General features: G+C 41.0%; 5 protein-coding genes across 6 annotated transcripts; 1 reads left to right on the plus strand and 4 right to left on the minus strand.

Annotated features, from left to right (window-relative positions):
• Window positions 1–12,714: 12,714 nt before the first annotated feature.
• LOC147856259 (pentatricopeptide repeat-containing protein At3g26782, mitochondrial-like) lies at window positions 12,715–16,168 on the minus strand. The gene has a single exon (XM_087329705.1). It carries the CDS (start codon window positions 16,120–16,122, stop codon window positions 13,501–13,503), a length of 2,622 nt encoding a protein of 873 aa, XP_087185831.1. The 5' UTR covers window positions 16,123–16,168; the 3' UTR covers window positions 12,715–13,500.
• An 831-nt stretch (window positions 16,169–16,999) lies between these two features.
• LOC147856260 (fucosyltransferase 6-like) lies at window positions 17,000–18,624 on the minus strand. Its single transcript, XM_087329569.1, has one exon. The coding sequence runs from the start codon at window positions 18,407–18,409 to the stop codon at window positions 17,000–17,002; it is 1,410 nt and encodes a 469-aa protein (XP_087185695.1). The 5' UTR covers window positions 18,410–18,624.
• A 13,021-nt stretch (window positions 18,625–31,645) lies between these two features.
• On the plus strand, window positions 31,646–36,849 carry LOC147856261 (zinc/iron-chelating domain protein). 2 transcript variants are annotated; one of them, XM_087329894.1, is made up of 6 exons: window positions 31,646–31,708; window positions 34,037–34,485; window positions 35,326–35,404; window positions 35,831–35,918; window positions 36,000–36,105; window positions 36,408–36,849. In XM_087329894.1, exons 2-5 carry the CDS (start codon window positions 34,099–34,101, stop codon window positions 36,103–36,105), a joined length of 660 nt encoding a protein of 219 aa, XP_087186020.1. In that variant the 5' UTR covers window positions 31,646–31,708; window positions 34,037–34,098; the 3' UTR covers window positions 36,408–36,849. The 2 variants fall into 2 exon arrangements, with proteins under 2 accessions (XP_087186020.1, XP_087186019.1); XM_087329893.1 differs by having other exon boundaries at window positions 31,653–31,708; window positions 36,373–36,849.
• Window positions 36,850–41,535: 4,686 nt separating this feature from the next.
• Window positions 41,536–44,206, minus strand: LOC147856262 (putative fucosyltransferase 7). The gene is made up of 2 exons (XM_087329860.1): window positions 41,767–44,206; window positions 41,536–41,694 (listed from the first exon to the last, which is right to left on the minus strand). The coding sequence occupies exon 1, from the start codon at window positions 43,974–43,976 to the stop codon at window positions 42,045–42,047; it is 1,932 nt and encodes a 643-aa protein (XP_087185986.1). The 5' UTR covers window positions 43,977–44,206; the 3' UTR covers window positions 41,536–41,694; window positions 41,767–42,044.
• A 1,784-nt stretch (window positions 44,207–45,990) lies between these two features.
• LOC147856263 (pentatricopeptide repeat-containing protein At4g18520, chloroplastic-like) lies at window positions 45,991–48,749 on the minus strand. The gene has a single exon (XM_087329774.1). The coding sequence runs from the start codon at window positions 48,692–48,694 to the stop codon at window positions 46,313–46,315; it is 2,382 nt and encodes a 793-aa protein (XP_087185900.1). The 5' UTR covers window positions 48,695–48,749; the 3' UTR covers window positions 45,991–46,312.
• Between the last annotated feature and the right edge of the window lie 23,340 nt (window positions 48,750–72,089).

Consider the following 72,089-nt stretch of genomic DNA (forward strand, 5'->3'; position numbering starts at 1 on the left):
AAATAGAATTTAAATGAGAACATTGATTTGGAGATAATGTATATGCACACAAGGGATTGTTGTCGTTGTTCTTTAACCAATATATGAAATGAATGAAGCACAAAATAAAGAATATTACTAGCTCATAATTCTAGACAAACTAATACAGAGTGATCTTTGAAGAACAAAACCTACACTACAAATTTAGTTGTCTATCATGGCGCTTCTGGATACTTCTCACCATTGCGAACAACCTTTGATAGCAACAAGCTCTCAAGGATCACAGTTCCAAAATCATGGTCAAAAGTACCTGTCATCACATCATACTTGATAGAAAACTTAAGAAAAACTACAATCACTTACACCAAAACTTGTATCATTACCCAATAGAAAACTTAGAAAAACTACAATCACTTAACACCAAAACTCATATCACTACCCAATAGAAAACTTAGAAAAACTACAATCACTTACACCAAAACCAGCAAGAAAAAACTACCATAATTTGTCATAGTAAATCTAAGTTCAATTACTTGCAACAAAAATACTAGAAAAGGGAAAAGATACAAATCATTGACAATAAAACTATTCCATAACTTGAAACACGAGATTCAACATTACATACCTTCACCCATTTGCTGCAAAATTTTATCTACAACAATAGAAGTAAAATACAAAATTGTTTAGAAAAAGAGAAGATATCTAATATACAAAATGCAACATAAAAATTCGGATGTAAATGAGTACAGTTACATTTAAGGGTTAGTTAGATTCTCTCCAAGGTTGAAATTGAAGTGACCATCTGTATGCAGAGCTAGAGATGCATCTCATCTAGATCCATATTGCTGATAGGCAGAATAAGAGAAATCACTTGCTATAGACTCTCCCAATTTGGATTTCCCTCCATCATTAGCAATGGGCACGGTTTCGACTCAAACCGAACTGAACTGTTAAGCCATGGTTTAACGGTTTATTGGTTCCAAATTTTTTTAATGGTTTGGATTTTCGATAAACGATTCGATTTTGATTAAGTTTTTATTTATTTATTTATTTATTTATTTATTTATTTATTTAAAAGATACACCTTAGTAAATTACTTGAGAAATGTACATATAGAAAACAGAGGGAGACATTTCATCTCACCTCTATTGTAATACAAAACCTAATACCAACATCTGATGATACAGATGATATCACAATAGGAACAAATGGAACACCATCTACAAGCTATGCAATAAAAAAGGAGGAATGGAATAATTCCACTTCATACCAGGAGACGTATCTGAAAATAAGTGAAGCCCTCGCCACCGTTTCTTAAAGTCCACTTGACGTTGCCTTTGAGCATCAGTTGTACCCTGCAAATCATCATATTGTCCACGTATGGTGTGGACAAATCGGTTTTGATTAAGTTTGGTTCTAAAACTCGGGATTATAGGTTTGGTTTAAAGGTTTATAGATTTTTGGTTAACTTTTTTTTTTTGCCTTAATAGTTTATTGATTTAATAAATTTAACTTAAATGCTTATTTAATTTAATGTATTTTTGTTTATTTAGATGTTTAATTAGTTTGATTTAAGTGGTTGAGTTAAAAAAATTTATTAAATGGCTCGGTTTGTTTTTAACTTTTCCCTAAACAGTTTGGTTTTAAATGGTTTGGGTTCAACTTTTTCTTAAACGGTTTGGTTTAAATACAGAGGGTTCATAATTGGTTTGGTTTGGTTTTTGTTTTAAATAATCGGTTCGGTTCGGTTTCTTTGCCTTGAAATCGAACCGAATCGAAACCGAACCGCGCCCATTGCAATCCATCATATGGAACAAGAGGAAGCCTTTGCAAAGAGAGAGCCAAATCTCAACATGTGCAAAGGAAATAAAAATATTTCTTCATTCCACAAAAAAAAACTAGTTTTTCAATCTTTGTCCTAGTTTCATAGTTGCAACAAAGCAAACCCATTTTAAACATGATCTCACAAGAAGTAAGAAAATAAGTAGGTATTTTTATCTTCTTTATAATGAGTAGAAGATCCAATTTTATCTTCATTCCCTGTGTTTTTGTTCTTTGCCATAATTCCATTGTGAACCAATCCTAGACATATAGACATAGTCATTTCACAAAAAATAACCTATTTATTGAATTCAAAGTGAAATGACTTCTTTCTTCAATGAGAGAAGCCTCTTATGATACAGAGGCTATGCTATGGCGCGCACCATGGAAAGCTATCGATTTGACCAAAAGAAGAGGAAATGGATAGAATCGATATTTTATCGTCCATGATAAGGCTGATTTTGGCCAATGAGACCAAATCAACATATCATCTTGTATACGACTCCCTCTTAAGAAAGGGGGATTACTATTATGTAGTAAAAACTCTGGATGTGAAAATAATGCACACATATGTGCTCAATGCTCACTAAATGTACGTGGAATGTGAAAATAGCTCAGATGTTGGTACCTCAAGTCTGCCTTTGATTTTCAAATTCAACCCAACCTTCCATGGTTGTAGGATGAAAAGCCATGAATGAGAGAGGAGAGGCATGTGAGTGAGTAAGCAAAGAAGAATAACGAAGAAGAGAACATACATATTGTTGAGCGAGCAAGCTCAACTTGGGTTGGATTGGCTGAAGAAGCCAAGAACTGGATTGGATGGAAACCGATTGGTTAGGCTCGGATTGGCTGAAGAAGCTAGAAGCTGGATCAGATGGAGATTGATCGGTTAGGCCGGATTGGCGGGGAGCCGACAGGCCGTTGAGACCGATATTCCTCAAAGGAATATTTTTGGGAGTCAGTGTCAATAGCTCATTTACGAGCATTCAAGTACTTGTCAGCCCATTATGATGGCTTGTATTTAAAGTGCTCTCTGAGCACATTTGTATGTAAGAGCGTTAATATTTTGAGTTTTTTCTTATTGTCTGCTCTCTCTCACTCTGATACCATGTAAAGAATCAAGAGATAGATTCTTGTGAAGCGGAATAGGTGTGAACTGTGTGTGTGTGTGTGTGTGTGTGTGAGAGAGAGAGAGAGAGAGAGAGAGAGAGAGAGAGAGTATACGCAAGGTTAAATATATTAGCAAAGGAGAAAGACTCAACATTTTACAAAGTGGGAGGAGGGTGCTTTATGTAGTCACCCTCTCTCTTCATTAACTACAAGACTCATGGAGCATGGGGAATGTGAAAGCTCATAAGTTATGTGTCATAGAATATGATTCTATGACTCATATTAAATGCTAGAATACAAAGTGGTGACATAATGGTGACTCTTGACCGTTGGAGTGTCTCTTCACTCTCAAGGTGAGTTCACACACTAGACCAAGTTGAGCTTGATTCTCAACATGCCCCCTCAAGTTCAAGTCGGGTCGGTTTCAGACAGTATCCGAAATCCGCTTCAATTCACGTTCGGGAGTCTGCGTCGACTCGCGTCGACTCGCTTTATGCGAAGTTGCGGAATCCGTGCTCCAGCTTGCGTTGTGCGTAGTTACGAAGTCTGTGCTTCGGCTTGCGTCTTTCTTTGCGGCTTTGCGCGGTAGATCGGCTCTTTGCTGCTACGGTGTGTGGTTGAGGAATCTATGCGTTATTGCGTAGTGTCTTCAGTACTCCCCCTCAAGCTTGGCAGATCAGGGATCGTCAATCCGAGATCGAACATGAATTGCCATAGCTTGTCGGCTCCTAAGGCTTTAGTGAAGATGTCAGCCGTTTGAAGATTGGTGCTTATGTGTTGTAGGTCGACATCGCCAGCCAGAACGCGCTCTCGGATGAAGTGATAGTGCACTTCGATGTGCTTTGTCCGTGTGTGGAACACCGGGTTTCGAGCCAGATAGATACTGCTCATGTTGTCGCAGTAAAGGGAAGTCGGATCCTTGATGGGTACGCCCAGATCTTTCAAAATCCTCTTGAGCCATATGGCTTCACACGCAGCTACGGCTGCGCCCCTGTATTCCGCCTCCGTACTCGAAAGAGCGACGGTAGGCTGCTTCTTGCTACTCCAGGATATTGCTCCGCTGCCGAGGGAGAAAACAAATCCGGAGGTTGATCTTCTATCGGCTTTGTAGCCGGCCTAATCGGCGTCATTGTACCCCTCGAGTCGTATTGGCATCGCGGTCTTGTAGAGGATGCTGCAATCCATTGTGCCACTCACGTATCGTAGAACTCGCTTGGCGCAATCCAAGTGAGTATCACACGGTGTTTGCATGAATTGGCTAAGGAGGCTGACCGGATAACTGAGATCGGGTCGTGTGATCGTGAGGTAGATGAGACTCCCGATGAGTTGCCGATATTGAGTCGGCTCACACGCTTTGGTGCCAGAGTGCGCATCTAGTTTGAGATTACGATCGAGCGGGGTTGCCACGGATTTGCACTCAGCCATCCCGAACTTGTATAACAAGTTGAGGATGTAGTGCCGTTGAGAGATCATGATTCCGGCCGGAGTCCGAATTACCTCGATGACGAGGAAGTAGTGGAGCTCCTTCATGTCCGTCATCTAGAACTTGTCGGAGAGGAGGGTTTTGACTTTATTGATGTCGACGAGATGCTCACCTCCAATGACTAGGTCATCCACATATAAAATGATGACGATCGGACTTGCGGAATCGCTTTGTATGTAGAGGGAGTTGTCCGATTTTGACATACGGAAGCCGATTTGATGAAAATATTGCGTTATCTTCGAATGCCAAGCACGCGGTGCTTGCTTGAGGCCGTAGAGTGGCTTCTTGAGTCGGCATACGACTTTTGGATGAGTGCTCGAGTTGAAGCCGGGTGGTTGGATCATGTACACCTCCTCTTCTAATTCGCGTTGTAGAAAGGCGTTCTTGATGTCCATTTGATGGAGGTGCCACCCTTTCGCCGCGGCAAGCGCAATTACGGTCCGCACTATTGTCATCTTTGCCACCGGGGCAAAGGTCTCTTCGTAGTCGACGCCATGCATTTGAGCGTATCCTTTCGCTACGAGTCGAGCTTTGTAGCGGTTTACGGAGCCATCGACGTTATACTTCACCTTGTAGATCCATCTGCATCCGATCGCCTTTTTGTGTGGTGAGGTGGGAACGAGATCCCACGTCTCGTTCTTCCGTAGTGCCTGCATCTCCTCATTCATTGCTTCGATCCATCGCGGGTCCTTTGCGGCTTCCGAAAAGGTTTCCGGCTCTCGTATTGTCGCTACCTTCATCATAAAGGCGTAATGGTACGCCATATAATCGTTGTAGCTGAATCGGCTTACGAGATTCTTTTCACGGGTGGAGCAACGGAGCTTTTCATTTGCTGAGATGAGGGCTTTCTTGGCTCCGATTGGTACTTCGAAACCGCCGAACTCACTGTCGAGTGAGTGAGTCGATTCATCATCGTCGAAGCGATCGTCTTCATATTCCGCCATTTTCGCCTTGCCTTTGTCCATCTTCGGGCTAGGCCGTGATGTGCTTTGATTGCTCAAAGGCTCTTGTGGTTCGCTCAGTCGGGTTGTGATCGGACTTTCTTCGAACATGCGCGTAAGGTGATCTTCATCCTCTACCTCTTGTTCGGTGGATTCCGGGTCGAGCGGGGTCTCTGGTGCGTACCAGGATGCAGACTCGTCAAAGACGACGTCTCGACTTACCCGAGATTTTCGAGTTGAGGGGTTGTAGCACTTGTACCCCTTTTGCTCCAGTAAGTATCCTACGAGGATACATTTCTCCAACTTTGGGTCGAGCTTTTGACGCTTCTCGTCGGGGATGTGCACGTATGCAATGGAGCCGAATATCCGAACATGTGATAGGTTCAGCTTCTTTCCGAAGAATATTTCGTGTTGGGAGACAGGTCCCTCCGGATGGGAAGGGAGAAGAACAGTGCCGATGAACAAACTCGGCCGAGGCCGATAGACCCGGTATGAACCGGATGAGGAGTACCCGGCTACGGAGAGCCGGATGGTGCAGACCCGGTATGAACCGGATGAGGAGTACCCGGCTACGGAGAGTCGGATGGTACAGACCCAGTGAGAACCGGATGAAGAGACATATTCGTAAATATGTTTCTGAGAGTCCATCGAGGCTATATTTGTAAATAGCCGAAAAGTCATATTAGTATAAATATGACTTAGGGCAAACTTATAACTGTTGTTGTTGTCATTTTTCTTGTTGGTGCAAGAAGAAGAAGAGAGAGCACGTAACAGTGTACAGAGAGAGAGAGAGAGAGAGAGAAAGAGGTCGCTGCCTCTGTTGTAACCGCCGCCTGTGGCGAAGATCGTGAGCACGAGGTCGTTGCCTCCGTGAACTCACTATTTGTACATTCCAACATAGTGATAGTCTGCAGCCTGTGGGCTGTTGTGGTTTTTCCCTTAGTTTCGGTTTTCCACGTAAACATCCTGTGCACCTTTTCTCTCCTTTGTGTCGTGTTTTTTTTTGTTTCCTGTTTTCTGTGTATGATTCTAAGCTTGGTTGTGGCCGAGTGTTGTGCAAAAGGAGCGTTGAGTTCCCGACATTTCGTGCGGAGTGACCTCGTGCACGCCGGATGTTGTGCACCGGTTCATTAGGTAGACGGCCGTATTTGCCACTTCGGCCCAATATGACTTGGGCATATGCTTCTCGTTCATCATGGCCCGTGCTACTTCGAGGATGTGCCGATTTTTGCGCTCGGCTACTCCGTTTTGTTGCGGAGTGTGTCGGCAAGTGAATTCTCGCCAAATTCCTTCCTTTTGGAGATACGTCGTGAAATCGTCCGAGAAGTACTCCTTGCCGCCATCCGATCGAAGGCATCGTACATGTCGGCCCGTGGCTTTCTCGACTTCATTCTTGAACTTTTGGAAGTCTCCGAACACTTCGCTCTTTTGTTGCATCAGGTAGATCCAAGTGTGCCTCGAAAAGTCGTCGATGAATAGCACGTAATATTGGCATCCGCCGAATGTCTCCGTTTGGGCCGGACCCCATACATCGGAATGAATTACATCGAGTACGCCTTTGCTCACATTCCGTTCCTTCGGGAATGGGTGTCGGTGTTGCTTGCCAAATTGGCACGCTTCGCATACTCCTTCAATCTCCTTCTCTTTGAATGTCGGGAGTCCGATGACGACTCCTTTCGACTTCATTGCTTTGAGTTTGTTGAGATTGATGTGGCCGATTCGCTTATGCCATAGCTCTATGTCGGAGTCGGCTTTTGTGCTTTTCGCGAACATGGCGGATTTTATCTCGTGCGAATTGAGAATGAACATCCGGCCCTCTCTTCTTCCGCGTGCGATGATTCGGCCTTCTTTTTCGATGAAGCACCCTTCTTAGTCGAATCGTACTTGCATCCCTTGCTCAACCATTTGGCCAACCGAGACCAAATTCTTTGTGATGGTGGGTACATGCAAGACATTTTTAATGTATGTTTGCTTACCTCTTTCGCTGAACGGGACATTGCCGATGTGCCGAATCGGGTGCGTAGTGTCATCTCCGGTTTCGACATAACCAGGTCACTCCGGCTCTTGAAGTTCGAGAAACCATTCTTTATGGGATGTCATATGGTTTGAGGCTCCAGAGTCTACAAACCATACGTCCTCCGGATTGAGGGCACTATTTGAGGTAAAGGCCGACATATAGTTTGCTCTATGTTTCATCATGAACATTCCGCCACGGTCGGAGATGCGTGTATACATTCCGCCACGTTCTTCATAGTCGGAGTTGTTCTCGTACATTCCGCTATACTCTTCGTAGTCGGAATTGTGTGCATAATTCATGAGTTGTCGGAGCCTTGTGGAAGCCGATTCACGCATCTTCTTTCTACACTCTTCTTCGTGGTGGCCGAGCTTTCCGCAATATCCGCATTCGGTTGCGTTTTGACGGCTCGGGCCGGAGTGGAAGCTCCCCCTTCTTGCGAAGGTTCCTCGTTGGCCTCCGTTTTTCGGCCGAAATTGGGAGTTGTCGTAGGTCGGACCTCGTCCGCCTTGTCCTTGGCCGAATCGGCCTCTCGCTCGTCCGCGTCCTCTTCCTCCATTAGAGTGCGTGTAGAGCATGTGGCCTTCCGACTCATTGCTCCTTGTACGCACGTGATTTTCTTCGACCAATAGCATTGATTGGAGCTCGAAGAAGGAGGGAGATTTCTCCCGTGCTAGAATGGCGGTTCGCATCGCGCCGAACCGTGGTGCGAGGCCGCCGAGGCATATTTGCACCATCTCATCATCATCTATACTTACGCTTATTGAGCCGAGCGAGTCGCAAAGCTCCTTGATCTTCAAGGTGTATGTCGTGATGGATACATCCCTTTGTTGAATGTTGTTCAACTCTTGGCGGAGTTGAAGCTTCTTCGCGATCGTGTTGGTGGCGAAAATCTTTCGTAGGTTTTCCCACACTTCCTTCGGCGTCTTGGCTTCTCGAATGTAACCAAGCATGTGGTCGTGAACTGTTGAGCAACAAGCTCAACCGGAGCCGGATCGGCTGAATAAGCCGAAGCCGGTAAGCGAGACGGATCGGGCGAAACAGATCGGTATTACGGTGAGCAACCGAACCGACAAGCAGTGGAGGCCGGGTGCAATCCGTAACCGGAAGTCCAATCGGAAGCCTAGTATAGGATAGACTACTAGGTAGCTATAGTCTCGTAGTAAGTGTCAGATGCTCGTGTGAGCATTGAAGTACATGGTACTTCTGTCAGTCCCAAGAGGACTTGTATAAATAGTGCTACTTAGCACAGTGTGTGTACAGAGTCTTGATATAATTTTTTGAAATTGTGTTCTGCTCTCTTTGTGTTATTCTCTGTTTTACGCTTCCGCAAACACTTACGTTTACATGAACACATGTTGCCAAACAATACATCACGCGGCTTGCGGCTTGCTCCCATGTTGCGTATCCGGGAGCCGCTTCGGCGGGTTGGTCTTCATGCGCTCCTTTGATGTAGCTCCAATAGCCTTGTCCGACAAGGTATTGGTGCATCTTGTACTCCCAAGATGCGAAGTTGTTTCGATCCAACTTCTCGGTAGGGAGAGCACTCCCCATTTGAGTATTCATTATGTCGATACTTCTTCTTCTTCTACTACTTCTTCTCTCTTTGAATGCGAGCTATGTGGCGAAGCTACGATAACGATGAGCCGGTTCTTGGTCGTTGGCGTGGAGCACAACACACGATCACGATGAGGCGAATGGGCTAGATCGAGCTACCAAATTGCTCTGATACCATGTAAAGAATCAAGAGATAGATTCTTGTGAAGCGGAATAGGTGTGAACTGTGTGTGTGTGAGAGATAGAGAGATAGAGAGAGAGAGAGAGAGAGTATACGCAAGGTTAAATATATTAGCAAAGGAGAAAGACTCAACATTTTACAAGGTGGGAGGAGGGTGCTTTATGTAGTCACCCTCTCTCTTCATTAACTACAAGACTCATGGAGCATGGGGAATGTGAAAGCTCATAAGTTATGTGTCATAGAATATGATTCTATGACTCATACTAAATGCTAGAATACAAAGTGGTGACATAATGGTGACCCTTGACTGTTGGAGTGTCTCTTCACTCTCAAGGTGAGTTCACACACTAGACCAAGTTGAGCTTGATTCTCAACAATCTCCATTCTCTGTGTTTACCTAACTATTGTCTGTTACTCGGCATAGCCGACTGTGTTGTTAACTCACAAACTTCCGCACGTATTCTTTTACACATATATATAAATATGAGAGAAAATATGCTTCTCCATTTCTCATGCTCTCTCTCTCTCTCTCTACTACTTTTGATTGTGAGAAGGTCATTGAAGATAATAAACAACCCAACTTGAGGATGAACATTCCAAGATGGTTGAGGATATGTTACAGATGACAAAGATACATCATGGTGCCACACTAGAATGCAAATGGGAAGCTCTTAAGAAAGTCATTCTCACATGCGCAAACGAATGTTTTTCGGCCAAGCACACATCTTGGAAATGCATCAAGAAATGTAGTTCAAAGAAAAAATGGTTTGATAAAGAATGTCATGAAGCTTGAAAATGCCTTATGATTTTGGTTGTAGTTAAGGATAAGGAAGATTAACAAAAGCATTTGCATGAGTACAAAAGGCTTATTCAAAGAAAGAGAAGAATATGGGAAGTTACTCAACAATTTCTCTAAACGCAAGAGAAAGCACATGCATGTGTTAAAATTTGGGAAAATCTAAAAGGGAAATGTGTTGAGAGTTATGGTGACTTAACTCTTCTCGACTTGTCTTTGCATTATAAGAATCTATATAAACTATCTCTTGCTAGAGAGATGATGTGTTATGGTTCTCTTCCACATATGTCTCCCTTCTTTACAATCGAAGATATATGCATAGGACTTAAGAAATTGGCCTCTTGAAAGGCAAACGATCTTCAATGTATAAAGGCTAAAATGCTCAAATGGATGGGAAAGGAAGCACATGTATGGATAAACGATATGCTTAATCATGCATTGCAAAATGGTATGCCATATGACTGGTCTACAAATTGGATCAAACCTTTACATAAAGGTGGAGATGTAAATAATGTAAACAACTATCGAACCATCATGGTTGGCTCGCCAATGGCAAAACTATCTGGATGTATTATGGAATCAAAGATAAGTGCATGAACTGAAAAAAATGGTAAGAGAGCTTATGGATAAGCTGGCATTTGAAAACACCATAACAACGACGACTATGGCGATGATGTCTTTAAAACCAAGGATGTTGATGACGGTAACTCTTGAAGCAACAACGATGATGATGGTGTCTCTAGAAGAAAAGATGGAGGCAATGAAGAAGACAAGCGATGCTTCCAGTTGGAGGGTGAACAAACTGTCATGGATAGATAATAACAGAAAATACTAGAAGAAAATCGAATGGATGAGTTGATGAATTGAAAGACTCTATAACTGGTGTTGTTCACCCTGATTGTAATCTAGGTGAACACACATATTTATACAAGTTTCGAGATTGAATATCTCTAGAATATACCTGAGAAATATCTCTAGATATACAGTTAAAGACTAGAATATTATGGAATGTACTATATGCTAGACTATACAATATTAAACCATTATATATATAAATACATGTGAGTCATATCAAAATGGTTGACGATGACATATTGTTGACATGAGGTTGTAGGTTTAATCCTCACCAACTATGTCGTGACAAATAGCACTATTAGTGTTAAGCAAGGATGCCCACTCTCACCAACTCTATTTGATCTATGCATTGATGAATTGGAAGAAATGGTTGCCAAGTTTGTAAAGGAAGAATGTGTTGAAGAAGTTGCAATTGGGAATGGTGTCATTATGCTTTTGCTATATGCAGATGATGAAGTGCTTTTTGCAAAAACTTTACGAGATGCGCAAAAGCTTGTGAAGGCATTGGAAAAAAATTGTATGCATACGAAATTAAGTGTTAATAGCTCTAAAACAAAGATTATGCTTGTGAAGATCCAAAAAAGAGATAAGTTATGCACTATGTACAATAATGAGCCACTTGAGTGTGTGGAAAGCTTCAAATATCTTGGCCTTGAAGTTCCTTCAAATCATAGATGGAATTATTGTGCTAAACGCCACTTAGAGGTGGGAAAGCGAGCATATTGTACATTTGAGAACACATGCAATCGTGGAGATATTAAGTGTTAGGTCCTCAAGAAATACCTTTTTGGCACTTTGGTGACACCGGTGGTTTTCTATGGGGTGGAAGTATGGGGTGTAGCATCCCTAAATCTATTCGTAAAGAGTTTGTCTCAGGAATAGTACTAAAACACAGAGAGAATTAGTACTAGAGAAGGGAAGTACTATTAGTACTAAGAGGACGGACTGCGTAAGACTCACAAGAGAGAGAGAGAGAGAGAGAGAGAGGATAACAAATGATATATTATGTGAAGAGTAAGTACAAAATAGCTATGAGGCTTAAGATTGGCATTGAACCAATTTGGTTCAAAATAATGCCTTGTGCCTCTTTTTATAGTGTTCTTAGGAATAGTCCTGAAGCTTCTAGAATGTTCTAGAGAAATTTGGAATATACAATAATTTTCTATAGTAAAACTTAAATGAAAATAATATGCTATGTATTATAATAGATAATGTAATGGTCAAGAGCTCGACCCATATAACATAAGGTTATGGGTTCGAGTCTTGTCATGTCATGAGTCTTGCCATATCATGACAATTTGAAAATGATAAAAAAACATTTTCTTTTAAAGTTTCTACAAGTTAAGAAACAAACGCCATATATCCTCCTCTTCCTTGAGACGAGATCATTTCCCATTAAGATTATGGCCATGGAAAGGCTTGTTGAATACATGCTTAAGGTTCAAAAAAGTTCCTCACATCGACTTCCTATAATCGCGCAGGAAACAAGCAAAAAGATCCAAAAGACGCATAAAGCAAAAATTTTGTGTTCCGATTGGATGCAAGATATGAAAAGTGGTTTGGTAGATGGGATGCAACACATTTGCTTCATGACGCATCATGGGATTCCTCTATAAATGAGGCCTTTTTGCAACACCAATGTATCATGACATGGGAAAAATGGAGGCTCATGCTTCACACATTATACTACACATGTTGCACCTAACGACAAAACCATATTCTTCGCAAAACGGAGAAACTTTACACATCAATACATGTTAGAGCCCATTTCATTGGCTTCCATTTGAACCATTGCTTCCATGCAACTTAACTCACATGCATTGCGAGAGACGGGGCGTTAGGTCACAAGCGATGAGAGTGGTCGACTATACACACTTTGCCCTAAGCAAGTTCGAGTGTTTGAGTATCACACTTTGATACAATGCTCTGCCTTTGATCATATTCGATTCCTCCTTGTAGATATTAATTATTATCAAATCAAGAGAAAGATTTTGGCTTTCATTGTGATTGTCATTGAGATCGAGATTTTGAAATTGAGGTTGTGAACTTAACACACATTTGCCCAAATGGTCCATAGATGGGAACTCTTCAGGAAAGAATGTTTGCTTGAATAGAGTCAACCATCTCCCTCTCTCTCTCATAATCAAAGACTCATTAGTACTCTGTCCTATGCATGAGTAGATTGAATGATATAGAGAGCCAAAAGCCAATTCCAATTCCCCATTGTTTTGAATGAGGAAGGAGATCAAACAGTTGCAAAATTATCCAATGGAATATATGAATGAGAGAGAGAAATGTATTCTCTTCTTTTTCCCTTGGGAATGCTTCACATTTTTGTATTTCATGTTGCTCCTCTACTTCATATTATGTTTCCATATGTATAATAATCAGAATGGACATGCTTGTCTTCGCTTTGTTTTATATCAGCATGGTCCTGTTAGACTTAATATCTATTCACGGACCAATATTTCTTAACCAACTCATGTTTTACCACATCATAATGCTTAAATATTTTATCATTATCAGGATAAAATTGTAGTGTATGATACATCTGCCATCCAGGTCACTTTGTGTATGTGGTTGGCTTCGAGCAATACTCAAGGTATGGTAGGAGTACTCTGATTTTGTAACTTAAGTTGACTCATTACGTTCATCCATCGTTCACAACTTCATATTTTTGCACTTTGTATATCTTAACTTCATCTTGTCATATTGCACTAAAGCTTTACAAAAGATTTTCATTCAAGTTAATTCCAAATTCTTTCACCAGTGATCTGCACAGGAGCAAGATCCGTCATGCATGTGGTGAAATTGATTTGCATCCTTGATCACAATTTTCTGTCGACATAATTTCGAAATGAGCTTTGTGAAATTGTGGCATTGAGAACACATCCTAACACTCTTGACAATAAAAAGACTTGCTCCCAGCCTGGTGCTCATAAACCCAAAAGCTATGGCTAATCTTTCAGTGTGGTGGCATACTCCATAATCCTGGCTCTCCTCATTCAAACCATGCTCTATCATATAACCAAAACCAGCATCTTGAATATGCATATATAATGCCTCTAACTGCAAATGGATGTCTTCTGAATAGATATGTGATTGATCCTCCAAACAGAACTCGTTAACCTTTCCATCCACTTCTATGTAACTCACATCTTGCGATTTCATTAGGCCCTTACATTTCATCCTGGAAAGTAATCTTTCAGCAGCAGCATCCCTACCAGCCGAAACATACATATTTGACAAAATAACATAAGGAGCAGAGATTTCTGGATACATTTCAAATACTTGATTAGCAGCACGTTCACCTCTCCATAAGTCATCTTGACTACTACAAGCACCAAGCAAAATCAACCATGATATAGGGCTTGGTTGAACTGGCATCTTACCGATAAGATCTTCCATATCGTCTAACCTTCCTAACCTCCCCATAAGATCAACAACACAACCATAATGTTCTCCATCAGGTTTTATCCCAAACACTTTGCTCATTGAATTTAGACAGCAGTGTGCATCATCGGCAAGACCAGCATGACTACATGCCAAAAGAATGACTTTAAACGTCACTTGGCTGGGCTCCACACCTTCATCCTTCATTTGACAAAGCATCGGCATTACTTTCTTTCCATGTCCATGTTGGGCAAAAGCCACAATCATGCTGCTCCATGAAATCACATTTCTATTACGCATTCTTTGAAAAACGATATATGCAAGTTCCAACTTCCCGCATTTGCTATACATGTTTATAATAGCATTGCCTACAGCTACATCTTTATCGTCATTTTGCTTCACAACTTGATCATGCATCCACTTCCCCTCAATTAGAGCTCCTTCACTTGCACATGCTGATAACATACTAACGAATGTAACTTTGTTGGGTTTCAGCTTATTCCTTAACATCAAGATGAAAAGTTCGAATGCATTTTTTCCAAGCCCATGTTGGGCATATACCGAAATCATTGCATTCCATGATACAAAATTCCGGTTAGGCATTTCATCAAACATTTTTCTGGCATCCTTTGGACTGCCACAAGTACCATACATATTCACTATGGCAGTGGCAACAATAATATCAGAATCATATCCACTATGTTTGATGCAAGCATGCATCTGTTTAGCTTTATCTAGAAGCCCTTTTTTTGAATATGCTTCAACAATGCTTACAAAAGTTATTGGGTTCGGTGAAACCCCTTCTCGTTGCATTTGATAGAAAAGCCTAAGAGCCTCTTCACTGTTGCCAAGTTGGGCATATCCAGAGATTATTGAAGTCCACAATACCACATTCAATTCGGACAACTCTTCGAAGATCTTTAAAGCATCAGAAATGCTGCCACATTTACCATACATATGAATTAGGGCTGCTTTAACCTTCACATCAGATTCAAATATACGTCCAAGGAGGCTAGTATGCACTTGTTTGGCGAATGATAAAGAAACTTGATCAGAACAAGCATTGAGAATGGCAAGGATTGTAGCTCTACCAGGAGTCATACCTTCTTGCATCATTTGATTCCAATAACCTATAGCAATTTTGCTGAAACCACGTTTTGAATAAGCCAGAATTATAGCCGACCATGCCACTACACTTCGTTCTGATACCATGTCGAACATCCTCCAAAGATCATCATTATCATTATCATCCTCATCATGGACGCATCCACACTTTCCATAGAAGTTCACAAGCGCGTTTTGAACGACCTCGATTGACTCCATTGTGAAACCAACAACACGAGCATGTAAGCATTTTCCATGTTCAAATGCCTCTTTCACAGCACATGCTGAGATTGTACTACTAAAGATATAGTCATCCACAACCATACCTTCTACACAGAATTGGTCGAAGAGCTCAAGAGAAAAATCCCATTTCCCATTGTGGGAATATATAGAAAGCATGAAATTCCATGAGAATTGATCATGACATTCCATAGAATAAAACCATGATCGAGCTTCGGTGACAGAACCACATCTTCCATACATCTGAAGTATGAGGTTTTGAAGAAAAACGTCCAACTTGAAGTCAGATCTGATGATGTGAGAATGAAGAAGATAGGCATGATGCAGAGAATCACATGATCGGAGCAGAGACGCCACATAAACAAGGTCATTACAGAAACTCGAAGATATCTTATCTGTTGTGATTTGATCTTGCAAATATGCACTGATTCTTCCCATCTTTGTGTCTTCTCTTTCTTGCGTCGCCTCTTCATTTTCTTCATTTTCTTCTTCTTCTCCTTGTTGTTGAACGGATTTGAATTGTCTGTGTAACATCTTCTTCTGCTGCTGCAGGTGAGAAGCTAAGATGGATGGGAAACAGGGTTTTGCATTCTTCGGAACAAAGGGAATAATTGACATTGCTGCTCCGAGCCATGATTCCAAGCCCATCTCTACTCGTCATGTTACAGAGGTTGCACAGGAACAGAAAAGCCATGTAGCCAAATTCTGCTGCCACCATTGCATTCTACTTATGTAAATAAAGATTTGGGTAAATTATTTACCATAATACCCCTTTCCTATTTTCACTATATTCCTGACATACCCTTGGGGCCCTGGCATACCTTTCCAAATCCTTTTGGTGTTTTTTTTGTCCATGAAAACAATTTGTTTCATCATGTAGCAACCAACTAGTGTGAGAGTGACACCAATGGATTTCTCTAGGAATCAATCATCCATTATACCCCTCTTCGATCACTCCTATTCTATTACTATATACGATTAAATCTCACTCTCTAAGATATCTCCCTTTTCAATGTTATCCACCATTGCTTCTTACATACATACATACATACATATATATATACTAATAAGTCTTATACATGTAACATCGCCTTATCGTTTCTAGCACCTAGTAGTTATCGATGGCTAGTGTGAGAATGAGTTGGTCAAGCATGTATAATAATATCCTGGGTTTTTTGAAAAATAGGTATTGTGACTGTGTTATCATTTTCATTGTCCAATTATTATGTCAGATGATCATTAGCAGTTTCTTGCCCTTCACTCTTTCTTTTGTTTTGTTTGCTAGTTTGTGAACCGGTGTGGGTGGACATTTTTGTTTTAGTAGTTTACTAAGCGTTTTAATACAAAGAATGGTGTATAAATAAACCCAACCATTGTGGTTGAGTGAGCGAGTGACTGTGCATTGGAGTAGCTGATCCCCATCAGTATGTATGCAATCTTGAGCTATGATATATAAAATGAAGTTGTGTTTGTGTGTCGGGGCGTGATGTTTTAGTTTCTTGTAGACGGGAAACGAAAAAACACCCTAGGGAGTTATGACGGGCGGGGCGACATGCTTGGGAACGGAAGCGCGAACGAGCTGCCAGGCGGCGGACGGGCGATCCTGGCAGAGCCGGAGGTGGCGTAGGAGCCATCGGCGGTGTGGGCGTGTGATGGAGGCTAGGAATGCGGGGGAGGCGCGAGGCATGCGCGGGAGGTGGGAGCACGGGTCGGGCGAGTAGCCCATCTTGCACGGGACGGGGCCCGGCGTGTCGGGCGGGAGGCGGCGCCAGGCCGGGAAGTCGAGGACAAGGGGTGGGACGTTGGCCCACGCGTGAGCCGCGTAGCCAAAAGTGGAGGAGGCGCTCGTGGCCAGCTGGGCGGTGCTGCTCAGGAGCCACATCTCTGCCAGTGCCAGCTCCGCCTGCGTCTGGCTGAAGTCCTGGCTCTGCAACGACGAGACAGTGTGAAACCGCACCACTTCGGCTTCGGCTTCGGCTTCGGCTTCGTCCGAGCCGCCGCCGGATCGGGCGTCGTAATCCTGCTTGAGGCGGAGGAAGTACTGACTTTGGAGGGACATGACCAGCACGGTGAGGTCCGGCCGGAAATCGCCGCTCTCGATCCTCCGCCCGTACGACCATCGCGCCGTCTCTTCTTCTTGTGGCGGCGGTGGCGGCGGAAGGTAGGAATGATTGGCCAGGCACGCCACCATACGCCCATACTCCGCCTCTTTGAAGGCGGCTCGATCTTCGCCGCCATGGAGCCTCACCTGCACACCCACTGTTCTCTTCGCTCCTCCCACATACGCCACATACTCACGCATCACCCTCCGCCATATCCTGTTGCTCGGCATCAGCGCTAAGCGCGTCATGAAACCGAACACTCCATCCTCTCCTCCTCCGCGAGTCCAGATTTGCCACTTCTCCCAGAACCCCCTGACCATGAAGAAATTGGGAATGGTGTACAAATCACTCTGCCACACCAGCACCTTGATTTGGCCGAGAGCTTCGTACACATCGTCAGCGAACACCTCCATGTCTTCCTCGCTCGGCTCATCCCATAACCTCACCTTCACCATCTCCTCCCCCCCCAACACCTCTTTGATGACACTACTGGCATTGGTGTTGGAGGATCCTCTCCAATCATATGCCCTCAGCCTCTCGCCCAAGCTTTGCGCCGCATCCATCTTCGACATGTAGCCAGCGGAAGAATATTCTTCGGGGATCAACCATGTTGAGCCAGATCCGTAGTATCGATCAAACGGCTCGCACAAGAGATCCCCGAGTTTCCTACGGTTGTCAATCAATATGGTCCGGCCGGTGGCCATCGCGAATGCGAGGGCCGATGCTAGCGCCACCAGCCGGTTCCCCAACCCCACGGGCTCCGCATCCGAGACCAACAAATACTTGCAGCTAGTAGTAGCACCCTTAGGCCCAGGTGATGGTCCCACTCCCATTTTGCTACCTCGAGCAGCTGCCTTCTCGGTGTGAACCGGAGAGAAAAGTTGGGCGGCACATCGGGAGTGGATCTTGGCGTAATGCCGCCAAGCATCCACAAGGGCGGGTGGGATGGAAATGTTTTGGTGAGGCGAGCGTATTAAGGATTCTTGGGTCCGGCTTAGGCAAGAATTAGGTCGACTTAGCAAGAAATGACTAGGTGATTCCTCATCATTATGGATGTGACCTATGGACAAATGAGTGGGTGATTCCCCCTCATCAAGAGGATGATCATCATCATGGACATCTTTGTCGACTACGTTGTAGGCAACAACCTTCGTATCGGGATCAATATATACCGATGGTTTGGGCACATCCAAGCTTACGACAACAACTTGATCACGATGAGCATGGGGGTGATTGTTAAAGATGAAGGTGAAGGCGATCGTGAGAGAGATGACGGCAGTTAATAGAATCATTAAGGAGAGTTTGATGAGGCCATTATAATGAACCATTGTAAAAAAATATCATTGATTAAACGTTATGGATGAGATTAGAGTAGATGGCAAAAAAAATTTAATGACCATTTGGTTTTCATGGATGTGAGGTCCCTTTATGTTTCCTTCTTTTATAAAAAGTCAATCCTTGTTTAGAAGCATATACAATTGGAATCATGGGTGAAGTTTGGGTAGTGCTCCTAACAAGGCTACTACGGAGGCATATGTTTGATCTGTTTTTGGTTGTGAAATTAATTTACTACGAGCATATAAAGTTGGGCTTCATGGTCCGTTTATGTGTGAAGTTTGGGTAGTGCTTGTAGGTATCGAGGCTACTACCGAGATTAGTTTACTACAAGCATATAAAATTGGGCTTCACGGTCCGTTTAGGTGTGAAATTTGGGTAGTGCTGGTAGGTATCGAGGCTACTACCAAGGCATATGGTCGTGAAATTAGTTGATGCTTTGACTTAGGTTGAACCAAAATGGTTCTAATAACACAATATGTCCTATTTATATACTAATTGCAAGCCTCATCATTATTTGATACAGAAACATTAAATAGAGAATGTCCGTGAATCCAAGGCTTGGACGGCCCTAAACTCGTCTCGGGAATTCTAGACAATCAAGGCCGTCCAATGTTTTATATCTTAAGAAAAAGGAAATGGAAAAAGAAAAGTACATAAAATGTTTTAAAAAAATGTGAAAATTATAATTAGCTTGCCCTAGTGGCAAGTTGTTGCACGATTAACACCATGTTTCGACCACTGTGGAATGTAAGGGTTGAAACTTGAACCCATGACCAAAGGTAACTACATTCATATAGCTATCTAATAAACCTCTCTATTAGATACTTTATCTAAAGTATCTTAATTCACTAGATGCCACTAGGGAATGTAGGAGTTGAACCCATGACCTCCTGGTCTCCATTGGGCAAACTTACCAACTAAGCTACATCCATCTAAGCATGCTCTCTCTTTGTTTTTTTAGCTGAAAACACACAATTATATTATTAATAAATGTGTGTACAAAACACTACTTACAATGGGTGATCTCTCTCTCTCTTTTTATCGTAATTACCTTACCTTAGTGGTAAGTTGCTAACACTACAAGCACTATGTTGTGGGTTTGAAACCCAACTTCCTCACCTCTCTATTATATACTTCTTATATATCTCTTAATTCACTAGATGCCACTGTGGAATGTAGGGCTTGAACCCATGACCACATGGTCTCCATTAGGCAACCTTACCAACTAAACCCTAAACCCTAAACCGAGGATACGCCAAGACGAGCAATGGTCCGCCATGGCGCTAATGGGTGGTTTCGCCATGGTAGAAAATAATCAAGTAACAGTACTGGTCAACGAAGCGGAATGGGCTACCGATTGGAGTGAGATAGGTATGTCATGACATGGCATACCTAGAACACCTCTCCGTCTCGTCGTTGCTGAAAATAGAAGATTTCTTTTGAGGACGAAAAGAGCCCGCTTCTCGTTCAAACCTTTCAAGAATTCATTGAAATTAATAAGATGGAATGGGCGTATAGGTTCTTTCCGAACATACGGATCTACAATTTTCGTATCTTCATGCGAAACCTTCTTCCCAGTCAATCCTATTAGAGATCTTAATGTTACATCGTTGCGTAGTGAGAATCTTAGCGACCAGTAAAGCATTTTCCATTCTTTTGGTTCCCAGAAAGACCTAATGGATGAATCATTTTGATAAAATCGATTCTGGGTTAAATAAGTTTCTTTCTAAAAAAATATTCTCTTTCAATTTTGTTGACGCATCTCCAAAACTGATTACTTTGTCTACATTGAAAAATTAAGTCCCCTCTTTAAGCGACCTCAAATTCCATCCTACAAATTTATTCACAAATGAGGAATGCTTTAATATATCGACTCAATTGATTTCTTTTGATCGATGAGGAATTGAATCCGAATAGAAATACAGATATCTATAGATATCTTATGTTTTTTTTTCCCATTTCTATTTCTGTTTCCTTCTAGCACCCGATCATTCTATTTTGTAGTGAGTTCGAAAGAAAAGCTCATCGTCATCGAGAATTGCGATTCCTCCAATCCGTTGTAGATATGAAAACGCTTGGATTAGAATTAGAGGAACACTTTTCAAAACCTATTAGTACATATGGCTGTAGCATTCGAGGTTGCGCGAATCGTGGATACACGACCGAAGGACTTGTTCCCGAATCGAAACACACCTTCACAAAATGTGGGTCTTTTTGGATTACCGTTTACTAGATGTCGATAAGAACGGATTTACCCTACCGAATCGCACCATCCCTATGATATGTAGAAGCTTTCCTCTCTCTTTCAGTGGTCGGAAAAACTTGTAACAAAATATCTGCTAGAATTGTGGAAGTCTTATCAATAGAATTGTCATTTCTCTGAGATCTGGGCATAATCAATTCCAAATTCTTTTTCTCTCACATTCCACTTATTGTTGTATTAATCGGGATTACTAATAAAAGAATGCTTTTGGCTTTTGGCGGTACGAGAAAGCAATAAGTATGTCGCACATCATTTATGTATTTGAATTTGCAACCAGACATTAAAAAGCAATGGAATCTCTCTCTCTCTCTCTCTCTCTCTCTCTCTCTTCATAAATAATGACTTTCATTACGAAAGAAAAAACACCACCATGACTAACTTACTACAAAGTATAGAACCCTTGTATCCAGGGATATAAAGACTATTATAAACTCCCAAATACCTCAAGAATTCAAAAATAATTTGCAAATGAGGCATCGGTTCATTGTTCTCCATATGTGCAAAAACGCAATTAAAGGAAGATAGGGTTACGCTAGTTAGAGACATCCACACTAAATTGATACACCTCCAAACCATTATTGCCTTCGGGCATGAAAGAAAACGATGCCTACTATGTTTCAATTCCAACAAACAAAAGAAACACGATCCTTTAGTAATGTTTTTTTTTTAAGGCATTCCAATGGTAAAGTTCCAACCATAACTCTCCAAATAAATACTCATAGCATCAATCGAGAACACCAACTTGCCTTGAGCATATGAAACCACCAAGTAATGGGCTTACAAAAACCCCATGTCTTTATAACCCTTTCTTCCAACCACTTATGTTTGTCAATCAACTTGTGATAAGCAACATTTGTTGAGATCATAGTCAATCTCTTATTTCCAACAAACCTCCAATCAAGCTCTTGAGATCCCCCATCTATATGTGGAATTGGCTCATACAAAGATAATATTTCTTGCAACTTGTCCCAAATAAAGGGAATATTAAATGTTAATCTTGTTGTTCGAAAGGCCATTAATCTTCTTTGTGACACCAACATAGCATCCTTGACTGTTACCAAACCCAATCTAGCCATCCGATTAAATTGAAGGTTAAGAATTTGTTTACCTTCCCACCTCAACAACCTTGATGTCGTCAAAACCTCCATTTGTAATGAATTGGCACATCCCCTTTCTTGTGGAAGATGTCATTCCACAAAATCCAACATACTTTGCCAACATGTCAACAAATGATTAACTATCAACGACCCTGCACATTTGACATCCCTTTCACAAGTAAGTACATTCCACCAATTAACATCAACCTTCATGTTTCCAAGCTTAATCCAACTATTATCTATAAAGTACGTCATCATTTCTATCCAAGGTTGTACACCTTCAAACGTAAATCGAATGAAAGTAAATTGGCGAGCCACCATAGCTTATATAGATTCAATATTGATGCTCCACCAAGACACTTTGAAGTACAAACATGATCCCATGCCAACCACAACAAGACACTTTTCCTTTTCCTTTTCCATAACAACATTCACATTTAGTGTGACACCATTTCAAGAGCTTTCTTCGACCATGGTAGCAAAGGAAGATAATAAGACACCATAGAGACCATAATCGATTGGACCACCTTAAGTCGTACATAAAAAGGGATTTGAGACCTCCAATACATAAATTTATCCTTCAACCTTTTGGATACCCACTCAATAAGTTTCACATGAGGCACTTCCACCCCAATTGAGTATCCAAGGTGACGACAAATCATACCAAGATGTACTATCCTTCCTGACCACCCCAACCCTAACACATCTTGTTCTGTATATGAAATGAGGATAGATTTACGCATATCAATTCTCAACCCTGAAGCATTTGAAAACAATTCCCACACATCCCTTGTCTTACTAATATTTTCTCAATTAGGTGCCCAAAACATAATATGGTCATCTGCGAGAGCTTGAACAATACATGGCTTCCTTGATGGCAACCTTAGTCCAAGCAATTCTTCCTCCGTAGCCATATTGTGTAACTTAACAAGAATAGGATGTGTCACAATAATGAATAGTAAAGGACCGACTGGGCATCCTAGTCTAACATATCTCCGAATATAAATCGGTTGTGTTACTCCATTAAACATGACATGTGAAACCAAACCCTCCCTTAATGTGTATATCAATTTAGACATACAATCACCAAAACCCATATGAGACATTGATTGCTTCATAAATGACCAATCTACATTATCATAGGCTTCCGCGATATCCAATAGTAGCAACACTAATTCTTGTTTAGACTCCTTTGCATAGTCAAATGTCATTTGAACATTTAAAATATTATGTAAAATGTCTCTTTTTGCCAAGAACCAATTTTGAGCCTTATAAATAATAGGAGGTAAAACATTATCATAGGCCTCCGCGATATCCAATAGTAGCAACACTAATTCTTGCTTAGACTCCTTTGCATAGTCAAATGTCATTTGAACATTTAAAATATTATGTAAAATGTCTCTTTTTGCCAAGAACCCATTTTGAGCCTTCTGAATAATAGGAGGTAAAACCTTATGCAATCTATTGACCATCACTTTTTCAAAAATCTTGTACATTTCCCCCATCAATGAAATAGGCCTCCAATGTGCTAAGGAAGATGGAGAAGGCACCTTTGGTAAAAGATTTATAAAACCAATCTTCCAAGAATGAAGTATTTCCCCTGATGTCCACACCTTCTAAAATAAGACCATCCCACCCAGGGCTCTTATCATTAGCATAGTTCTAGCCATACTTCCCATTCGTGCCATACTCATACGTCAATATTCGTATCATACTCATACATGAAAAGGCTCCAAGTATGATTGAAATCCATACGCGATACATAGATATATACATACAATGTACATTGTGTGTGTGTGTGTGTGTGTGTGTGTGTGTGTGTGTGAGAGAGAGAGAGAGAGAGAGAGAGAGAGAGAGAGAGAGAGAGAGAGAGAGAGTTCTTCTTCTTCTATTGTTACTATTGCTGCATTTTGTGTGACCGAATTGTTATTGGCCATGGCAAAAGCTCCTCCTCCACGCCCCCCCAGCCCCAGACTCAACCTCTTCGAATCCATCTAAGCCAACCACCGCGTGAGCGAACCCTAGTGATCGTCTCTTGCCATGCTGAGCGAGATCGTGTCAGGGATGTTTTTAGAGCTGCCATATCCCAACCAATTCCTCCCATGACCATTGCCCTCCCCACTATGCAAGATGCTATGAAACCTTAGAAATAAACTATTCTTCACCAAGATGGGAATCACCTTTTGGAAAATGGTCTTCGAACCCTGTTTCGCACTCCTCAGAATTCTGTTTTAGTCTTTCTCATTGCTCATACTTCAGTTCACGACGAATATCAGAAAGAAAATCCAAACGAATGTCGCGTATCATACGCGAACGTATGTAGACATTCACATACGTCCACCAAATTGGACGTACGCGAATATTAGGAACTATGATCATTAGTAAGATGTGACATGACATGTTCAACCTCATCCTCTGAAATATTAGCATCTAATGATTGTGCCACATAATGTGATACATGATTTTTTCACTGCATTAAAAAATACATATGTATGTATCTTTTTTAACATTATCATAAATACATACTTGTACATCCAACAATTGTATATAATATTCAATGCATTTCTTCACAATTTCTTGAGGATTGGAACACATGATGCCATTTTCCTCTAACATTGCCACCATAGATTGACATATTCGCATTCGTGGGGTTTCCCATTCGAATGCATACGAATACGTATACGAATGCATGGTCAAGTATTCGTTTGTCCAAAAAAAAAAGAGGGTTTAAGAACTCCCCTTTTAGTTTACTAGGATAAAAAAAAGGAACTTCACAATACAATAAAAAGGGACATTTTAAAAGAGGAACTATAAAAAGGAACATTAAGAGGGACTTGACACTAATAAATTTTTATAATAAATATAAAAGTATTCGTTTTATTTTTAATAAATAAATAAAATACAATAAAGGTTCATTAATTCCTCACTTTTTATTTTGATATTAAAAATTGGACTTCACACTAATCATATTTCTATAATAAATATACAAATATTCGTTATTTAAAACAAATTAATTAATTAAAATAAAGGTTCATAAACTTCCCTATTTTTTATTTGACACTATAAAAGAGAGTTAATAATAATCATATGTATATAATCTATTAATGAATGATTGTTCTTTTTTTAGTGAAATTAAATTTATTTAAATAAAAAAATGAATTAATTAATATTTTATATATTTTTGTAAAACGAATGGTTTTATAATATTCTTGGGCCATTTTGTTACAACCGTTACAATTACATAAAAGAAAATAGTAGAATATTTAAATAAATCTTGGAAGCACAAACGTTTCATCTCATGAACGTTTGGGCTCCCAATAAGTTTCTATTTAAAGAAGTAGTTGTGATTTTGAAAAGGGGGGGGGGGGTTCCCAATGGGGAAGGACCAAGTCATTAGTTAGTAATTCGCACTTACCTTTTTTATTTCTATTGAATACAAAGAGTGTTCTCTCTCATTTTGTGCCATTGGTTTAATACTTGGTATCAGAGCAAGATAAGGATTGGCAAGCCATTCCAGCAAGAAGAGATTGAAGAAGTGGCACACGACACCACGAGAGGAGTCAAGGTAACCACAAAGATAGTAGACTATTTTTTTTTTTTCTCTCTCTTTTATCTAACCAATGGCGGGAAGAAGGCGAAGAAGAGGGATCAACTTGGGAGAGCTAGGGAACGAAGGAGACACTCCATTAGGGGAGATAGCCCTAGATCGAGGAGACCAAGAGGCCACCGAATTAGAGAATGGAAGGTTCAATATGGAAGATCAAAGATGGGAGAGAGAAGAAGAGGAATCGGGGCCGCAAGGGAGAAGGCCCACGGAAGGAGCACCAGGGCGTTTGGAGGAGATGGTGCAGAGGCTGGAAGTCGGGAATGCCGAGAACCGCCGCCACAACTTGGGATCATTTAAACCTATCAAACCAAAAATGTACATGGGGGAGAGGAACTCGGTGGTACTTACAAGTTGGATAAGAGAAACCGAACTATTCCTCGTCCAAAGTCAAGTAGAACCCGACTTGTGGGTGATGGTCTCCGCGTGTTTTTTGGATGGACCAGCACAAAATTGGTACATGTCGGGGGAAAGCGTGTTTGAGTTCATGCCTTGGACAGAGTTTAAGCGGGAATTGCGTCATTATTTCATACCACAAAATGAACATCTCCGCATCATGGATGAATGGAGGATGTTGAGACAAGGGGAAGGGCAACTCACCATGTACATTGAGAGGTATCGCCAAGTGACATTGCAGCTACCGCATCTTCATCAAATAACCAAACTCCACGGGTTCCTAGTTGGATTGAAGCCTCGGATCAGGATAGAGGTAGAAAAGATGAACCCTCAAACTTGTGAGGAAGCCATGAGGGTGGCAGAGATGATAGGAGACATAGAAGGGAGCTCCCGACCTTTCCACAACAATCTAGGAAGTACATCCAACAATCGTGGGTGGACGACTACCACTAGTTCGATAGGAAGAGGAACAACACGAGGGGATCCAATTAGATCGAGCTGGACAAATAGCGGGGGAGGAGGAGGACAGCCGGGGAGTCCCATTTCTACTTCAACACAACGAACCCCACTAATTAGAAGAGGCTGTTTTGAGTGTGGAGGCCCTCACTTGGCATGCAATTGTCCAAAAAAGAAGCAACTCACGGTGCGGGCAGCCACCTCACAACTCGAGTTAACAGAGCTCGAGGAAGGTTCCGAGCAAGACATACAAGCAATAGCAGCGCAATATGAGGAAGAAGATGAAGAAGTCGATGTACGTGCAGGAGCCGCCACCGCCTGGCCTACCTGTCTCACAGTCAAACTCAATAACACAAGTAATCTCTTTCTCAACGTAAAAATTAATGGGCATAGTTGTGAGGCAATGGTAGACAACGGTGCAACACACAACTTCATAACACCTGAATGCGCGAAGAAGTGGGGATTAAAATTGCAACCTTTAACCAACCTCTCTGTGAGTTTTGTACAGGGATACACTAATAAGTGTTCATTAGCAGCCAATGTCTTGATTGAAGCGGGAGAATGGAAGGGGCGAACACCTTTTCTAGCGGTTGACATGGATGGGTGCGAGGTGATCTTAGGGCTAGAATGGGTGGATAAGTACGTCATCAACCAATTCGGGAAAAAGGTAGATAAGGTGTTACTAGATAATGAAGATGGGAAGGGAGGCATCATTGTAAACATGCATAGGAGAAATGCAAAGGCAAAGGCGACAACCGTGACCGCAAAACTTTGCACGGGAAAGGTGGCAAATCGAGTCTTAAAGAAGGGTGGCCAACTCTTTCTTTGCACGGCCCTGCAAGCATCAACAACAGTGAGGAAGGAAGAACTAAGGGCAGAAAATATGAAGGAAATATTAGAGCAATACAAGGATGTCTTAACAGCGGAGCTACCCAAAACTCTTCCGCCACAAAGGTTAATCGATCATAAAATCCCAACCATTCCCGGAAGCATACCACCTGTAAAAGCTCCTTACCGAATGAATGCTACTCAATTAGCAGAGCTAAAACAACAATTACAAGAATTAGAAGCATGTGGGTTCATCAGACCAAGCCAATCACCTTACGGTGCGCCCGTCATTTTTGTGGCAAAGAAGGATGGGACATTGCGCATGTGCATGGATTACAGGTCTCTCAACAAAATCACCATAAAAAATAAATACCCATTACCTTTGATTTCCGACCTCTTGGATCAACTACAAGGAGCCCGTTATTTCTCTCGCATAGATCTCAGATCAGGGTATCATCAAATCCGCGTAGCTACGGAGGATATTGAGAAGACAACATTTAGGACGAGATATGGCAGTTTTGAATGGCTGGTGATGAGTTTCGGTTTGACAGGAGCACCCGGAACATTCTGTAGGCTCGGAAATGAAATTTTTAGGGATTATTTGGATAAATTTTTGATAATTTACATTGATGATTTGTTAATTTTCAGTAAGACTTTTGAGGAACATAAACAACATGTCACCAATGTGCTGCAACGATTACGGGAGCATCAGTTATACGCAAAACCTGAGAAGTGTGAGTTCGCTATGGAGGAGCTTGAATTCTTAGGATTTCGAATAGGAAGAGAAGGGCTCAAGATGGATCCGGCCAAGGTAAAAGCAGTTCAAGATTGGCCACGACCCACCAAAGTCCTCGAAGTGCAGCAATTCATAGGCTTCGTCCAGTATGTGAGAAGATTTATTAAAAACTTCAGTCAAATCGCAACCCCACTGACGAATCTCATCAAAGGCTCACAAACATTCTGTTGGTCTGAACGTGAACAACATGCCTTCGATCAATTGAAGGCAGTGTGTGTGCAACCGGTTCTTCAACTCCCGGACTTTTCAAAACCATTTGAAATTCACACTGATGCTTCTGATTTTGCTTATGGGGCTGTGCTTATGCAGGATGGTCATCCGATTGCCTATGAGTCAAAAAAGTTTTCAGCGATAGAAAGTCGGTGGCCCACACACGAGAAGGAAATGTTGGCAATAGTTTATGCACTTCGGAAGTGGTGGCACTACGTACAAGATAAATTTACACGAGTAGTGACCGACAACATCTCCTTGCAATATTTTCTGACACAACCACGACTTTCAGCAAAACAAATGAGATGGCAAGATATGTTAGCAGAATTTGATTTGGAGATTGTACATAAAAAAGGCAAGTTGCATACATTACCTGATGCATTAAGTCGATTGCCACGCATCCTCCATATTTCTGTCATCTCGGCTCAAGGATGGATAGATGAAGTACGACAAGCACAAACAGAGGATGCAGAGATGCGCGAATTAGTAACCAAAGTCATGAATGGGAGCATAACTCATGGAATGTACAAGTTGCAGGACGGCTTATTGTGGAGTGATGATAAAATAGTAATCCCGAATAATATATCACTAAAGGCAAAGATACTAAGGGAATTACATGATTACCACATGGCCGGGCATGGGGGACAAAAGCGCACATTAAAAGCTGTTAAAAAGTTCTTCGTGTGGCCAAGAATGGAACATGAGATCATTGACTATATACGTTCATGCCAGGTATGTCAAGCCGTGAAAGCTAGGCGAGGAAAAGCGCTCGGACTACTGCAACAGATGCCGGTACCATCCCGTCCATGGGATGTAATAAGCATGGATTTTATAATTGATTTACCCTCATCCAAGGGGTTTTGCATCCTTATGGTCATTGTGGATTTTTTTTCTAAACAAGCTCACTTCGTGCCGGCAAAGCCACCTCTAACAGCGCAACATGTAGCACACTTGTTTTTTAAACATGTTTTTAAGTATCACGGGCTGCCAGAAATCATAGTATCAGATAGGAATCCAAGGTTCACTAGTGGATTTTGGCAAGAATTGTTTCGGATTCTAGGCACACAGCTCCGTATGTCATCATCCGCACATCCGCAAACAGACGGGCAAACTGAGCGACTCAATCAAGGCATCGAGGACTACATTCGATGTTATGTCAAAGCGGATCAGACGGACTGGGTGGAACACATCGACATGCTCGAATTTTGTTACAATGCTGCAATCCATTCATCAACGGGATTCTCTCCATTCGAGCTCGCCACAGGTAAAGAAGTCCTCACACCGATTGCTTTATTGCATACAAATAAGAAGACACAAGTAGAGGAATTGGATGTGTCTCGTTTTTTGGAGGAGTGGAAGGACCGGATGCAAGCAGCACAAGAGCATCTCATAAAAACAAAGTCACAGATGATCAATCGTGTCAATAAGAAACGGGAACACGTGGAGTTTTACCCAGGGGATTTAGTACTTGTCAATTCGGCTAGTTGGCCGTTACTTCAGGGCCTCACGCCCAAGTTTAACCATAGGTTCTATGGACCATACAAGGTGGTCAAACAACTCAATAATGTATCCTACAAATTACAACTTCCGGAGGCTTCCAAGATACATGATGTTTTTCATGTTAGCCTGCTAAAACGTTTCCACCTAGATGAAACATGGGGGCGCGAGGCAACTATTAGATGTGAACCTGAAGCACTTTTGAAGACACAGGTTCGTAGAGGGAGAAGACGCTACTTCATCAAGTGGCGAGGGAAACCATTATCCGAAGCATCGTGGGTAACTGAAGAAGCGTTGCTACAAGCAGGGTTTGAATGGCTACTTGAGCCTCTACAACAACCAGAGCCCTGACCTAGGAACCTTTATGCAATAGTTTCGAGGTCGAAACTCTCTCGACTAGCGGGAGAGTGTTACAACCGTTACAATTACATAAAAGAAAATAGTAGAATATTTAAATAAATCTTGGAAGCACAAACGTTTCATCTCATGAACGTTTGGGCTCCCAATAAGTTTCTATTTAAAGAAGTAGTTGTGATTTTGAAAAGGGGGGGGGGTTCCCAATGGGGAAGGACCAAGTCATTAGTTAGTAATTCGCACTTACCTTTTTTATTTCTATTGAATACAAAGAGTGTTCTCTCTCATTTTGTGCCATTGGTTTAATAATTTCGTATTCTCAAATATTGAGAATATCACGCATGGAGAATATGGAGAATATCACGCATGTGTCAATCTATGTTGTGCATGTGATTCATGAAGGTCATGAAAAAAGTTATGTGATTGACAATTAACATCCTCCACTTGTTGTCTTAGATGATGTAGTCTAGCATGCTGATAATTTTTCGTCGTATGATCATGCATCGCAAAAATTAATACATCTTGATATCCCATCAACGTTACATCCATTGCCCAATAAGTTAACAATGAGTTGCATTTATCAAGCAAATTAATTAGGAGACTTAATTTCTTTCTCCATCTAAAATCATGGTGAATTCCATAATACCTAGTATTAATTTCTTCTTCAATGGTTAAGTAATTCTGTTGTCATTATCGATCCTTCCTTATTATGGTTCCTATTTTTTTGGTGCTACAACCAACTCATGTTGCTTATTAATGCTACCCCATGCTCAGATGGAGTAACCATCACGTCCAAAAATGTACATTAAAACCCATAATCACACACGAGGATCAATTGCAAGGCACGTCTACTTATCGATAGGTTGATAGGATAATCAATCCCATGGCATTGGGTTTACATGCGGGCTTTTCTAGTGAAATGTCACATTCTTGATTGTATTAACAACTTGGCAATGCCCAAACATTTCTCCCCTAATGCGTTGGCCGACCAAGCATACCACATCAATAATGTCTTCAGGGGAGGGGGGGGGGGGGGGGGTGATCAGCCCGATACCTCTCAAAGTTTGTAACGCTGTGTGGAAAACATGGGAGAAACAAATCCCTTTGGAAGTAGAGGGGTATGGTTTTAGGAAATATCCAAAACCTTAGAGGCAGGGGTATTCGTTGGAAATTAGGGAAATCTGCATTTGTTGCCTCTTCTTCTTCGCCTTCTTCAACACAGTCTAAAACCCTCTGTCGCCATAGCTCGTCACGGCTTCAACGAGCTCCTTCTCTGCCCTTTCTTTATCACAGGTACATCTACATACGCACCCATCCCTTTCTTATTGATTTCATTCTAAGCTTTGCAAAGGCTTCGTTTAGCAATTATTATTTTTAAGCCAGAGGGAGATGTATGCACTTTCTTTTCTGCATTTTGCATTGTTCGGCCTTCGCCAAAGTAGAAATCAAATAAAGGTTAACTTTTTCCAGATAATCTAGAGTAATTAAAAAACTTTTAAGGGTCCGTATTAAAGAATCTGAAACACCATGCTTGAATGCAAAGTTTCATGCACAACCCTATTCCTGCAAGATGATTTTCATATGTTGCGTCTCTTGTAGGTGCATTCATTTCATCAAATATAATAAGTTTTCGTATGTCCTTGCCGTGGTGATGCCATCCTCTAGGTAGGAAAATAGATCATTCAAATTGTTAACTGGCGGAACAATGTAACAAGGTGTGAAACAAGTCAAAGGGAGCCAAACACTAACAGCCGAACAAAGGAAGCTGAGAGTGAGTGTTGTACCGATAGTGATTGGTACTTGTATCTGTGGATGATTGTACTATAATAGAATATACTTTCTTGTGGGCAACTGGAGTGTTCTTTCTTTTAAGTCTGGTATAAAAGTACTGTCTGTGTAGGAATCGTATCCAGCCAGATAATTTTTTGTATTTGTCGATCATAGCAAATCCGAGTGGGTAGACCTGAATAACCGTTCGTACGTGTCACGAGTGCAGTGAAGTCAATATACTGTGTATCAATTTGAATAACAGGTGCAGCCGGGTGCCGTAACCCCAACTCCACTTCGCACCACAATACCTTGATCTGATTACTCAGGAGGATTAATCGACGGTGTTCCCCCAGGAAGGAGTAGCACAAATCAAAGCAAGCGTAAAAGTAATAGTTTTGATCATGGATGAATGGATATAACGACTGGAGTGTTCTTTCTTTTAAGTCTGGTATAGAAGTACTGTCTGTGTAGGAATCATATCTAGCCGGATACTTTTCTGTATCTGTCAATCAAAGCAAATCCAAGTGGGTAGACCTGAATAACGGTTCACGAGTACAGTGAAGTCAGTATACCGCATATCAATTCGAATAACAGGTGCGGCCAGGTGCCGTAACCCCAACTCCCCTTCGCACCACAATACCTTGATCCGATTACTCAGAAGGAGTAGCACAAATCAAAGCAAGCGTAAAAGTAATAGTTTTGATCATGGATGAATGGATATAGCAACTGGAGTGTTCTTTCTTTTAAGTCTGGTATAGAAGTACTGTCTGTGTAGGAATCGTATCTAGACGAATACTTTTCTGTATCTGTCGATCATAGCAAATCCGAGTGGGTAGACCTGAATAACAGTCCATACGTATTAAGAAGATATGGAGGTATATAATGTATGGTTAAGGAGGGATCAGAGAACTTGGGTATTATCAAATATGACCAACATGAATATCACGTATGAAGAAAGATAACGATACTACATGCACACCTATTTTTATGACAGGCCACAATATGCTATATCCCTTCATCCATGATCAAAACTATTACTTTTACGCTTGCTTTGATTTCTGCAACTCCTTCCTGGAGGAACACTGCCGATTACTCCGAAGCATATTGTGGTACGAAGGGGAGTAGGGGTTACGGCACCCGGCCGCACCTGTTATTTGAATAGATACGCGGTATACTGACTTCACTGCACTCGTGATTGCCTTGGATTTGTAGCGCATTTCAAAGAATGTGCCGCCCTTCTCCAATCCATGAGTCGGTGGCTTATTATGCTCTCTTTGTTCAACAAGAAATACTTCCCACTCCATTACTACTGTTATCTATAACAGCTTCCACATTCCACAGATATTCATTAATTTACAATTCCAAAAACATGCATGCAAGATGGTGCCCTGACTTGTTGAGAGACTTTGCTTCCCCCTCCATAGGCTCCATATGACATGTTCCTACATATTGAATGAGCTTGTTGCCTTTTGATGTGTCTTTCCTTCACAGGATAGCTCTAGCTTTTTTTCTTACCCCCACATGCTTTGTGTTCTGCTGCATATAAGTGTATGATGTCTTCACACTACCCGAGATAGATGAAGCTATTATCAAGAACAATCTTTTGCTTTCCTTCATCAATCATAGTCCAATACAATAGGTCTTTATCATTATCATATAACCTTTTGCCTATTCTATTCCGAGGATATGAAAATAAATTTAAGAAAGATCAAATCAATATTTGAGAATAAAAGCATACTTTTTTAAACTGACAGAAGATGAGACACCCTTTATTATGATTTAGACAACAAATGAATGACACCAAAGCCCTAAAGTAGGTTGCGATAAAATGAGATTTTTGGTTAAATGCAGAGTCTTAAGGAAGACTTAAAAGGCTTCAGGATTTGGGGGACTTTGTCGAGGAGGAAGGAACTATGGCAAGTATTCATAAAAGATACTATTCATCAGGCATTCGTCCAATTCTTCGTGCTCTGGTGAACATAAAGAACATCGAGGATGCGAATGTGGGCAACAAGCTTTTCAAGGTCATAGCTCCCAAAGCAAAGGCTGTGGAGGAGCTGCCATCATCCTCTAAAGAGGAACCACCAGGTGTCCAGAACCTTCCTATGGTTGTGAAAGCAGAGATGGAGCGCAGAATACCTAAGCCTTCGAAGAAGAAGGAACCTCTCCCTCCTGTCGGATCTTGGAAAGCAAGGACAGCTTGGGCCTGCATGAAAGATTGCGGAGCTTGTTGTCATTTAGAAAAGGGTCCTCAGTATCCTCCTGTTGAGGAAGTCCTGAAAGATCCAAAGGAAGCTGCGGTGTGTATTTTTCCATGTAGAATCATCCTCATGATCTTTATTTTAAGTGATTCTCATCACTAAAGGGAGTCTGCAATGTTGTGTGTACACTAGCTAAGGTTAATTTATCTCTTGTTCTCTTTTCTTTTCTCTTGACATTCTGATTGCCATTTGTGGCAACTGAGGTTGGGATATAAGTTGAACTACCCAACCGATGGGTTACAGAGACATTTCAATCGATGGTAGAAAGATAACCAGAATTTCAGCTCAGGAAGTTAAATGACCTTACAGAGACATTTCAATCAATGGTAGAAAGATAACCAGAATCTCAGCTCAGGAAGTTAATGACCTTGTTTCTTACAGAGCAAGGCATTTTAATCAATAGGTGAAAAGATAAACAGAATTTTATGAAAATGATGCCATGAGTTCTTGGGTTCCCACTTAATACACTACAAAACATCCTCTTTATCAACAGTATTGCTCTGAATTACATCTAGCTATGGGTTGTGTGACAGAATTTTCAAATCTTCTGTAGTTAAAGTTCTGGACCTTGATTACACATGAAACCTTGCTGTAGAGAAATTGTTGTCCAAAATAGCTCTCTTCGTAAAGAAACTCATTTTTTGAGGTACAGTTACCTACCGCGCATCTGTAGTGTGGATTGTTTTTGACCAATCTAGATAAATACTAGTTTTGCACCTTTAATCATACAATATACATTCATGGGCGTTGCATATAAAGATTAAACAGGGGCCTTTAACAAAGAATGTGATGTAAAATGAGCTACAAATAAAGATTAAACAGGGCATTTGACAAGAAGTGTGTTTATGTCTTATGTCTTTCTATTATCTTTTCCAACAGTTGTATAAGAGCATGATAGGAAAGGATGGGTGGTGCAAGAATTTTGATAAAAGCTCTCGTCAGTGCGGAATATACAATGGTAAGTAAGAATAATTAAGAAGTTCATAAAAACCATATGATAGAGATAGATGGCCTTCGTTCTCTAGAGGTGTATGCCAACAATCTGTGTGCCATAGTGCACGAATCTTGTTAATGGTCTAAATCTTTCATGCAAAGATGTGGAGGCACATGTAGAAAGATCTATATCAGGATAAACAAAAAAATTGAAATATAAATGCAATTCTTAGTAAAGGAGCTATAATTTCTGTTACACTGAATGTTTGGTGACCAAATTGAAGAGTGTGGAAGGTAAAGATTTTCACTTGGAGCTTGTTCATTCACATTCATAAGTTTTCCTAATTTTCTTTTGTTAGTTGGATTACATTGATTTTGCCCCCACTTTTCAGCTGTTAAAAGTTAGTTTTGTGGATATTTAGCAGCAAATCTGAATATATTCTGATTGCAGACCGGCCACGCTTTTGTCGTGTTGAGCCTGAGGTTTTGGAGGATTTGTTTGGTATACCTGAGCATAAAGTAGACAAAGAAGCTTGCAGGTTCCAGTTTTTTTTCATTCTTTAACTTTCTTTAGTATATGTTTTCATTTTTGAGCTGTAATTCTAAATGAATAAATGCAGCTTGTGTCGAGATTCAATATCAGAGGTATATGGCTGTAAGTCCAAGGAAATGAAGAACTTTGAACGTTTGATTGGGAGCTTGAAAAAAGGTGCCCATCATACATAGGTATCATAGTTTATATATTTGTTTTTCACGCTCTTAGAATTGAAGAGCAGAGGTGTTGAGTTCATTCCAATGTAAGAAAAAGGCATATATACACGTATAAGCATGTGACAAGGAATGCAAAACCACTAACAACTTCATCGACACAAAAGCTTTAAATAGAGCTGTAAAAATGGTGTACTTCAATTTTCTCAGCCATTAATGCCAAGCACACTTGCTGAACTATTCTTCAGAGTATACAGATTTGCATTCATGTTTGTATCTTCTTAGGGTGATGATACACATTCATGCATTTCTTTTTATAGCTATTTACTGTGGTCTTTGGTTTGCACCTCGACAAACATACTTTTACGACATTGGTAGCATTGGGAGAAATATCAACATAGAATTGTTTTCATCACACATTTGGCAGAAAATGCAATTATAGTGAAATTTCACTTGCATGAAGTTCGTATCTTCCTTCTATCTATAGATGCGATTGTTCATAAGCCTTAGCACTGGATTCTATGCTTTGTGCTTCCACAAGATGATGGAGTTGTACCTTGGATTCTCAACGTACCATTTCTCCTTATAAATCTTGAAGTTTATGAGCTAAACATGCAAATCCAACCATTCCAAATGCAGTAGTTCTAACATGCTTCACATAGTGAATGCAGAAATGTAATATGTTGATTTGGTTGAATGGAAAAATATGGCATATTAAAGCAGGTTGATGGAACATCTGAATCAATGAAGAAGCTGTGCAATGATTAGCATTTTCTTGCCCTTCACTCTTTCTTTAGTATTGTTCGCTAGTTTGTGAACTTGTGTGGGTGAGCTTTTTTGTCTTAGTATTTTAGTAAGCCTTCTTACAAAGGATGGTCTATAAGTAAACCCAAACTTTGTGGTTCAGTGACCGTGCATTGGAGTAGCTGATGCCCATCATTATACAATCTTCAGCTATTTGTTCTATTTTCTGCAAGCAATCATTTATGGCCATGTAAGCCCTCTTCATTGTCTACCTTCTGCTTCTTGTGAACACAACCTAAAGTAGCCTTGTATGTGCCCAACTAGGTTTCCCTATCGTCAAGATATTGCCATCATGGGGATTCTCAAAAATTATCGAATGGTATGATTGTTATGGTTGAAGTGTAATTCTCCTTTTTCTCTTAAGGACATTGACTTGCCTATTGTTTGGGGCCCACAAATATTGTTTAGTGGTATTTATAATGGGTGCATGGATGCGCTTAACTTGGTTTCTTAATGCCATGCATGCTTGTTATAGTTGAAGTGTAATTCTCCTTTTTCCCTTAAGGACATTGACTTGCCTGTTGTTTGGGGCCCACAAATATTATTTAGTGGTATTTATAGTCGGTGCATGCATGCGCTTAACTTGGTCTCTTAATGCCATGCATGATTATTTTTGGTTGTCATTGACCTTTAACCTATTGAAAGGGGCTAATAAAGTATAGCCTAGTGAGTGACATGGTCAAGAATGAGGCTGGAATGTCAAATCATCATTCATGGTTATTACCTTGGGGCCATGGTGTAACATGATGTGTTTGGGTGACTATTTTTCTTTGTTGCAAACATGGTCAACTAACTAAGTGCTTGATAATAGTGCAACAATCTATATAGACTAGACACATGGGCACATGTTGAAATGTGTGTTTTGAAGTATAGCCATCTCCACATAGTGTTTTTGGCAACTGAGACTCTCAAGATCATTGCATGTGACATTTGAATAGAATTTCTTGAGATATCCCAAGATTTGTACCATGAACATGTGCACACCATGAAATTGGGTTGTAAAACAAGGATTCACATTATGAATCAGTAGCAACAATATTAAGATCCACCCTAAAGCTATGTTCACAAAACAATAAGAAAAACAATGTTATGTGGAATTGATTATCACATTTAAAAGTCTCATATGTGACATACACGTATACAATGGTTTTGCAAATGACACCTTGTTATATTTTGATTAAGGGCTTTGTAGATGAATGTAAGGCTCATATGTGATGTTTTAATGCATTGATCCATTAGGAAAATGTGTAAATGCTAATGCTACAAAAGCAAATTTGTGTATGTTTGTGAATGTTGCTCATTGATCTAGGATGTGTGACGTCTTAAAACAATGACCCAACATATGTTTGCTGCTAGTATGTGCATAGTACATAGTTCAAAATATCAAGTATGCACTTTTGATGCCGTGATAATTTTTGTTTTACATTTTGATTATGCATTAATATTTCAAAAGTATAGTTATAGTCTATAGAATGACTAAACATGTTTTATCTTTTAAGTTGTTCTCCATGGGTCATTTTTCAATTCTAAGTATTCTATGATGATCCTAGTGGAAAGAGAACACCAAATCCATTTTCACATTTTGAATATATGAATGTTTGCATTCTTGTTCTTGTTCTTGAATTAAAATTCTCGTTTTGGGTAACTTTGGAACATCAACAACCAACCAACTAAATACTACAACTCTTACATATCATAGTATGGGTTGCCTCAATTCATATGTTGTTTTAGCATGGTTGACGAACTAAGATCTTTCTTCGCATGTGTATCATTAAATAAGATTAGGTGTGGCTTACCTCGATGCGTACTTTTGTTATTTTAAAATTGACATCATGAATCATGAGAGGTTAAGTTTTTTTTGTACATGTGCATACGGAAGAGATTACAGTACATTATCTTAGGAATGATACTAATATTCTCCACTAACTCAATAAATCTTGAGTTAGAAAGTGCATTATCAATAATATCAAATGACTTTATGGAACTTTAAAAATATTTTGTCGTATAATATGTATGTGCATGTATGCAATTGGTGTGATGGAACACAATTTGGATGAAAATTTATCAAATATTTGAATGCTTAACATTTTCGTGTGGATCTCACATTGTTTTGTCGTGTATTGAATTGATCCAAATTAAAATATATGTATGTTTTCAAGTTGAACATTGTTTTCTGGTGATCATTCTAGTAATAATGTCATGTTTGAAATGGAAACCAATAGACCTATCTCAATACAAAGCAAAAACAATTATTGTTGGATAAAAACGTTGGATTGAATCCGATGGTAATATGTGCTGGTTTAATATTGTTGAATGTCGGGTTAATTGTGATACTTATGAAAACTGTTGGGTCAATTGAATTCGATGGTTACATAACATCCCTTAATGCTAGAAGAATTGAAATGCATACAAATAAATGTTAGTCCATTTGATACAAAGAAAATTGGTTGTAGACCCCTCCAACAATTCCAATATATTCATGACGGTGTAACTAAATGATGACCAAACAACAATTTGTTATCAAGCCAATGTTGTAATCAAACATAAAATACTTGGTTAATTGAAGAGTGCAAACATATGTCAATCAACCCAAGGTTGCGTGTCTATTGTCATATATATACATATGTATATATGTATGGATGTATATCTAGGAAAATGTGCTTTGTATAGGGAACCCCAATTACAATCTATTAACAAAAACAATGGAATAAAAAATATACTCTAAAGAGGTTTTAAACAATGAGAGTTGAATGTTAAAAGTTGCTCATATTGTCAATGGAATGAATGGATGGGTACGTGGATATCAAGGAAAGTTGAACATTTTTGGCCTTTAAGCACATGTGGCCAAAAGTTCTATTGACCTGTTCTAGTCCCATTCCTTGCCATATACTTCAAGCACATCTTCATAGTAAACTTAGAAAATACACATTGAAATGGTGCTTGTCTCTATTAAAATCATGGTATCCTAGGACTTTGTGCTTAAACCTAGCAATTTCCATGACCATAAACAATTCGATATTAGAATCATGATCTATGGCATGTTGCAGCCATGGTAAAATCATGAACTAGGTAGGATGCACAATGTCTAATACATATGTTGTCATTGAGGATATGATACCTCTCTTTCTCTCTCTCCAAAAACGAAAATTGCCACATTAGTACTCCCTTCAACTTTTGTAGATATGCTTTGACTCTATGTCTACCATCCAATACAAAAGATTATGCATATCCCAATTATGACGCAATCCCCAATACCTCAAAAATAGGTAAATGATCTCCATCTTTGATTTGGGGTTGACCTACGTGAATTGTGCAAATACCCATTGTCTAGGCATCAAATAACACAGTGATAGAACTTGCCAAATTTGAGAAATATAACTCCAAATCTGACAAACAATTGAACATTGTATGAAACAAGTAGTATCTTCCATTTGAATAGTGCAAAAGAAACAAGTGCATGTTACTAGTCCATATCAATTTAGAGTTAATCCCAAAGGCAAACCTCCAATCAAAACTCTCCAAACGAAGACGTTTGCTACAAGTGGCAATTTAGAATGCCAACTACGTTTTAAGATCTACCACCATCCATGATTAGAGTTATGTATTTTCCATTTTTGTTCAATCATAGATGATGGCCATCGAGGAGACTCAATGGAGCAATGATACAAGATATTAGTCGTCACTTGTAAAAACGAAGTTTGACGCCATAAACGCCAATCAATCCATGGTTGCTTTTTTGTTTGTAAAAGTAATGAACCTTACATCAATGCAATATTTTGTAGTTGTTGCCAACTAAATCCATAATTGAGTGAGATACGTAATAATTGTCACGCTTCAACGAACTCCAAAATTCTTTGAGATGGAACCTCAACTATATCTCCCACCTCTTTGACCCTCAAACGAAACAATCGATTAAACGGAGAGCGCAATCTCTCCTTCCCAAGCCAACATAATAACCAAGAAGACACAAGTAACTCTTTTTGCATACCCTTACATTTTCTCTACTAGATGATGGTTACCATATAAATAACGAGAGGACTTCTCTCTCTCAATTGTGTTGTAAATACTAAAGACTTCAATGGAGTTAGTTTTGTATCTTCATCATTTGCTAAGCATGCTAATGTTCTAAATTGCACCCTTAACTCCCCAAAACATGTGAACCAAATAATATAGCATGGCATTCTCGCATAGGAATTGGGTTTGCTTACATTTTGCTTTACTATATGTCAACCGTCATGGAGAGCCCCATGTTGCACTTGTCATCATAACTCTCAACTATATTGTAGTTCATGGTGCCATGGCCCATAACATGTTTAGTAGTGACAATGACATCTCAAAAGAATTGGAACATTAAAGGTAGAGTGCCATCAAAATTTCTAGTGGGAACTCCAAACAATTTGACAAATCATTAAACTTATATATAGTAGTTTTGCTCTCACATTTTATACCACATTAATGATTTAGATTACGGTTATGTGCACACTTTGACTCTTAACAAAGTGATTGTCCCATCATACTCCCATGTTTCTAAAAGGGTGCCATTTATAATTGATCTAGGTATTCCTTTGTTGGTGTTTTAGAAATTAGCATTGTAGCCCTCAATAAAAAAGTTACTCAATATGCTTACATATTTAACACATAGACATTTGAAAAATTTAGTTAGCCTAGTGGTCATATATTGGGTTGGGTGTCCACATGACCCTGCGTATGTAGAGTCCCAAGTCATGTATTGGTTTCACTACCAAATTGTAATGTTCTAATATTAAGTCCTAATCTTATCTTAGACCCACCTCCATAAAAACCCTCCATTGGAAACTTGAATGAGAACCAAGACTTACCACTTCTCTTCATCTACTAAGCAACTTGAGTGTGAACCAAAACTTACCACTCCTCTTCATCTACTTTAGCGATGTCGCCAAGAGTTTGGGGTGAGATCCAAGATGATTAGGAGAATGTCGTGGCGGTAAGGAAGGAGAACTCATGCCTATCTATCTGATTCGACGAACTATATCTAGAGAAGAAACGGTTATAAAGACTCGCTTCCGATGACAGAACTACACAACCCGTGGAAAAGATAGTTCCAAGTGCGACGGGTGAACAGGAAAGTTGTTTTAAGTTCCTCGTAGGCGGGAACCAAAAAAACACACACGCCCCTAGGAACTTATGACAGGCGGGGCGACGTGCGTGGGAATGGAAGCGCGAACGAGCTGCCAAGCGGCGGACGGGCGATCTTGGCAGAGCCGGAGGTGGCGAAGGAGCCATCGGCGGTGCGGGCCCGTGATGGAGGCAAGGAAGGCGGGGGTGCGGGGCATGCGCGGGAGGTGGGAGCACGGGTCGGGCGAGTAGCCGATCGTGCACGGGACAGGGCCCGGCATGTCGGGTGGGAGGCGGCGCCAGGCCGGGAAGTCGAGGACGAGGGGCGGGACGTTGGCCCACGCGTGAGCCGCGTAGCCAAAAGTGGAGGAGGCGCTCGTGGCCAGCTGGGCGGTGCTGCTCAGGAGCCACATCTCTGCCAGTGCCAGCTCCGCCTGCGTCTGGCTGAAGTCCTGGCTCTGCAACGACGAGACAGTGTGAAACCGCACCACTTCGGCTTCGGATTCGGCTTCGTCCGAGCCGCCGCCGGATCGGGCGTCGTAATCCTGCTTGAGGCGGAGGAAGTACTGGCTTTGGAGGGACATGACCAGCACGGTGAGGTCCGGCCGGAAATCGCCGCTCTCGATCCTCCGCCCGTACGACCATCGCTCCGTCTCTTCTTCTTCTTCTTGTGGCGGCGGCGGTGGCGGCGGAAGGTAGGAATGATTGGCCAGGCACGCCACCATACGCCCATACTCCACCTCTTTGAAGGCGGCTCGATCTTCGCCGCCATGGAGCCTCACCTGCACACCCACTGTTCTCTTCGCTCCTCCCACATACGCCACATACTCACGCATCACCCTCCGCCATATCCTGTTGCTCGGCATCAGCGCTAAGCGCGTCATGAAACCGAACACTCCATCCTCTCCTCCTCCGCGAGTCCAGATTTGCCACTTCTCCCAGAACCCCCTGACCATGAAGAAATTGGGAATGGTGTACAAATCACTCTGCCACACCAATACCTTGATTTGGCCGAGAGCTTCGTACACATCCTCGGCGAACACCTCCATGTCTTCCTCGCTCGGCTCGTCCCATAACCTCACCTTCACCATCTCCTCCCCCCCCAACACCTCTCCGATGACACTACTGGCATTGGTGTCGGAGGATCCTCTCCAATCATATGCCCTCAGCCTCTCGCCCAAGCTTCGCGCCGCATCCATCTTCGACATGTAGCCGGTGGAAGAATATTCTTCGGGGATCAACCATGTCGAGCCGGATCTGGATCCGGATCCGTAGTAGTATCGATCAAACGGCTCGCACAAGAGATCCCCAAGTTTCCGACGGTTGTCGATCAATATGGTCCGGCCGGTGGCCATCGCGAATGCGAGGGCCGATGCTAACGCCACCAGCCGGTTTCCCAACCCCACAGTCTCCGCGTCCGAGACCAACAAATACTTGCAGCTAGTAGTAGCATCCTTAGGTCCCCATGGTCCCACGCCTAAATTGCTACCTCGAGCAGCTGCCTTCTCGGTGTGAATCGGAGAGAAAAGTTGGGCGGCACATCGGGAGTGGATCTCGGCATAATGCCGCCAAGCATCCACAAGGGTGGGCGGGATGGAAATGTTTTGGTGAGGCGAGCGTATTAAGGATTCTTGGGTCCGGCTTAGGCAAGAATTATGTCGACTTACCAACAAATGACTAGGTGATTCCTCATCATCAAGAGCATGATCATCATTATGGATGTGACCTATGGACAAATGAGTGGGTGATTCCCCGTCATCAAGAGGATGATGATCATCATGGACATCTTCGTCGACTACGTTGTAGGCAACAACCTTCGTACTGGGATCAATAGATACCAATGGTTTGGGTGCATCCAAGCTTACGACGACAACTTGATCACGATGAGCATGGGGGTGATTGTTAAAGATGAAGGTGAAGGCAATCGTGAGAGAGACGAAGGCAGTTAATAGAATCATTAAGGAGAGATTGATGAGAGCCTTATGAACCATTGTAAAAAAATTATCATTGATCAAATGTTATGGATGAGATTAGAGTAGATGCCAAAAAAAATGGCCATTTAGTTTTGATGGATCTAAGGTCCCTTTATGTGTGTTTTTTTAGGAGCATATAAAATTGGGCTTCAAAATTTTGAGACACCAGGTCATGTTCCCATTTCTATCAGTTGGGGGCAAAAGTTCCTCCTTTTGGACCCCATTTTCAGTTCTATATCTATCCATTCCTCTACATAGGAATATATATCTACGTATGTATGTATATATGTATGTTTATATGTATACATATATATATATATATATATATCAATCTATACATACACACTTTTTCAACATCTCCTTTGGATAAGTGTGTCATGCATAATCAGTTACTTGTTATATCCCCCCACTCCCACCCCTTTCAATCTTCTTCAGGGAGCATGTGGCAGCGTTGACATCTTTGTTGTCGTTTCTCCTACCGAATTGGTTAGTCACATGCATCGCCCACATTACATATTGGTTGTACTATCTTATAATAAGAGACCACTCAAACACTCCCGTCACGCACACCACCAGCTTGCACATGATTGATCTCGGTGCATGTGCTCCGATCCCGCCTCCTTATTTGACATGTAGTCTTAGTTCATGTCCACTTGGAAACTTGTGGGTTCATATTCCATCTACAACGATTGGGCAGTGCCCCTATTGTTCTACAACCAAATCATCAATTGCCATGCTAGTGTGACTCCCTCATTGGCTTCCTTCAACCCCTTGTGAACACCACCTGAAGCTTCCCTTGTGCATGCAATCTCACTTTTTCTAGTGTCACTTAACCTATGGGGGATTTATTGACAATTCACAAATATTCTTAAATGGTATGATTGTAGAGGTTTTCTAGAAATTATTGAAGGTATGATTATTATAATTGATGATGAAGTGTGCCACTCGCTTTTCTCATCGGTCACTATCATTCAGGGCTGAAAAGTAATATCGGTTCTATATATAACTTGTGAATGAGTACACTCGAGCACATGCATTCTAATAGTTTGTAGCCACTAAACTTTTCCCCCTTGATAGAGAATAATAAATTATAGCCAAATGAATGAGAAATTTCAACCTCACAAGAATGATGATCAAAAGTCACGATATGTGTGGGTGATTCAATTACGTTATTACAAGAGCGCCCCAACTTGTTGTGCTTTATATTCTTAAGGACAACAATCTACTCTTGGTATAAGTTATGCGTGTTGAAGGTGAGACTTATATTCTAATTATCATGATTCTTAATTCCACTCTAGTGATGTTTGCAAGCTAAAACAAAGGCCTAAGTTTACATTTGCGGATTGACTTTCTAGGTATAATTTAATGGGTTTTGTGCAATTAAATCTAACCCACACATTTACTAAGCCTTTACTTTTTACAAAAAATAGACTATTGGCTTTATGGAGCGGGGAAATAGTTGTTCCACACAATGGATTACACATTACTTTGATCCCCCAAAATTCTTAAATTGTGAGTAATTAGATAACCCCATCAATTAAGAGGAACATCATAAAAACGAGCTTCTTATTATGAGATATTGTGAATTTGTCCTTGGTCTTTGTCAAAAATCTTGGTCCAAAAACGATCCCTTGGTTTGAGATTCGAGCATTGATTACCTATTGGTAAGTTTGAGAAGATGGTGTTTAATTTTGCCCCTTGGTTACAATAATACAAATTCAACAAAGGCAACTTGAAACTGAAATTGCAACAACATTGATCACAAGGTCCATAAATTGTCTTCTGAATTAAGGATTTCTTGTCCTTGAGACAATTACACTTTCCTCTACTTTGCAAACAAGTTCTTGAAGTTTCTCATTTTTCCCTTAATAGAAGCTCAATCTGAGTTCGCAAGAGTGGTGGAGGTGACGATCGTCAATTCAAGTGACATTGGTGATTTCAATCATAAAACAGTGGTCATGCTCTATTTCATGTTGTAGACCTTGCCAGCCATGGATTTATAGTATTATCTCCATTTGAAGTACAACCACCAAATATAACTGTTGTACATTGACCAAGATAAGAAAAAACAAGCATTGCCAAGACCAACATTGTCATTACGGTCACTCATAACACTGTTGACCTCTTCCATTAACAACCTCAATTGCATTGAGGATAAGTAGAGATGTCACAAATGATGGTTCAAACCCTAAAACCACAAAAGAGACGTGTCCGATTCCTTAGGGTTCAGTCAAAGGCATACACAAAAATGACAAAAGAAGTTACTTTGTACCAAATTTCAATTTCCCTTCTCTAATTATACTGTTTACAGTGTTGGGTAGCTAAGCTTTTATACAGAAGAATGGCTGAAACATCTAAGATCTATTCACATAGTTCCCATACATTTTCTCAAGCATCAACGTTGATGCAGTATTGTAGGGATCAAGTTCAAAAACGTGTTTGGCAGCACATGTGCCATGCACTACGTCATCCTGCTTCCTACAAGCACCCAACAATGTCACCCAGGATATAGGTGAAGGTTGTAATGGCATTATGTTTATTAGATCCTGGGTGTCATCAATTAATCCTGCCCTCCCCAGAAGATCAAACATGCAATGGTACACTTCAAGACTTAGTTTCAAAGGACACAAGTTTGTACACCCTTCAACCAACATCCCTCCATGGCTACAAGCTGAAATTACAGCAATGAACGTGATCTTGTTTGGAATAATTTGTTCTTCTTGCATCTTGTGGACTGCACAAATGGCCTCTTTTGTGTGGCCATGTTGTGAATAGATAGAAATCATGACATTCCATGAAACAATATTTCGTTGGTTCATTCGATCAAATATTTTGCATGCATCCTCGAGGCTTCCACACTTGCCATACATGTTCAAAAGAGAAGTTCCCACAACAATATCTGGCTCAAATCCATTGTGAATGATACAGGAGTGTATGTGTGTGCCTAAAGTTAATAAAGGTATTTGATTCGTACATACAGACAGAATACTTGTGTAAGTAGCTTGATCTGGATGTATCCCTTCCTCTTGCATTTGCTCATATATTTTAAATGCTTGCATTAGCCAACCATGTTGACCACACACTGATACCATCATGTTCCACGAGATAATATTTTTATGGGAGATTTCATTAAACACAGACTGTGCATCCTCAAAGCTACCACATCTGGAATACATGGTTGCGATGGCAGTTGCTACAACTGTGTTTGTTTCCAAACTGCTTTTTGAAATGCGACAATGCAACCTCTTTGCTGATAATAATGCTTTAGAAGTGGTGTATGCCTCAATGGCACTCAAATAAGTAACTTCATTTGCGCAAACCCCTTCTTGATGCATTCTTTCCACTAATTGCATGACATCCTCAGCACAGTTTTGTTGGGCATATGCCAAGATTATAGTATTCCAAGAAACAACATTTCTATCGCCCAAGTGATCAAACAATTGTGAAGCAAATTTCAAATTCCCATTTTGACCATACATATTAATAAGCGAAGTTGCCACAATGATGTCGTCCTCGAGGCCACCACATATAATACGAACATGCATCCTCTTACTGTTACGTAAAGAGGATTCCACAACACATGCAGAAATTGATGTTGCATACGTGATCACATTCGGGATCACGCCCTCCTGTTGCATAGCATCAAACATGTGAAGTGCTTTATCGATTTTCTTATGGTGGATAAATGCTGCCATTGTGGCATTCCATAAGACCACATCAGGATTAGGAAATGTAACAAATATGTGTCTCACATGTTCTAAACTACCACACCTATCATACATGTTCAGAAATGCTGTTAACAGATTTACATCTGAATCCAACTTCATGGTAATACTAGAGCTATGCAACTGCTTGCCCTTCTCGAGCGATCTTTCACGAAAACACACTTCGAGAAAACAAAGAAAGGTAACTCGATTAGGCATCACTGCTTCTTGTTTCATCCGATCAAAGTATTGAAAAGCTTCTGAATCCTGACCGTAACGTGCATACGCAGCAATCATAGCCGTCCATGAGACCACATTAGAGTTTCTAATGTTATCAAACACTTTAGATGCATCATGAAGGCTACCACACCTACTATACATGGTAACAAGAGTTGTACCGACCATGACATCAGCTTCACATCCAGAAAAAATAATGGAATCATGCAAAGCTTTACCTTCAAGAAGATGAAGTGGACTATTACAAGATGACATAGCATTAAGAAATGTGATTTTGTCTGGACAAATCCCTCTTTCCTGCATCTTTTGGAATACATGAAGAGCTTCATCTGGCCTACCTTTTTCAGCATATGCACTAACCAAGCAATTCCAAACAAGAATACTCACATCATTGAGACAACATATGAGAGCATATGCATCATCGAGGGAACCATTCTCAACAAAGAACTGCACGAGAAGGCTGTCCAGGCATTTATCAAAATCGGTAACACTCTCCACAATGTGGTTAAACACACGTTTTCGGAAAGGCGGATGCTGACACTGTCTATAAAGGTCCAATATATGATCAGATGTGTTAGAACTGATGTATACTCCAAGCAGGGAAAGCCTATTCTTCAGTTGGCTCTGATGGGGAAGACGAATAACTGTAGGAACAGAGCATTGTGGGGACGTGTGAAAATATGCATGAACTATGGATCTGTGAATGATATGCTCTTTATGGCATACATAAGGATAGATGTGGAGATGCCCTGTTCTTTGCCACATCATCGTCCTCTTGTGCTTCTTCTTCTGCATCCATGGCGAGCTTCATAAGGAGGAGTCTCTTAGAAACAGAGTAGAAGTTAGTGACTGATATCATAAAGGAAAATAATTTCCAAAAATAGCCCTATGATCTAATGAAACATCATAAAATGTTATGAAATAGGAAATTCTATTATGAAATGCCAACTTCTGAGTTGGGCATGCAAAAACTCTTGACAAATTTATCTTCAATTTGTAGGCCACATGCCATTGGTTGTCCATTAAAACGCAATGATCTAGAATAATAAAAGAACACAAAGCTAAACATAAAAGCCCATGATGGATCCAATGCAAAAAGTTCCGTACTTTCAGTATACTGTGAAATTTGGTAGAACCTTACTCATGTCTAAGAATATTCCAACTCCTGCGGCTCAAAAGCACTGGAATAAGTGGGGTGTATCAAGCAGTCATTTGAAGGCTTATTGGAAATGGATTTGGTCTTTTAGGGGACCAACAAAATACACTCTCTTCAAATGGCTTTTGCTACATGTAGCACTACCGGTAGGTCAATCTTTGAAAGGAAACGTGGCACCCGTTCTTAGACAGTGTAGTTATTGTGGTGGCTTGCAAGAAACTACCAAGCATGCTCTCTAGTCATGTTCACTAGCTCAACATGTATGGAATAAAGTTCTTTCTTTATTCCTGACAATTAATGTAGGTTGCCTATTCTCCTGGGGATCAGCGATAGGGGGGGGTCTCCATTCCAGTCTATTATTGTATGAGGCAGATGATGCTCCAGAGGCTAAGACTATCATCAACAGGCATCTAATATCTGTCTCGCCTTTTCAGCAGCCTCGAAAGCAAATGCGTGTAGCCCAAGTATGGAAAACAGTATCCATGGTTACATTATGGACCTTATGGAAGTATCGATGTAAAAAACGATATGATTCCATAGTACCCCTTCTCTCAGATATATTGCTAGAATTATGGGACAACTTATTGGTGGTATTGCGTGGGCAGTATGACAATATGTCGGGCCCTTGGGAGGTTGTTCTTAAGAAACGGAAAAAATTATTGTAATTATGGAGGAAGTTGCCTCTATTCACGATCTCCTCTCAAGGACCAATCTAGAAATATCATCATCCCTAGCCCTTCCCCTGATTATCTTTTTTGTATATAATACTCTCTAAATTGTACAGTTTGTAGCATTATGGCGTTTTTTCTTAATACTAATGAAGGAAATCTTTTTGGAAAAAGAAAAAAAACATAAAAGCCCCGCCCCTCTTAACTTTCTTGCTAAATACAAGTTGTCTAATGTTGTTCGTGTTAGCATTATGTGTGCTTTAGCCGGCTAGTGAGAGATTATGAACCGGTTGGTTGCAGAATATCAACTAGGATCTTTTGTGTGAATCGAGCAAACAGATAACGAGTGAGAGTGTGATGGTGCATTGTTCAATCTTTGATGAAGAGTATGCAGGGAGAGAGATAGAGAGGAGGAAAGAAGATGGCAGTTACACAGTTAGAGCTCAAGAGATAATCCCGTTACAAATCCCACCAAAACTCATTTTACAAGACTCGGTTACATGCTTTTATAGTCAAGCCCTAACTTAGCTAGTGTGTTCACACTAGGAATACAAGTTTTGGACAGAGTAGGACTTTTAGTCCAACGGTTCGATGAGCTATCTTGGTATTAGACCATTGTATTTAGGCGATCTACATAAAGGGATTTGGTCCCGATCTTGCTAGAGAAACTCAAGTATAAGAACCTTGGTAGCAATTTATATTACACTTTTTGCAGTCATAAATCAACGAGCCTCAGCCCATTAGAGGACTACGGGGCATGATGTAGATAGATAGATAGATAGACATTTTTTAGCTTCGATAGAGATGCCAATATTGACCCATAGGACCTAAGTACAAAAGATATTTTGATGTGTGTCTCCTTCCTAAGAAGAGATATTCATACTTTGAAGCACCAAGTCTCCGTATGCGAATAAGGCATACACATATGAGGTCAACCTTCTAGGTGTTCTCTTTAACATGATACTCAAGTCACCACCCCCTCATAATATATCATCATAGCTTTCACAAATTGCACTATATGTAGTTAGTAATAAGGGGAAATCGATATATTCTCTTGTATAGGGATGCGTCTAAACCTTTACTTTCTATTGACATCTAATTTGATTGTGTCAATTTTTGACAATAACATATTGTATGGGGGGTCATGTATGATCCTCAGTGAGTAGCTCCACCCAGACAAAGATTTTGTCTAATCGAATTCTCCAAGCAATTTAGGGCCAACTTTAATCGCTCTTGGTTGACCATCATAGCCTTCGTAAACATGGTTGCTATGATGTCCATATTTACATATAAAACTAAGGGCATTGTCCTTTACCAAAGAAACATGTGAGGTGTATAACCCACCATGTTGTATTGTCCTAGTGGTTGTAACTTTTAAAAAATGACACAACAAATTTGTTTTGTTGTCATTCACGCGTTGGCAATATTTCCTTTATGAAACTAAAGGAGGGATGTAAAGTTACGATCTACAAACGAAATATTCTTAAACAATCTACAAAAAAGAGAAAGGCCTATAAAAAGCAAAAGTTGAGCATGCAGTGTTAACAACGCATTTACTTTTGCTACCTTTGGACTTAAATTGATTAAAGCCATTATTAAAAGCAATCAAGTAAAAAATGGTCAATAGATTGTGCATGATGCTTGAATCTCTCTTTTCATACGAGGTGACACAAGCATGATTTTGTCTTTAGCTTTGCATTTTTTGTATTTCTAGATGACATTAAATAGACCATCATTACCACATGGTTTACATGCCTAAGAAGTTGGCATATAATAGTGACTTCTTTTGTTTACATTCATGCATAGTTTTGGTTAGTGTCCATTGCTCTAGATTATCTAATCTTTCAACTTTTAATTGTCTAGACGTCTCGCTCTAAGGTTGGAAAAATCTCGTGCTCCTATGGCTTTCTCTTATCCCTAAGGGTGGTGTAGGTGCATGTTCTAATTGATTTACAACCCATAAGAGGGTTCTAAATGGGTGATGACAGTCCAACTTTCAACATCTCTACATCCATAATGTCTAATTTTGAGAGTCAATTATATTATTTGAGGTCCTTCATGTAGTTTAAGCTAAATTTCTCAGGTTGGCTTAGATGAAATTTTCAGTTTGGTTAGAAGTTTGATTACCTTTCCAATTCCCTCTTCATGACCCTTCTCTATGAGGGTCTCCTTGTGTTACATACATGAGATCTTGATCTTTGTATCCGAGTCTCTCCACTTAGTATTATGTCATAGATATGGCCTTAAGGACAAAATTTAAAGCTAAATTTAATTGTTTAAGGCTAGGATAAGTGGGAAACTAGTTATCCATCTAAGACTTGGGACAATCCCATATTGGTCTAGCTACCCACTTCATTAAGCCATGTTGAGACATTGTCACGACATTATTAGTGAGGAAAATGCTCTCTTCTTCCATATCTATTCATCTCAAATTTTGAGGTATAACATAAGGCAATTTTTTTGTTTGGTATGAGACATTGATAGCATTTTATGTTCATCCTTCGTGTAGGGTCAATTAGTGTGGTTAAGCCCACTTAAACCATTATTATCTTAATCTAAAGATTCTCCTTGTATATCATTACTTAATCCAAAGATCCTCAGACCACAAGCCATTGTACTTAGAGCTTGCAATTCCACATTTCACCAATAGATGTCATGGGGTGAAAGACGAAAAGAGATGTATCATCCGACCTTGCTACGAAAAAGCTAAGATGTATGCAAATGAAGCGGAGAACCATTTGTTAAATTTTTCTCTAAGCAACATTTGAAGGATATCATCCTTAAGCCTAGGTTGGATATCAATACTTTAAGAGGCATGTGGGTGGGCATCAAATGTGTAGTTTTCCATGTAATTCTTGGTTCGACGATGAATGTAAGATGTATCTCAAATGGTTTAAGTCTATAGAAGGGGAAAATGAAAAGATTGTTACATGGCACCTATATAAGAAAGTAGTGAGGAGAAAGAAAAAAAGATATTTCCAAATGCAAGAGATGAAAAAGAAAAACTTGTTTAAGCTCAATCCAAAATTAGAATGGTGACAACTCAAGGGTAAGAAAGAAGATGTGAAAGGTCACTTTACAAATGAAGAGATGTTAGACTATGTACAAAGGCTATATATGCATGAAGGTGTGGCTCCTATGGTTGAGAAAATTGAAACGCCATGCACTACATGTATCGATATTGATGATGTCAATAAGGGAATAAAGAAGATGGTGAGTGGGAAAAGCAGCAGATGCAATCTACATCTCAAGTGAGCTTTTAAAATGGACAGTGTCACATACTCGTCATTGGACAATGACAACTATAGAGCAAGCTATAAAACAAGGATTTCCAAATGATTGGCTTATGAATTGGATTAAACCTATATTTAAAGCCGGAGATAAGAATCAAGTATCAAATTATCGTACAATAATGGTGACCTCAAGTATTGCTAAATTATATAGCACTATTATGGAGCAAAAGATAAGCACATGGGCCGAAAGTACAAGCAAAACAACACTTGGGCAAGCAGGATTTAGACCAAAACACTCCATTGTGGATCATTTGGTCACATTGAGAGTAATCATGGAAGAGAGTTGACTACAAGGAAAAACACTTTATTGTTGTTTTGTTGATTTCAAGAAAGCTTTTGATATCGTACCACTAAGTGAGCTTTGGAATAGAATGGTAGAGATTGACATGTCATTAGAGTACCCAAAATGGATATATGAACAAGTTAAATGCCAACTAAAAATGGACAGTGGATTCTTAAAGCACTTTTTAAGTAACATGGGTGTCAAGCAAGGATGTCCACTATAACCCATATTCTTTGGCTTATGTATTGATAAATTAGAAAAAGTGGTGAACAAGGTTGCAAGAGAAGAAGGATTGAATGCCCCCAAATTGATGCAACATGTTATCTTATTGCTTCTATATGCAGATGATGTGGTAGAGATTGGCATGTCATTAGAGTACCCAAAATGGATATATGAACAAGTGAAATGCCAACTAAAAATGGATAGCGTAACATGGGTGTCAAGCAAGGATGTCCACTATAACACACATTCTTTGGCTTATGTATTGATAAATTAGAAAAAGTGGTGAACAAGGTTGCAAGAGAAGAAGGATTGAATGCCCCCAAATTGATGCAACATGTTATCTTATTGCTTCTATATGCATATGATGTGGTACTCTTCTCAAATGATGATGATAGTATGCAACGTTTACTTGGGGTATTAGAAGAATTTTGCCATAGTAGTGGACTAGGAGTGAATGTGGAGAAAACAAAAATGATGGTAGTGCAAACCATCCAACTGTTATGAAAAACGGGATCTCGGCCTCAACCGAGTCAAATGCAGAATGGGGACAAGCAAATACATAGAGCAACAGAAATGAAAAGTACACAAGATGTTTACATGGAAAACCCCTAACCAGGTAAAACCACGGGTGCCCACAGACACTGAACAAATCACTATGAGAGAAAAATATACAATGAGACGAACACACAGGCACCAACCCGAGTTCATCTTCCTCGCCAACATGTAGTTACACTAGAGATACTCTCGCTATGTCTGCTCAGTTGTAGAGGCAACAACCTCGCATGCCTTGTACACAATTACAGAGTCACACACACAAGACAATGAACTAGACTACACAACTCCTTGAAAAACAGTTTTTCCCTAGTTATCTTTATACTTAGATAACTTTTAGGCTATTTACATAACTAGCCTAAGTAGGCTCGACACAAAAGCTATTTACATATTTGACCTTTCTAGATACTTATCCGGACTCCATCCAGTTCTCAGGTTGGTGCCATCCGATCCGGTTCACACTTCTCCAACTCCCGATTGCGTGTAGCAATCTCCTCTATTCGGGCTTCGGCCCATCCGGAGGGACCTAATTCTAAACATATACAATTTTTTTGAAGCTTTAAATATATTGGTATTGATGTATCCGCCACAAATAAATGGAGTGCATGCTTTGATTCTAGGCTCCAAGCCGGTTGGAATTTGTGTTACCTTTTGGAGAACCAATGCAACCAAAGTGATACTTGTGGATGGGAAGTAAAACTAATGTAATTTAATGCCATGATAACTCAAGTATTGCTTTATGGAGTAGAAGTATGGGGTGACACCATCTCTCTTAATGCATGGAATGAAATTGAGAAAATTCAAAAGATGTTTTTAAGGAGGCAATTAGGATTTAAATGCACTACCTCTTATCAGGTTATGCTTTTGGAAACAGGTGTTCGACCCATAGAAATTTTGGCACTCCAAAGAGTATATAAATACATTACAAAAGTCAAGAATATGTCGAATCATCGATTACCACATCTTGCTCGGAATGTTGGATGTAAGCTACAAAAGAATCATAAGAGTAATATTCTCTCATCCGGTTGGGTTGTTGACATAAGGAAATGGTTTAGAAGATGGGGTGTGGATGATCTTTTAGAGCTTTCGAGCGATGCTATGCATTATGTAATGGTTGAGGAAAGGTTGGTGGAATCATTAAGGATGAAATGAGAAGATGTTAAGAGGACAAAGCTAGAATACTACATTAAAATGTCAACCTTGAATGTTGGTCTCAATATAAAGCAAGAATGCATATTGATCGTATCCAACCTTATCTCATTACCAATATGAGTAGTAATGCTCGTCGAGCCCTTACACTACTTCGCACTCGACGTCACAAGTTAGGTATTGAAGTTGCAATGAAGGCATGGTAGAGGATGAATGTCATTTGCTCTTCACATGCTCGACATATAGTGCAATTCGTTCAAGATATGTTGACATACTAAGAGGGAGTGATAACTTAAGTGCTATACTTAAGACACCACCTAGAAGGTTGAGCTCATATGTGTATGCTTTATTCACACATAGAAACTTTGTGCTTCAATGTATGAATACCCCTTCTTAGGAAGGAGACACATATCAAGAACACATGTATACTCTGGTCCCATAGGTCAAAACTGGTCTCTTTATGGACGATAAAAATTCTAATTCTAATTCTAATACTATCTTGATTTAAATGATCATATTATTATTTTGATTTTAGGTTATACGACCTGAATGCTTTAGATTAAGAATGAGCACACCATTCATATAAAATAATACTTACTAACTTTGGTTGGAACAATGTAATTGTATCATATTTCTTGAAAGTGAGTACCTCCATTGATCATCCCCTCCTCCCCAACCTCTCCAACTACGTTATTGACATTGTCGTTGAATCCTCTCTGATGTGCAATAGGTCTATCGCCCAAGCTTTGTGTTGCATCCATCTTCAACAAGTAGTTAGAAGAATATTGTTTGAGAATCAGCCATGCTGACCCCAATGCGTAGTATGAATCGAACGGCTCACAATAAAAGACCTACAAGTTTGCAAGGACTATTGATTGATATGGTTCAGTCAGTGGCCGTAACGAACGCAGGAGAGCCAATGATTAGGCCATGAGCCAATTTCCCAACCACGATGACCTGCTCAAATATTAGTATCCTTAGATTTTGACGATCCAAACACCAAATTCACTACATTACCTCAATCAACCTTCTCTACCAACAATGTACTTAAACCAACGTGAATTAGGTCACTACAAGGAGTGAATCCTGCTTGGACAAGAATTAAGGCGAATTATAAATAAATCACTAGGTGATTACTCATTAAGATGATCATTGTCGGCAACCTTGGTCTTGAGAATAATGTATAGGAATGGTTTGGGCTCTCATGGTATTAGTTCGTATGTCTTCCTTAGGAAACATGAGATGTCCATTCCACCTAGTACGATGATTGGGGTGGTGCCCCATAAGTTCTTTGTTAGCGCACCAAGGTTTAGGGTTTAACGAGCACCACTTAATGCTCCTCTTCTACATGCAATATCACTTTTTTTAGAGTCACTAACTCATCCCCATTCAGAAGTCACAAACATTATTGAATGATTATTACAATTTGATGATGGATCAATATATACAAATTTGTGATAAGGCTATTATAATAAAATATAAGGTAATAACATTTCACACCCCTCCATTAGCACCTATTAGCCAATACACAACTGACCTCACCGAGTCACCTCCACCACCAGGTCACACAAAAAAAAATTCACTTATCTAATGACAGAAAATGTGTGTTGGTAGATATGCCACAATTATAACATGGTACATGAATGCCCACATTTACATGACAATGTTTGCAATAATGTAAATGGAGTAGATCTTTTGCAAAATCTTTTCAAAATTGACTGTATTATTTTCTTATCTTTTAAAATGTCAAAAGTATAAAATGTCACAAAAATCCATACGTAAGTGTGAAATGTAGAACACCGAGGTATTAAACCAAGGAAGATGGATTTTGTGGTGTTGATGGAAGTTTGCTTTATTGTATTGAGTATGTTTGCATGTGGTTGTGGCCCTCATGTTTTTGCATTTTTGTTTTTCACAACACACAAGTAATTAAGCATTCCTAGTGTGCGATAACGTGTTACACATGTGGACCTATATATATGGAATTTGTATATTTGTAATATATTTGAGTTTTTTGGTATGTGCAATTTACATATATGCAATGACTGTGTAATTTGATATATGTATGTATGTGTATGAAAGAGTGAATATGAACGTGTGTATGAATATCTCATTTCTAACACTGTTATGGTTTAGGGATTGTAAAAGTAGGACACTTGAGAGAGAGCGTGCATATCATGACATTGTAATGGGGTATATAACAATAATAACTATAAACGTGTATTCCCTCCCAAGTGTGGAACATACATATTTGCAATTTACTATAGTAAGGAACAACTATAAAGGTGAACTTCTAAACTTTTCGTAAGGGTGCTTCCTCGTTTGATATATGTGCCTCCCTAGAACCTCCGCCTTTCTCTCTTTCCCCTTACTCAAATCCCTAATTGTAAGTTAAATGCCGAGTATTTCAATCTATAAAGAATCGAGTGTGATTCTATGCAACGGAATAGATTAGAGATGTATGTTATGTGTGTGTCAAAGCGGAGAGAGGAGAGACACAAGATAGACAGGAAAATAGAATACTCAAGATGTATATCGACAAGGAGTAGAGAATAACAAGTACAAAGATAATAACATTACATGGAAGATTAACCGACACTTACAAAGTAGGAGAGTGCTTTATAAGGTCACCCTCTCACTAAACCATTCACTCACTTTCTAGCAACTATAGAAGCTCATGTGTCATGGGGAATGTGGAAACTCATTAATTATGTATCATAAAATATGATTCTATGACACATAATTAATGTTAGAAAGTAGTGGTCACCTTTGACCTCTGAATGTTCATACATTCTCAAGAAATGTGTGTTCACACACTAGACTTAGGTTCAGTTTGATTCCCAACACGCACCTTCAAGCTCAACCATGTCATTAATGAGTCAACTCTCAAGTCAGCTATCACTCCCCCTCAAGCACAACAAGTCGTAGGTCAAAAGGCCAAGTTTGGTCGAAAATTGTTGAAGCTTGTCAGTCCCCAAAGCTTTTGTGAAGATGTCGGTCGTTTGAAGATTGACACTGATATGTTGAAGGTTGAGATCCCCTACAATGTCATGTTCCTGGATGAAGTGGTAGTGCACCTCGATGTGCTTTCTCCGAGCATGGAATACCGAGTTTCGAGCCAAGTGGATGCTACTAAGATTGTCGCAGTAGATCAGGACTAGCTCATTGATGTAGATGCCAAGGTCTTTAAGAATTCTCTTAAGCCATATGACTTCACATTCAGCCACAACCACGCCCTTGTATTCGGCCTTTGTGCTCGAAAGTGCAACGATCGGCTGCTTTTTACTGTTCCACGATATTGCTCCGCTGCCGAGGGAGAAAATAAATTCAGAGGTTGACCGTCTATCAACCCAGTCGGCATCTCTATACCCTTCGAGTCGAATTGGTGTGGTCAATTTCTAGAGGATGACATAAGACATTGTCCCACTTACATACTTGAGTACTTGCTTAACACAGTCTATATGGGTGTTGCAAGGTGTTTGCATGAACTAGCTAAGGAGACTGACCGAATAACTGAGCTTGGGTCGAGTAATGGTGAGGTAGATCATGCTTCCGACTAGTTGTCGATAGTGAGTCGGCCCACACTCTTCTTTGCCAGAGTCGGCATCTAGCTTCAGGTTTCGATTGAGAGGGGTTACCACAGATTTGCGCTCAGCCATCCCGAACTTGTATACAAGTTGAGGATGTAGTGTCATTAGGAGATCATAATGTCGGCTAGGGTTCGAATTACTTCTATACTGAGGAAATAATGGAGCTCTTTCATGTCCGCCATCTCGAATTTGCCTAAGAGGAGGGACTTGACTTTGTTGATGTCGATTAGATCCTCACCTCCAATGACCAGATCATCCACATATAAGACGATGAAAATCCTACTTTCGGAATTGCTTCTTACATAGTGAGAGTTGTCAGATTTTGATATTCTAAAGACGATTCAATGAAGATATTGTGTTAACAAACCCGAAGCGCTTGGGACTAAGCAGTCGCAATTCTTTGGGAAACACAAGACACCCAACAAATTCATGGATTGTGATTGTAATCGACAAAATCCTTTTTGCGTGTTCTGAAAAAAGAAGGGTCAACAAAAGAGCAATGTCAAAAGCTCCAACGGAAAGAGCACGACAACAAAACCAAACTTGCAGACCATAAAGGTCAAATTCCTTATGTCCTTGAGGTCTATACACATCATTTAAGTGATTGTAAATGTTCTTTTGCTGACCATGTATTGGAACCCAATTATTTACTATGTGCAAACGGGTATATCAATGGATCTCCCGTACAATTTTTATTTCATTTGGGAAGCTCACACAACTTTGCGAATGATCGTTTGGTTTAGATATGGGGAATCCAACCCACTGTAAATGATCACACCTATAAGGTGCACTTGGCTAATGGAAGAGTACAATACATCAACGGGGCGATTCATTCATTAGGAATTTCTATTGATACTTATATAGAAGAAGTAGACTTCCATGTAATGGATCTTTGTACCAATGATGTATTCCTAATGTAAGCATATGATAAGGAATTAATGGATAGATAGATAGAAAGGAAAGAGAGAGAGAGAAAGAAAGAAGGGTGCCAATCCACCCCCAAGCAAAGGGATCGAGACGGGCTCGAGCCTCAATCGACATCCTATACCATCGTCGTGGTGTCGAGTCGTACCTGGTACTGGTGCGTTGGCTACAAGAGTTCGATCACCACGAGTTTAGAGTCTCGACGTAGTCAAGAGATGTAAAATGAGGGTAGCTACACCCCATATTTATAGCTAGACCTAAGGCCCCCAGGCAAGTTCACACTTGGCCTTAATGGGTTTTCTCAATCCCAAGGATTAAAAGTAATCTTTCCCTTCCTTACACTCTCGTTTAACCCTCACACTTTATCCACGTGTATAAAATACTACGACACAATCTTACCATGGGATATTATATGGTCACGCCCGTAACATACTCCCCCTCTTTAAAACATTGCACTCTTGCAATGAAAAGTTAGGGAGATTAGTTGTAAGAGTATTTTCTCATTCCTATGTAGCATCCTGTATAGACTTATCCATCCATTTAATTTTAAATTCTCGAATTATTTTAGAACACAAATTTTTCGTTTTAACATCAAGAATTCTTTCTAGTACATGTGATTTAGAAGATAATTCTTCAAAAGTAACCAGAGTTTCAATTGTAACTGTATTGTCACCAAAACCAAGAAATTCTTTTAGATGACTTACATGAAAAACTGGATGGATTTCAAAGCCATCATGAAGAACGAGACGATAGGCTAATGAACCAATGTATTTGAGGATTGTAAAAGGTCCACAAAACCATGGGGCTAACTTAGCACAGTTACCAGTAGACAATGTCTTAGAATTGTGAGGTACACGTAAAAACACCTTCTGTCCAGGGTTGAATACATGAGGTTGCCTATTAAGATTGGCATAAAAACGTGCTCTATCTTGAGCAGTTTTTATATTATCTCATGCAATATGCAACATATCTTGCATACCCCAAAGAAAGTTTTGCATACTTCGCAACTCATCATGATGTATATTAACATCAATCGGGGCTCATGCCTGAAAACTATACATCAACATAAAAGGACTACATCCCACCAACGTATGCTTAGAGTTGTAATAAGAAAATTCCAAAATTGGGAGATAATGTTCCCACTTTGTTGGCTTTGCACCAACATATGCTCGGAGCATGTCCTCAATAATTTGATTTCCTAGTTCTGTCTTTCCATCAGATTGAGCATGATCCGTGGAGCTCATGCTCAATGTAGTTTCTAACTTCTTAAAGACTTGCATCCAAAAGTCGCGAGTAAACTTTGGATCTCAATCACTCACGATATCCATAGGTAACCCATAAAAATGAAATAACTCGTCAATGAATTGGTAAGCCAATTTAGGAGTTGTTACCGTGGATTTTGTGGCCATGAACCTGGCCATTTTAGTTAATCGATCAACCACAACCCATATGGTATCATGGCCTTTTTGGGTGCGAGGAAGGCTAACAATAAAATCCACTTATAATTGGGAATGTCCAAGGGATGTAAAATTCTAGTAGCTTTAAGTCGCTCGGATTTGTTAACTTGACATTGGTGATATTTGGCCACATAGCTATGTATGTCAAGATGCATCTTAGGCCAATAGAATTCAGTGGAGATGAGAATGTTGAGAATCGACTGGCCACAACTGGTTAACACTTGCACGTATGCGGGTGCAAAGATCGAGAATGATATTGCATAGAAAAACAGAAACACAAAGGTACAAAGACACAAGTATTTAACGTGGAAAACCAGAAATGGGAAAAATCACAGCAGCCCACAGACTCCGAACCAAATCACTCTAAGTAAGAGGATTACAATAAGAACATGCAAGGCTCTGACCTTGAGTTCTTATTCATCTAAACATACGGCTATGGAGTAGTTACTCACTCTCACTCTCTTAGTTACATAGGCAACAACCAATAGTAACTATACAACAATAATGATCATATCTATAATGATTGCCCTAGGTGTATTTATACTAATACAACATTCAGGGCTATTTATAAATATAGCCCACAAGGGTACATTAAACCCATTTACAGATATAGCCCCGAGTCGGCTTCGCCCGATTCGGATACGATTTTCGTCCACGACCGAATCGAACAATCAATTTGATTTTTTGGCCTTGGCCTATCGACCTCAGTCAAGTTGCTGTCAACAGATTCGGTTCTCCCTTTTCTTCGACTCGTGCTTCTCTTCCCATCCGGAGGGACTTGTTTCCCAACAGAGAACGAGCGTACGACGTATTCTAGGGTGCCCTACTTAGGGTGCATCATGGCATTCAAAAGAGAATTCTCTTTTTGACCTAAGGAAAATCTAGAACACAAACCTTCCCATTACGGTAGAGTAGAACGATCACTAATGTTTCTTTTGTTGGGCATGAACATATAATATCCCGTGGTAAGATTGTATGGTCATGCCCGTAACAATGTTCCTTCAAATGGTATGTGGATTTGGTCTCGTTGTATTATGTCAATCTTTATGTAACAGATGGTCCAGTGTATCTAACACATACAGAAACAATAGATGCTCCTAGCCCAAACTCGTTGTATAAGGTTGGAAGAGATGCAAATGGGAATAAGGCACGTGCATGTATCGTGGCTAACTATTGTCGCCTCTCACCAAGGTGGTATCGCAAAAAATACGACATAGAAACACATCTACGTAGGGCACATGGAATTGACATAGTTCTACCACAAGGGATGTAGATAGAGGAGGATCAGGGTACTCCGGGGGCATGCTTCAATAGCTATGAGCATTAGAGATCACTCAAAAGATTCATGGACCCCGAAATCAAGTACTATTGAAATCGGCAATCATACATCCAGAAGTTGAAGGTTAGGGTTGTTTCGAGGTTCAACTCTATTCCTGTTGAACTCCGACTTGACACGGAGGCAGAGTTTGTGGCACGATTTATGGACCACGAGATGGCGATCTACGACTCCAAAAAGGATGAGTGGTTGGAGATGTTGAAGAAGAAGATTGCATTGTGTTTGGATTCGTATGTAAGTATGTGTGAGGATTTCATTCTTGATATGTGTTGGAGGGTTTATTGGCAGAATTCAGATAATAACATGTGTCTTATTCTGGTGAAACTGTGTAAAAAGATGGGAATATCCACCGAAGAGGGTGATGTATGGCTTTAAACCTATCCGATGTGTCTATGCCACCAAGAAGGAGATTGCCTAAAATACCAGTTCAACGTAAGGAGCTCAAGTCAAACATTGATGTTGTCCCCCTAACATCAGATTCAGATGATGTTGCATTAGATGTAGCCACGGTACAAATTCAGCACACCAAGGTCGTAAGAACGTGGATCCAAACACCGGACAAACATTTTCCTAGGTTGTTTATTTGTGTTTGTCAATTTGTATCCTACTAACTGACATTAAGTTTGTTTTAATTCATGATACACGCATGTTTCTATGCATACAAATACCAGCTGACCTATGCATGACGCGATATGGACATTGACATTACAGAGTCAGAACATGAGACAATGATGGAGAAATGGCATCAACGTGGATGATGACATTATTCACCATGTTTATGGAGTACTCGTTGCCACCTAAGGTGGCAGAATGGTTCACCATAGTCGACCCACTATGGGTGTAACTACACAAGCAAACGACGAAGGGGCAAGACATCCTTGGGAAGATGGTCGAGCGTGATTTCATCTTCATTTCAATCGTGGTTCAGGGCCATTGTGTGTTGTGGACAAAGATGCGGCACAAAGTTTCTAAGGTGACCAACAAAGTAGTCTTCCCCACTAAACAACGCGTCCACTGGCAACGTCTTGAGTCTTGCAGAGATAGTGATTCGGACCATTTCTAGTGAACCGTCAGACCACGCCATTGTCCCCGAGGGTCGACATCACGTATTGCACATCCCAACTCGGCCAAATGGTTGGGGTTGTGGCTTTTACATGATGAAGACTATACACATGTTGGTTCAGGAGTTCTTACAAGGATGGATATCTCCAGCTTTTGTAAGTGTAGTTGCAAATGGATGTATTATGTGGATTTTGTATAGCTGTGTATATTTGGTGATAGGGCATAGAGATGCAGTTCACCAAACACAAAGTGGATTCACTTCGGATTCATGTGGATGAGTGGGCATGAACGGTATTGGGATTTCCAATTGCAATGGCCCCATATTGTAAATTTTGTCATGGTTGTCATGGCCATAAATATTTTGTATACAACGGATATTGTCATGAATACTGGTCATACCAAATCTCGAACCCTCAACCTTGGCACTCATCTCATAACACCTTACCCACTAGGTCATTTAGATTATATAATAATAATTTATGTCTATTGAGTGGCAAGCTCAACTGGAGCCGGATCAGCTGAATAAGCCTGAGCCGGCAAGCGAGACGGATCGGTAAGCTGTGAGCAACCGAGCCGGCAAGCAATAGAGCCGGTGAGCTGGGGAGCCGATTAGCCGGATCCAATCAGTAACCGGAAGCCTAGTATTAGTGTAGACTACTAGGCAATTATAGTCTCGTAGTAAGTGTCAAATGCTCGTGTGAGCATTGAAGTACGCGGTACTTCTATTAGTCCCACGAGGACTTGTATAAATGATGCTACTGAACATATTTGTATGTACAGAGTGTTTTTATATATTTTTGAATATAGCTCTGAGGTTCTGCTCTCTCTGTCTCTCTCGCGTACTCTGTGTATTCCCTGCTTTCTCTGTTTTCTAACACTTCCGCAAGTAATCGTTTACATGGTATTAGAGCGCGAGGGTTGAGAACCTCCTTTGCAGTCGACAAACGCTTGAAAGCAAACCCTAACAGGTCGTAAAACAGCAGACAGAGAAGTAATGGATAGAGGGATGGCTAGCTCGCTCCCTGTGGAGAAACTCGACAGATCCAACTATGCATCTTGGTCGTATAAGATGCACCAGTACCTGCTTGGGCATGGCTACTGGAGTTTCGTCGAAGGAGCCAATGAAACAGCACCTGATGCAGCACATAAGGACTTCCCAGTGTGGGAACAATCGGCAAGCAGAGTGATGTACTACTTCGCGTCCACTGTCGGAGACCAGCTGCTGAGCCACATCCGAGACGCCAAAACGCCGAAGGAGGCTTGGGGGAACCTGAAGAAGGTTTTCGCCGTGAGCACTACAGCCCGAAAGCTGCAACTCAGACAGGAGTTGAGCAATGTCCGACAGAAGGATATGTCGGTGGCGGATTACACGACCCAGATCAAAGAGATCTATGACTCGCTTGCCTCTCTCAACGTTGTCGTGCCTTTCGGCACCAGATCGTTTGCGTGAGTCGGGTGGGAACCGCTGGGGTTTTGGACTAGGAAGAGGAGAGTTTTAAGGCTAATAAGAATATAAATATGTTGTACGAAAGAGTTATAGCAAACTCGTGAATCCCACGAGTGTATTGTATTAGATTAATCAATATGAATATAAGAATATAAATTTGGGTTGAAAGAGAATGATATAGAATCCTCATGAATCCCACGAGTATAGTTTATTAATTGGTGTTTTTTAGAAACATATCCAGTTTCCAAATATTTTTTTACACACCTATTACATTGTGCTCCCCATCCTTATATGGTGATGAGAGAGTTCTCACAATCCATGCTTTTTCTTCTCTAACTATAGACTCCATGCTTTTCCTATAGATAGACTATATGCTTTGTCTAAAGTGATCATGCTTTTTTTTATCTAACTTGTATGGACTATATGCTTTGTCTAAAGTGATCATGCTTTTTTTTCTAACTTGTGCATTTTTTTATCAACTATAGCGTTCATGCACGCTAGATGTGCATGCATAGCTTTTTCTTTTAGCATGCGTTTTCTTTTAACTAAAGTTTATCCTAGATGAACTAACATTTCTATGTGGAACATCTATTTTTTAACACTAATGAAATGCTAGTGTAATGGTAAGGTCTCACATTATTAACATGGAGGTGCAAGGTTCGAATCTTGCCTTATGCATGTATTATTTATTTTGAGATTTTCTTCTATTTCTTCATATTTACTAAAACGTTACTTGATAAGTTTTTCATGTAGCGTACGAAATACACTACGACAACATTACCGTAGAGGAAAACGAGATGGTACATGTATGTCTTGGGGGCCTGGCGTCTAACTTCAGAGCGTTCCGAACGGCGGTGTGTACAAGGGAGAATACGCCGTCATTTTTCGACTTACAGTCGATGCTCCTTGTAGAGGAGAACCATGCTGGTGCATCAACTAGTGCACCCACTGACAACCGGATGTTGTACACGGAGGCAGATCGGTCCCGTGGGCGTGGTGGACGAGGCGGGTCGGCACGCAATGGAGGCGGTCGGCAAGAGCAAGAACGAAGGCACAAAGAACGTGCCGACAACAGTTCCGGGACTCCCATAGGCAGGGGGAGTCATGGCGACACCAGAAGACGGCAAGAGAAGTCAGGAATGGAACGCTGGTACTGTGGCAAAAAGGGCCACCGAGAAAGCGAGTGCTGGAGAAAACGAGCCGATTCGGACAAATCCGGATCCGGCAAGGCCGGCAAGGATGGCCGGCAAATCTCGCACTACGCGAAGGGATTGGGAGGATCCAAGAACGGTAACGGGCCAGCCTTGGTGATGAAGCACAAGACAAACTCGATGAAGAAGACCACTTCCGAATCGGAGGAAGTGTGGTATGTTGATTCTGGTGCGTCGAACCACATGACGAGCCACAAAGAGTGGTTCTCCTTCTTGGAGAAACCGGATCAACCAGGAGTAGTCGAAACCGGAGACGACACTCCTCACCCAATCGTGCACGTCGGAGAAGTCCCTCTGAGCCACGTCGGACTGAAGGGGAAGCTGATGAACGTATTGCACGTTCCGACAATCATGAAGAACCTGGTGTCGGTCGGACAAATCATCGACCAAGGAATGCAGGTGCAGTTTACGCACCTCGGGTGCTTCATCGAGGAAGAGGGCCAGATTATTGTGCAAGGGCGCAGAGACGGGAGGATGTTTATCCTCGACACCAATGACGTTGGCACCGCTCTGTTTGCAAAAGGACAAAAGGTCGAATCGGACATTGACCTCTGGCACAAGCGGATAGGCCACGTCAATTATTGGAGGCTTCAAGACCTGCAAACGAAACAAGTTGTTTTCGGTTTGCCGATGTTCAGCGGCCGGAAGGCCCAAGTATGTGAAGCCTGCCAACTCGGGAAGCAACACCGGCTTCCATTCCCTACCGAACGTAACCGGAGCCGTAACAAGCTCGACCTAATCCATTTGGATGTGTGGGGACCGGCACAGAATATTATTCTTGGCGGGAGTTGATATTTCGTCTCCTTCATCGACGACTATACGCGGCACACATGGATCTACCTCATTGAGCGGAAGAGTGAAGTCTTCGAGTGTTTTCGGAGTCTCCAAAGCATGGTGGAAAGGGAATCGGAGAGGAAGATCAAATGCCTGCAGTCGGATGGTGGGAAAGAATACTTTTCCGGCCAATTCAATAGTTATCTGCAGCAAACGGAAATTCGGCGAGAGTTCAGCTACAGATATACACCGCAACAGAACGGTGTTGCCGAGAGGAAGAGCCGGTCGCTTATCGATGCGGCGAGGGCAATGTCCGAACGGCTGTCTACATCCAGAACCGGATCGGTGACAAGGTGTCAGCTCACGAGTTGTATTTCGGGCGGAAGCCGAATTTGAGACACCTTAAGATCTTCGGTTGCATTGCATATGTGCATGTACTGGATGAGAAGCGTAGGAAGCTGGATGCAAAATCGGAAAAATGCATCCTAGTCGGCTATGCTCAAGAGCAAAAGGGTTATAAGTGTTATAACCCCCGGACAAGGCAGGTCCGAGTTAGTCGAGATGTCGAGTTTGATGAATCAGCATCGTGGTACTCCTTACCGACTCCGACTTCCGAATCTGGCTCGATGCTGGAGGATGAGGTTAGTGGGCCTGATCCGGTCCAGGTAGAGGATGATGAAGCGTGGACTTGGGATGAGAGTCCGGAATCGTTCCGGTTGAGCGGGCCGAACGAGAGACTGAGTCAATCTGACCAGTCCGATGAGGAACCGGCGAGTAGTGGAGACTCTGTCGTGCACTCCCCGCGCAAGGAACCGAGGAGACGGTTCACGCACAAAGAGAAGGGGAAGAAGAAGATGCCGGAATTCGAAACCGGCAACGATGAGTCGGATCGATGTGCATCCAACTCCGACAAGGAGAAAGGCGGATCTTCAGCAACGAAGACCGAACCGGCCAAGAAGGGCCTCAAACCGGGTAACGGTGAGTTACGGCGGTCCACCCGCCAGAAGGATCCCGTCAAGCAGTACGGGTACAATGAGTACATGGTGCATCACTATGCGTACATGATTAAGGTGGCAGAGGTGCGTGAGTCGAAGAGCTACGCAGAAGCGGCCAAGGACGCAAATTGGCGTGCCGCTATGGAGCAAGAAATGCAGGCACTTGATGTCAATGAGACATGGGAACTGGTTGACCCTCCTCGTCACTGTAAACCGATCGGATGCAAGTGGATATACAAGGTAAAGTACAACGCCGACGGTTCTGTTAATCGGTATAAAGTTCGGTTAGTGGCGAAGGGATATGCGCAGACCCATGGAATCGACTACGACGAGACCTTCGCTCTTGTAGCGAAGATGACGACGGTTCGAGTGGTGCTGGCGATTGCTGCAACAAGGGGGTGGCATCTTCATCAGATAGATGTGAAGAATGCCTTTCTTCAAGGTGATCTTGAAGAAGAAGTCTTTATGACTCAACCTCCCGGTTTTCAATCAGAGATGAACAAGTCGGCGATATGCCGGCTAAAGAAGTCGTTGTACGGCCTGAATCAAGCCCCTCGAGCTTGGAATGCGAAGATTACGCACCGGTTGCGTAAGATGGGTTTTTTGGCCTCCAAATCGGACTCTTCATTGTTCATCCGACAAGGCTCAGCCGGTCCGGTATGTATACTAATGTATGTTGATGATCTAGTCATCACCGGACCGGGTGTTCCAGAAATCAACCGCGTCAAGTCCCAGTTGTCGGACGCATTTGAGATGAAGGATCTAGGGGACCTTCATTATTTTCTAGGGATCGAGGTGATCCGAACCCCGGACGGCATATTGCTCTCACAACGACATTACGTCTTGAATATGTTGTACAAGTTCAGCATGACAAAATGTTGACCTGTATCCACACCCTTGGACCGGAACCAGAAGATTCGTCCCAACTCCGGATCGGCCTGCAACGAGCACCAGTTCTGACAGATTGTCTGAAGCCTTATTTACTTGACTATCACGTGACCCGACATCAGCTATCTGGTCGGAATGATAAGTTAGTTCATGCAGAAGCCGACCGTGGAGCACCTTCAGTGCGCGTAAAGGATATTATCGTATGTCAGCGACACGAAGGACCAGGGACTGTTATACCAGAGCGGTATACCCGAAGAGCTCGTCGGTTACACGAATGCCGACTAGGCCAACGATGCATCAGATCGCCGATCAACCTCCGGTTACATGTTTTCCCTATGTAGCGCGGTTGTTGCGTGGAGCAGCAAAAAGCAGCCAATTGTTGCTCAGTCGAGCACTGAGGCTAAGTATCGGGCGCTACCATTGCCACTTGTGAAGCCATTTGGCTTCGACGACTGCTACAAGACCTACGGATCGAGGTACTGACCCCGATTCTGGTCTACTGCGATAATATAAGTAGCATGCAACTCGCCAAGAACCCTGTATTCCATGCTCGCACAAAGCACATAGAAGTGCACTATCACTTCGTGCGTGAACCTGTCCTGAGCGGTGAGGTTGAACTTCGGTATGTTCACACGGATCGGCAAGTTGCCGACATCTTCACCAAAGCACTCGGATCGGACAATTTGCAACACTTCACCGAAATGCTTGGTGTTCAACATCTCGACGTGCCACACTTGAGGGGGAGAACAAGCAAAGACACCGGAATGGGCAAAGGCAAAGAGACTGCCGATTGCGCCGATGAGGGAAGAATAGGGGGCGGTAGAGTCAAGAAGGACAGAGCCGACCGAAGGAGAAGGCCAAGACCCGGACATGGTCCGATGTGGTGAAGGACTTGGAACCAGAAGACGAATCGGGAGCAACCGATTCGGACAAGAGCTGGAACGAATCGGAGACAGTCGATTCGGTTCAAAAGACAGATTCGGAAGAACCGGATCAATTCAAGGCCAAGCAGACACGGATGCAGCAAAAGTCGATGCCATTGCGGAGGAACCGACGGATCGGCAAGCGTCGGAGTCATAGCAGCGAAGGAGCTGAGAGGGGCCTATTGAGCAGACATACCGACCGAGAAGGTCGAGGCGCGCAAAATAAGAGGGGTTGCGGCAAACAAAACCGGACTAGACGAGGAGCGCGAGCAAGGCGGAGCGACGCCATGAGAAGTCGGTTGGAAGAACTGACTGCCACATAGACTGACACCAGGATCCAACCTCAAGTTGAGCTTGAGGGGGAGTGTTGAGCGGCAAGCTCAACTGGAGCCGGATTAGTTGAATAAGCCTGAGCTGGCAAGCGAGACGGATCAGTAAGCTGTGAGCAACCAAGCCGGCAAGCAACAAAGTCAGTGAGCTGGGGAGCCGGTTAGCCGGATCCAATCAGTAATCGGAAGCCTACTATTAGTGTAGACTACTAGGCAATTATAGTCTCGTAGTAAGTGTCAAATGCTCGTGTGAGCATTGAAGTACGCGGTACTTCTGTCAGTCCCACAAGGACTTGTATAAATGATGCTACTGAGCATAGTTGTATGTACAAAGTGTTTTTATATATTTTTGAATATAGCTTTGAGGTTCTGCTCTCTCTGTCTCTCTCGTGTACTCTATGTATTCCCTGCTTTCTCTGTTTTCTAACGCTTCCGCAAGTAATCGTTTACAATGTCATTATTAAGAGATGTATGCATACAACATTATAGAACACTCTGGAACATTATGGAACATTTTGGAACATTCTAGAACATTTAAGGAAACTCATGAAAGTATGACACGTGACATTGCTTGCTCTTGCATGCGTCATCACCTACTCCTATAAATTGAAGCCCCTCACTATTTTCAAGTTATTCCAGTTCATGTCACAGAAGGGTAGACCAGGACAAGGATAAGTAGGCGAGCTAAATATTAAGAGAGAGCGAAAGATAGATATATAGATATAGATAGAGCATAGACAAGAGAACAAGAGAGAGAGGAGGTAGAAAAAAGAGCAAGAACTAAATTATGCTTCCGTAACTGGTGTTGTTCACCTTGATTGTAATCAAGGTGCACCGAAGTATTTATACAAGAATGTGAACATGTTCACGTTCAGAAGTGGAAGGATCGCGCATTCCACTTTTAGATTCCCTTTGTAGTCACACAATTTTAGCCAGTTGTGAAATCGGGCGTGCACCAATATCACATGATCAACCAAAGATGGTGAATTTATTGATTTATTAATCCGATGCATCTCTATACCTAGAGAACATGCTATTTATTGGAGAAAATATAAATGTATGAGATTTATTTTTGCAATGTTTACAAATTTAGGGTTGGGGTTTACCGTGCATTCATTTGATACAAATTAATTATTTGAGGAAAGCATTAACAAGCATGGATTCCATTTTCGTGAGATGTAAAATGCAAAGGTTTGCAAAGGTTTACAATGGTTAAGATTTCCAAGAGAGGTGTATATGCTATTTGAGAAATTGATATTTATATATTATTGAATACAATACATCACAATTAATCCTTAGTAAAGATCATTAGGATATAATACCAAATGTATATGTTCATGACAACACATGAAAATTAGAAGTAGAAAGCATACTCGTAACTATTAGTTTACATGACATTAGACATAAAAGAATATACCCAAAACATATATGACAATTATTAAGGCATAGGCAATGCTAAATTTTTGGGTGCCAAAATAGAGACAACACTCCAGTAGTAACGTTGAAACATCTATTAAAATTTTCATTTGATTGTGTACACATAAACACTAAATCAAGAAGTTAAACACATATATACAAATGGAGTACTAATAATCTATACAGAACACACATTGATAGCCCTCCATACATCCAGTCTAGACAACCATCAACCATAGAAACATGATTGTTGTTGTATAATCCCCTCCAATAAAGCAAATACTCCCCAATATCTACCAATGCATCCTTCAGTCCCACTATAAGTTTTGGACGTGGATCTTATGTAGTTCTCTGATCTCCAAAGGACGATGTCCTATATTCTCATCCAGAGGGGGGCGATGGATGTGGGTTATCAGAATGTTCCCTTACATAGAAGCTTTCTATGGATGATGGCCCTTCTTATTTTATTTTGTTCTGATGACAACACACCAAACGCAAGCTCTACTCCTAGTGTA

The sequence above is a fragment of the Azolla caroliniana genome, unplaced genomic scaffold (genome assembly GCF_043228905.1).
Source record: "Azolla caroliniana isolate FFs.n. ecotype wild unplaced genomic scaffold, voAzoCaro1.0.p SCAF_13, whole genome shotgun sequence".
Taxonomy (NCBI): Eukaryota; Viridiplantae; Streptophyta; class Polypodiopsida; order Salviniales; family Salviniaceae; genus Azolla; species Azolla caroliniana.

Coding starts and splice junctions, on each gene's coding strand:
- LOC147856260 (XM_087329569.1), bottom strand. CDS start 18,409: ATGGGAGTGGGACCATCACCTGGGCCTAAGGGTGCTACTACTAGCTGC.
- LOC147856263 (XM_087329774.1), bottom strand. CDS start 48,694: ATGCAGAAGAAGAAGCACAAGAGGACGATGATGTGGCAAAGAACAGGG.
- LOC147856259 (XM_087329705.1), bottom strand. CDS start 16,122: ATGGGCTTGGAATCATGGCTCGGAGCAGCAATGTCAATTATTCCCTTT.
- LOC147856261 (XM_087329894.1), top strand. CDS start 34,099: ATGGCAAGTATTCATAAAAGATACTATTCATCAGGCATTCGTCCAATT. Junction 34,486..35,325: donor AAGATCCAAAGGAAGCTGCG/GTGTGTATTTTT, acceptor CTTTTCCAACAG/TTGTATAAGAGCATGATAGG. Junction 35,919..35,999: donor GTAGACAAAGAAGCTTGCAG/GTTCCAGTTTTT, acceptor GAATAAATGCAG/CTTGTGTCGAGATTCAATAT.
- LOC147856262 (XM_087329860.1), bottom strand. CDS start 43,976: ATGGTTCATAAGGCTCTCATCAATCTCTCCTTAATGATTCTATTAACT.